The sequence below is a fragment of the Chanodichthys erythropterus genome, chromosome 17, assembly GCF_024489055.1.
Source record: "Chanodichthys erythropterus isolate Z2021 chromosome 17, ASM2448905v1, whole genome shotgun sequence".
In the NCBI taxonomy this organism is placed as follows: domain Eukaryota; kingdom Metazoa; phylum Chordata; class Actinopteri; order Cypriniformes; family Xenocyprididae; genus Chanodichthys; species Chanodichthys erythropterus.
This window is the reverse complement of record NC_090237.1, coordinates 304366-375034: the sequence shown is the minus strand read 5'-3', so window position 1 is coordinate 375034 and position 70669 is coordinate 304366. Positions and strand designations below refer to the sequence as shown.

General features: G+C 41.9%; 5 protein-coding genes across 8 annotated transcripts in view; 3 read left to right on the top strand and 2 right to left on the bottom strand.

The window, feature by feature from the left end:
* Window positions 1–2274: 2274 nt before the first annotated feature.
* chrd (chordin) lies at window positions 2275–12482 on the top strand. Its single transcript, XM_067365014.1, has 20 exons — window positions 2275–2567; window positions 3458–3561; window positions 5209–5335; window positions 5531–5662; window positions 5751–5868; window positions 5957–6044; window positions 6125–6266; window positions 6356–6490; window positions 6995–7077; window positions 7216–7363; window positions 8214–8609; window positions 8691–8932; window positions 9195–9308; window positions 9398–9595; window positions 9682–9775; window positions 9949–10005; window positions 10110–10213; window positions 10306–10563; window positions 11510–11603; window positions 11684–12482. Exons 1-20 carry the CDS (start codon window positions 2438–2440, stop codon window positions 11746–11748), a joined length of 2829 nt encoding a protein of 942 aa, XP_067221115.1. The 5' UTR covers window positions 2275–2437; the 3' UTR covers window positions 11749–12482.
* Window positions 12483–19638: 7156 nt separating this feature from the next.
* Window positions 19639–29634, top strand: clcn2c (chloride channel 2c). The gene is made up of 21 exons (XM_067365213.1): window positions 19639–19760; window positions 19967–20095; window positions 20254–20387; window positions 20504–20581; window positions 21473–21551; window positions 21640–21765; window positions 22075–22159; window positions 22261–22362; window positions 22465–22549; window positions 22744–22899; window positions 23693–23762; window positions 24223–24333; window positions 24431–24644; window positions 24770–24903; window positions 25233–25357; window positions 25609–25711; window positions 28339–28406; window positions 28599–28637; window positions 28729–28833; window positions 29016–29102; window positions 29228–29634. Exons 1-21 carry the CDS (start codon window positions 19691–19693, stop codon window positions 29369–29371), a joined length of 2244 nt encoding a protein of 747 aa, XP_067221314.1. The 5' UTR covers window positions 19639–19690; the 3' UTR covers window positions 29372–29634.
* A 3576-nt stretch (window positions 29635–33210) lies between these two features.
* Window positions 33211–34524, bottom strand: LOC137004279 (uncharacterized). Its single transcript, XM_067364461.1, has 4 exons — window positions 34402–34524; window positions 34207–34325; window positions 33798–33998; window positions 33211–33509 (listed from the first exon to the last, which is right to left on the bottom strand). Exons 1-4 carry the CDS (start codon window positions 34421–34423, stop codon window positions 33504–33506), a joined length of 348 nt encoding a protein of 115 aa, XP_067220562.1. The 5' UTR covers window positions 34424–34524; the 3' UTR covers window positions 33211–33503.
* Window positions 34525–37916: 3392 nt separating this feature from the next.
* Window positions 37917–51470, bottom strand: sidt2 (SID1 transmembrane family, member 2). Of its 4 annotated transcripts, XM_067364656.1 has the most exons (29): window positions 51263–51470; window positions 50729–50936; window positions 50526–50647; window positions 49664–49828; window positions 49352–49397; window positions 46479–46580; window positions 46316–46399; window positions 45914–46013; window positions 45765–45830; window positions 45587–45680; window positions 45448–45503; window positions 45308–45319; window positions 43731–43769; window positions 43575–43652; window positions 43401–43457; window positions 43021–43136; window positions 42861–42934; window positions 42269–42335; window positions 42111–42184; window positions 41687–41810; window positions 41253–41370; window positions 40984–41120; window positions 39558–39666; window positions 39331–39407; window positions 39186–39232; window positions 38995–39100; window positions 38751–38861; window positions 38533–38646; window positions 37917–38459 (listed from the first exon to the last, which is right to left on the bottom strand). In XM_067364656.1, exons 2-29 carry the CDS (start codon window positions 50909–50911, stop codon window positions 38397–38399), a joined length of 2541 nt encoding a protein of 846 aa, XP_067220757.1. In that variant the 5' UTR covers window positions 50912–50936; window positions 51263–51470; the 3' UTR covers window positions 37917–38396. The 4 variants fall into 4 exon arrangements, with proteins under 4 accessions (XP_067220757.1, XP_067220758.1, XP_067220759.1 ...); XM_067364657.1 differs by lacking the exon at window positions 45308–45319; XM_067364658.1 differs by lacking the exon at window positions 43401–43457 and having other exon boundaries at window positions 51263–51469.
* Window positions 51471–52697: 1227 nt separating this feature from the next.
* The window catches only part of sik3 (SIK family kinase 3), a 29928-nt gene continuing 11956 nt past the window's right edge, over window positions 52698–70669 (top strand). Inside the window, exons 1-15 of the mRNA XM_067366430.1 lie at window positions 52698–52976; window positions 60080–60196; window positions 60316–60379; window positions 60666–60827; window positions 64712–64836; window positions 64948–65071; window positions 65148–65266; window positions 65396–65506; window positions 65596–65718; window positions 66056–66127; window positions 66264–66373; window positions 68134–68284; window positions 68369–68521; window positions 68681–68754; window positions 69743–69868. Coding sequence (XP_067222531.1) covers window positions 52746–52976; window positions 60080–60196; window positions 60316–60379; window positions 60666–60827; window positions 64712–64836; window positions 64948–65071; window positions 65148–65266; window positions 65396–65506; window positions 65596–65718; window positions 66056–66127; window positions 66264–66373; window positions 68134–68284; window positions 68369–68521; window positions 68681–68754; window positions 69743–69868 — 1862 coding nt within the window. The 5' untranslated portion in view covers window positions 52698–52745. The remainder of the gene's footprint in view (window positions 52977–60079; window positions 60197–60315; window positions 60380–60665; window positions 60828–64711; window positions 64837–64947; window positions 65072–65147; window positions 65267–65395; window positions 65507–65595; window positions 65719–66055; window positions 66128–66263; window positions 66374–68133; window positions 68285–68368; window positions 68522–68680; window positions 68755–69742; window positions 69869–70669) is intronic.

Below are 70669 nucleotides of genomic sequence, written 5' to 3'. Positions count from 1 at the left end.
CATGGCGGGAAGGCCGCGGGGATCCGAGCGGCTTCCGGAGCGCCTGATACTCGATTCCCACACTTTATTATTTTGTGATTTTATTATTCCATTATTCGCCATCATTTAGAGCCTTTCAGACCCCGCGGAGGGGAAATGACCCCATAACCACACACAGAGAGGGAAGTCTCTGATTTACAACACAAACGATCATCATCATTATTACTATCATTATTATGGCTGTCCTTTGAATCCGAAGGGAAAATGTTATTAATAGCCTTCATCGTTGTTTAAACTGTTTCAGAGAACATTCGAAAGTAACGAATGTTTGAAGAGTGACACAATGGAATGTTGAAGATTTAAATCAGCCGCTTGACCGTTAAGGAAACATTGTATCGTTCTTCAAACATTCGACCGTTCTGAAACAAATAGATACATTTCCGAAAAGAGTTCCAAAAATGACGTAATTAATGTTTTTGTGGAAGAATGTTTGAGGTTTATTTATATCTGATTGATGTCATCCTGCATTAACCTGTTAATCAAAAAGGAAACAATTCCAGGCGATATGAAGAGGAAATCAACTGTCGAATAACAAAAGCGTTGATCTTCAGAGGTTAATGACGCTCTCCAGATGAAAGCCATCATATTGTGTTTGTTTTTTACCTTCAAAAACCAGAGATGAAACTGAGTTTAGTCTCATCATACTCATTTAGAAGAACTCCAGCTTTCTGGCTTCTCTGAAGACTTAGTGAGGGAAATATAATTGCTTTGGTTCCTCAGTGAACATTCATTGTTCTTCTGAAAGAAAGGCCTGCTTCATTGAGAAATAAAGGACTCCCACTCAGCCTTTGATTCAAGCAGGGGGCTGATGATGCTGAAGCGCATTCAAATGAGAATCATGAGCTGTGAGGTCCAAACCACAAACTACAGCATTCAGATCCCAGGAGCAAACACTGTTCCGATAGAGCTTCTGGCAGACCTTTTTTGAGTGTTTGTCAGATTTCCTGCATCACCAAACGTTGTATTATCGTTATTAGAAGCAAATCAAATCAAACTAAATAGATGTAAATTCATGAACCATTGGTCCTTTTACACTCTAACAAATACTGGGTTAAAAACAACACAAGTTGGGTTGAAAATGGACAAACCCAGTGACTGGGTTGTTTTAACCCAATGAACGGGTTGTTTTAACCCAGTGAAAAAGTTTTAACCCAGCGAACGGGTTGTTTTAACTCAGTGAAAAAGTTTTAACCCAGCGAACGGGTTGTTTTAACTCAGTGAAAAAGTTTTAACCCAGCGAACGGGTTGTTTTAACTCAGTGAAAAAGTTTTAACCCAGCGAACGGGTTGTTTTAACTCAGTGAAAAAGTCATTTTAACCCAACGAATGGGTTGTTTTAACCCAACAAAAAAGTTGTTTTAACCCAGTGAAAAAATCATTATAACCCAACGAATGGGTTGTTTTAACCCAGTGAAAAGTTGTTTTAACCCAGTGAAAAAGTTTTTAACCCAGCGAAGGAATTGTTTTAACCCAGCGAACGGGTTGTGTTAACCCAGTGAAAAAGTCATTTTAACCCAACGATTGGGCTGTTTTAACCCAACGAAAAAGTTGTTTAACCCAGCGAATGGGTTGTTTTAACCCAGTGAGAAAGTAGTTTAACCCAGTAGTTGGGTGAAATGTTTGCAACCTGCTGGGTAGTTTTTACTGAACTCAAGTCTTGTTTAAAAATGACTGTATTTCTTGCTTAAAATGAACCCAAAATCAGACACATAATTACGAGAGGCAATAATAATAATCAAAAGGTGAACATTTATTAATAAGCAATTTAATACATGTTTATTGTTTAAATATTCATTAAACTTATTCATAAATGTTCATCCAACATATTTTGGGTTCATTTTAAGCAAGAAATACAGTGATTTTTAAACAATAGTTGAGTTAAATAAAACAGGTTAGCCAAACATTTAACCCAACCACTTGGGTTGGTTTTAACCCAGCATTTTTTTTTTAGAGTGTAAGTTAATGGTGCTCTTAGCATAAAAGTTTTTTATATATCATTATTGTTCATGATGTTTTGACTCTGGAGCTTTTTCATTTTTTCTTAAATTATTATTTATGATGAGAGCGAGGCTGAGTAATTGATTGGACAGATGTCAGACAGCGTTTAAATGTGTGAAGTTGATATTCGCAGGTGAAGTTTTGGGTCATTTGAGGTTCCGCCCCCCGCCCCCCCTCCCTCACGAGCACCGGATAAAACCGGGAGTCTCTCGCGCTGACGGCGCACTCGCAGCTCGCGCTCTGACGCGTCACGACAGAAAACACAGTGAGGAACACCCGAGATCAGTCTGAGCAGGACGCGTATTGACCCAACCTTATTATTGCATCAGTTTTCTTTTCCATACAACAGCAGTGAACTGTGTTTTGGTGAAGAGGAGGAAGACTCTGGACAATCCCTCGGGATGGAGGCGCTGCGCGTGCTGTGGATTCTGGGCTGCGCGTGGATCTCTTCGGCTCAGGGCTCGAGACTCAAGACACCCGCCTTACCCATCCAGCCCGAGCGGGAACCGATGATCTCGAAGGGCTTATCCGGTAAGAGACAGAAACAACATCACTCTCAGAACAACATCACACACTCTTACATGAAGACATAGAAGAAGTTCCCTGAATAACATAAAGAACCTTCGGATGTTCTTCATGGATCCATAAATAACCTTTATTTTTAAGAGTGTAGATAGAAAGAGTTCTGATAAGTGCTGATAAGTAGGTTTTTGCTGTTTCAGTCTCTTCAGATCTTTAAAGCATCAGTACATAATGATTTTTAAAGGACTACAGCATATAAACAAGCATTTAAAACCTTTAATTCTGGTGCTAATGACTGTATATGATGAACAATAATGATCTTTTGATTTTGATATATAGCCTATTAAAAGTAAAGGATATATAGTTCATCTTGGCTAAAGGTTTTGTTTCTGGGTTATTTGTTTAAGCATTGCAAACACTTTTGGAATGTTCAGAGAACTCTGAAAAGTAACAAGTTTAACATTTAAAAACTGAAACTGTTCAGGAAAACATTCAGTTTTGAGCCTCCGTGAATAACTTTCTATTCTCTAGTTGATCTGGTGATCTGAAGACACTCAAACACGTCCGTCTGATGCTCCATTTATCAGTTTACGTGTGTGTCTTTGAAAGTGTTTAGCTTAACAATAAATTGTTTAATAGTCTGCGTCTGTAAACTGCAGCTGATGACCTCATTCCAGACGCATTAAACACCAAATTTACTCCAATCTCTCATTCTCTGTTCAAAACAAAGCCGAGGAGATGTTTTGGTTCCCAGCGCTGCTGTGGCATTCACTCTGCTTTTAGTGTGTGTTCCTGAAGGTTTGGCCCAGAGCGGGCCGTCTGAAGCTGATTTGTACACATTCCCGATCTTTCCCACACACTGCCGCTCTCACGCTGCTCATGTTTATTGTCTCAATCAGGTTGCTCCTTCGGTGGCCGCTTTTATTCCCTGGAAGACACGTGGCATCCAGACCTGGGCGAGCCGTTCGGCGTGATGCACTGCGTCATGTGCCACTGCGAGCCGGTAAGAGTCCAGTGAGGAACTGAGAGCCACTGACACTGAACAGAGTCCAATCAACATAACTGAGCTGAATAACAGCTGCTTTCCCAGCTAACGTTCTCTCAACGTTCTCTCAACGTTATGAGGAAATGCAATGTTAATCGAGCGTTCGTTCAGAGTTATCTGGTCTTCAATAATGTTCTCAAAACGTTAGCACAAAACATTATTTATACATTGTTTTAGTTTGACGTTCGTGTAACGTTTTTTAAAAATTACTCCTAGTTTCAGAACGTTCAGAGAACATTCAAAAGAAACGTTTCCATAATGTTTGAAGAATGATACAAAGAAATGTTCCATTAACATTAGAAACATTTAAAAACTCTTCAGAGAACATACAGTAATAACGTTTTCGTAACTAAATGGGAACATTATCAAAATGTTTTGTTTTTATTAGTTGAGTTACAGCTGAAATTGAAATTGTTTCGTAACTTGAATTTTACAACATTGACAGTCATTGAACTGAACTGAATCAACATTGAACAGAATAATGAGGCGACTAACATTTAAAGGTTACCGGAAACGTTCTGTCAAGGTTCTCTCAATGTTCTGAACAAACGTTCTTCCAGTAACGTTAATAGAACGTTTGTTCAGAGTTATCTGGTCTTTAATAATGTTCGCAAAACGTTAACACAAAAACATTATTTATATAAAGCTCATGGAACTTTTTTTTTAGTTTGAAGTTCATTTAACGTTGTTTAAATTTTTTGACTTGTTTCAGAACGTTTAGAGAACATTCAAAAGTAACGTTCCCATAATGTTTGAAGAACGATGAAACGGAATGTTTCATTAAATATTAAAAAATTGAACGTTAAGAGAACATTCTTTCAAAGTTATCTTGTCTTTAATAATGTTCTCAAAATGTTAGCACAAAAATGTACACATCGTTACACAAGTTACAGTTTGACGTTTGTCTAACGTTTTTTAAATGTTTCGACTTGTTTCAAACGTTTAGAGAACATTCAAAAGTAACATTCAAATAATGTTTGATTAATGATACAATGGAATGTTCTAGTAACGTTAGAAACATTTAAATTCTGTTTTGAAAGTTCAGAGAATGTACAGTTTTCACAACTTAATGGGAACGTTGTCAAAATGTTTTGTTAGCTGAAATTGAAGTTGTTTCATAACTGTAGAACTTTACAACACTGACAGTTATTAAACTGAATTGAATCAACATTGAACTGAATAATGAGACTACTGACTTTCACAGCTAACAGGACGCGTTCTCTCAGAGTTATAAACAAACGTTCTTCCAGTAACGTTAATAGAACGTTCGTTCAGAGTTATCTGCTCTTTAATAATGTTCTCTAAACGTTAACACAAAACCTTTATTTATACATCGTTCATGTAACATTTATAAAACATCTTAGTTGGATGTTCATGTAACGTTGTCTAAATGTTTCGACTTGTTTCAGAACGTTCAGAGAACATTCAAAGTAACGTTCCCATAATGTTTGAAGAACGATGAAATGGAATGTTCCCTTAACGTATGTGTGTTTTGAGCCTTCGGGAATAACGTTAGTGAAGCGTGTAGCTGAAGCGTCATGTCAGTGTATCAGGCTGTAGTGTGTGAAGCGCTCTATGTGAACACGTTTCTTCCTCTCCGAGCAGCAGCGGAGCCGGCGAGGGAAGGTGTTCGGGAAGGTGAGCTGCCGGAATATGAAACAGGACTGTCCCGAACCGACCTGTGACGATCCGGTCCTGCTTCCAGGACACTGCTGCAAAACATGTCCCAAAGGTAAGAAAGGAGCGTGTGTTTTTCTGTGGAAACAGTCCAGCCGTCACACGGAAAAACTGTGCTGGTGTGCAAAAGAAATGATGGAAAGGCAGATGGGCCCTGCGCTCATGTTTATGGATGCCGCTCTCGAACATTGACTCTATTGTGCGTTCGAGAACTTTGTGACATCATGCACTTTGGTTTCCGTGGTTACAGGCGACTCCGGGAGGAAAGAGGCGGAGTCTCTGTTCGAGTTCTTCCAGGAGAAAGACGACGACCTGCACAAGTCGTACAACGACAGATCCTACATCAGCTCCGAGGACAGCAGTAACCGTGACAGCGCGAGCGGTGAGCCTCCACACACACACACACACACACACACACACACACACACTCCAGTCAGGCCCAGTCCATCACACCGCTCTGTTCTCTGCAGATTTCGTGGCGCTGCTGACGGGCGTGACGGACTCTTGGCTGCCGAGCTCCAGCGGCGTCGCTCGGGCGCGATTCACGCTCACCCGCACCAGCCTGACCTTCTCCATCACCTTCCAGAGGTAAAACACACACACACACACACACACACACACACATGCTCCTCTCTCGTCCTCCCTCACTCACTGCATGTGTGTGTTTGTGTCTCAGGATGAACAGGCCGAGCGCCGTCACCTTCCTGGACTCCGACGGGAACACTGCGTTTGAGTTCAGGGTCCCGCAGGCCGACACAGACATGGTGAGAATATAGTTCCCTAAACCTCCGACTCGAGTCTGATCTGGGCTCTGACGTGATGTTTAACTGTGTTTGATGAGCAGATCTGTGGAGTCTGGAAGAACCTGCCGAAGTCCCACATGCGGCAGCTGGAGGCGGAGCAGCTGCGCGTTTCCATGACAACCGCTGACAACAAGAAGGAGGAGATACAGGGCAAAATCATCAAACACAGAGCGCTGTTCGCAGGTGCGCGGCAAAGCTTAGATTCGATTCAACCACGGCTTTCTTGATGTGTTTGGATGCTCATGTTCATTTCCTGCGGTTTGTCTTGACAGAAACGTTCAGTGCCATCCTGACTTCCGAAGAGGTGCATTCTGGGATGGGCGGAATCGCCATGTTGACGCTCAGTGACACAGAAAACAATCTGCATTTTATCCTGATTCTGCAGGGACTCGTTTCTCACGGGAGCTGTAAGTATACACAAAGAAAAAATCAAATAAAGCAAAAAATGTAATTAAATAAAATTAAAATAAAGTAAAATAAAAATAAAATAAATAAATAAAATTAAATACAATGAATAAAATTAAAACAAATAAATAAAATTATTATAAATTATAAATAATTTATAAAAAATTATAAATAAATAAAATTAAAATAAAATATAAATTAGAAAAAAAAATTAAATAAAATGAAGTTAAATAAAATGAAATAAAATACAAAATATATTAACATAAAATAAATAAAAAAATATTTTTAAATACATTTTTAATAAAATAAAACATAATTAAAAAAAATTAAAACAAATAACAAAAATAAAAAAATACAAAATAAATAAAATTAAAATAAATGAAAAAAATATTTAAATAAAAAATAAATAAAAGTAAAATATAAATTAAAATACAAAATAAATGAGAAGAAATAAATAAATAAATTTTTAATAAATCAAAATACATTTTAATTTCATTTTGTTTCAGCGTCTGCACAGGTGCCGGTGAGAGTGAAACTGCTGTACCGACAACATCTGCTGAGAGAAATACGAGCGAACATCTCTACAGACGTGAGTGAAAACACACACACACACATTCACTGATCTAAACGAGAATATGCCACACATTTCTAATGCTTTCATATGGAAAAAAGTTAAAGTTCAACTCGAGCGATGAATATTAAGGAAACGTACATCATGTTTCTGCAGGACTCTGACTTCGCTGAAGTCCTGGCGGATCTGAACAGTCGGGAACTCTTCTGGTTGTCCCGCGGGCAGCTGCAGATCGTCGTGGAAACGGAGGGTCAAAACCCCCGCCAGATCTCCGGATACATCTCTGGAAAGAGATCATGTGACAGTGAGTGCAGCCAATCAACAACAATCAATACATAAACACAGTTTAAATGCATACGCAGGTCTTTAGTGACCTGGATCTCTAACTGCGGCAATAGTATAAAACAGACACTGCCACCTTGAGGAATAAAGCTGAAGTGCACTTACTGAGTCAAAACAGACATTTTTTGTTTATAATGAACAGGCTGAGGAACAGTAAGTTGAAGAAATGAATGATAGTGAATGTGTTCAAGGGTTAAACATGCAGCCACAGGCTTCAGTTCTGATCTCACAGGATCTGTAACTACATCAGCGGCTGTTTTTATCCCATGATTCACCGCGTGTTATATTTCATCTTTGTGTCATGCGTAAATCATCTCGGGTATTTCGAGTTCATAATTATGACTGTGATTGTGACGAGGTCAGGACTGCGCAGCGATGCCGATAGAGGTCAGATGCTGTCGGATCAGTTTCGTGGTGTGTGTGTGTGTGTGTGTGTGTGAAGGTCACGCTGTGCTGGCGCTGCTCCGCTCTGATTCCAGCTGCACCGTTAACAGCGTGACGTTATGTGTGAGGAATTCAAACCTAAACGGTCCCGCCGCTCGCGCTCTGTTTACTCCGACATCATCAGTCCTCTCTATTTACCTGCGCTTCACTCTGGCGTCTCAGGGGATCACGTCACTCTCTGACCTTTGACCCTGCGCGAGTTCATGTGGGTTTGATTGTTTCTCTGGCTGCGGTTTGACAGCAGTTCCCTCTGGACCTCTTCTCGCCTGCAAGACTTTAGTTTGCCCTCGTTCTGTCACACAGACGTCATTTTATTCATAGGTTTAATGCAGCAAATCAATAAGAGTTTATTTCCTGAAATGTTTCAGCTCTTCAGAGCGTGATGTCCGGCGGTTCTGCTCTGACTCCTGGGAAGACCGGCGGCGTGGGCTCGGCCGTCTTCACGCTGCACCACAACGGCTCGCTCGACTACCAGGTTCTGGTGGCGGGTCTGACCAGCGCGGCGGTGGGCGTGACGATCGAGATGAAGCCGCGCCGGCGCAGTAAACGCAGCGTTCTGTACGACATCACGGCCGACTTCGCGGCGGAGGAGCGGGGCGGCGGACGGGCGGTGGGCAGCGTCAGCCGTGTGGAGGCCAGACACATTCACATGCTGCTGCAGAACGAGCTGTTCGTCAACATCGCCACGGCCGAGCAGCAGGAGAGCGAGCTGCGCGGACAGATACGCATGCTGCCGTACAACGGGCTGGACGCGCGCCGGAACGGTAAAAAGAAATCAATCAGAAAATGTTCTGATATCGATTTGATTATTAGTCGTTGATTAAAACGCTGTTTTTCCTCCGCAGAGCTCCCGGTTCCTCTCGCGGGTCAGTTCGTGTCTCCTGCGGTCCGTACGGGCGCAGCCGGTCACGCCTGGGTCTCGGTGGACGAACAGTGTCATCTGCATTACGAGATCGTCGTCAACGGCCTCAGCAAGAGCGAAGACGCCTCCGTCAGCGCTCACCTGCACGGATTGGCCGAGATCGGCGAGATGGACGACTCCTCCACCAATCACAAGAGACTTCTGACTGGCTTCTACGGTCAACAGGTAAACAAATCACCAACGCAACTCGGCATCATTAACATCCAGTTATAATGTAAACGCCGTGATTACAGCACAACAAAAGCCTGTTTTCTCTGGCTGCTCCGGCGTCACCGTGCCAGAAACACAATTGTGCCGTTATTTATTGAAACAGGAATTGTTTATAAAACAAAGCTGGCGTTTTCACAAATGATCTGAAACCAGTTTGATTCTGCTTTAACATGAAGATTGTCTGATCTTGAACAAGCTGTCTCCCTGTCTCTTCTAGGCTCAGGGAGTGTTGAAAGATATCAGTGTTGAGTTATTGAGGCATTTGGACGAAGGCACAGCTTATATTCAGGTCAGCACCAAAATGAATCCAAGAGGAGAAATCCGAGGACGGGTGAGTACACACACACTCCCGACAGAAATGTTTTTATGGTTTTAGTTAACTATACTAACCCTGGTTCAATCGACGTCTCCGCTGTCCAGATTCACGTTCCCAACAGCTGTGAGTTCGGCTCTCGCGGAGAGGTGGTGGAGGAGGCCGAGTTCGACGACCTCGTATTCGTCCGCGACCCGGCCGAGCTGAGAAAAGACCCGCACACGTGCTTCTTCGAGGGAGAACATCACGCACACGGGTCGCAGTGGACGCCGCAGTACAACACCTGCTTCACCTGCACCTGCCAGGTAACACACGCATTCACACGGGTTTAGCTCTTGTTTACGTATTCCTTATGGTTCGGTGTGCGAATGACCTGTTTTATTCCCTGCAGAAGAAGACGGTGATCTGTGATCCGGTGATCTGTCCTGTGCTCTCGTGTCCTCACACCATCCAGCCTGAAGACCAGTGCTGTCCGGTCTGTGACGGTGAGTGATGAGCGAACAGGGAACGCTATGAACAAACGTTCCTCCAGTAACGTTAATAGAACGTTCGTTCAGATTTATCTGGTCTTTAATGATGTTCTCAAAACGTTAGCACACAAACATTATTTATACATCGTTCATGGAATTTTAACATTGCATTTTATTTCTGTCAACAGAAAAGAAGGAGATCAAAGAGACGACTGCTGTAGAAAAAGTTGAGGAAGATCCAGAAGGTGAGTTTATATTAGATTAATACATAAAATTTAATATTGAGACCATTATTTTAAATGCGCAACTGATTGGAAGTGTATAGTAAGATGTTTATTTCTTGTTTCAGGCTGTTATTTCGAAGGCGATCAAAAGATGCACGCACCTGGCACAACATGGCATCCGTTCGTCCCGCCTTTCGGGTACATCAAGTGTGCCGTGTGCACCTGCAAGGTGAGCTAACGAACATTACAAAACACGAGAGAATTATTTTTTGTTTTAGTTATGAATATTAATAGTTATCTTCATTGTCTTGTCCATCTCAGGGCTCCACAGGAGAAGTGCACTGCGAGAAGGTGACGTGCCCGCCTCTCACCTGCAGCCGACCAATCAGACGCAATCCTTCAGACTGCTGTAAGGAGTGTCCTGCAGAAGACACGCCCCCTCTGGAGGACGACGAAATGATGCAGGCTGACGGAACGCGGCATTGCAAGTTCGGCAAAAACTACTACCAGAATAGCGAACACTGGCACCCGAGTGTCCCGCTGGTGGGCGAGATGAAGTGCATCACCTGCTGGTGTGATGTGAGTATTTCTGTGCTTTATTTGAGATTTATTTTAAGTATGGAAGCTTATTTCAGCCATGGAATAAAAAAATAAATAAAATAAAAAAAGGTAGTTGCGACTTTATATCTCACAATTCAGAATTTTTTTCTTAGAATTTCTCTGAAAAAAAAAAAAATTCCAAGATGATAAGAATAATAATAATTATAATTATTTGGAATAATAATTCCAGGATGTAAACTCAGAATTCCGAGAAAAAGTCAGAATTCCAAAATGTAAACTCATAATTCTGACAGGAGTCAGAATTGCTAGATATAAACTCATAATTCCAAAAAGATTCATAATTGCGAGATGTAAACTCAGAATTCTGAGAAAAAGTTGAAATAGCAAGATGCATAATTCCGACAAGAGTCAGAATTGCGATGCAAACTCAGAATTCCGAGAAAAAGTCAGAATTGTAAGATGTAAACTCATAATTCTGACAAAATAGTAAAAATTCTGAGATGAAAACTCAGAATTCAGAGGAAAAAGTCGAGATGTAAACTCAGAATTCCAAAAAAGTTGAAATTGCAAGATGTAAACTTAGAATTCCAACAAAAAAGTCAAAATTCCAAAATATAAACTCGTAATTCCAACAAAAAAGTCAGAATTGCGATGTAAACTCAGAATTCCAAAAAAGTTAAAATTGCAAGATGTAAACTCATAATTCCAAGGAAAAAGTCAGAATTGTAAGATGTAAACTCATAATTCCGACAAAATAGTAAAAATTCTGAGATGAAAACTCATAAATTCCAAGAAAAGTCAGAATTGCGAGATATAAACTCAGAAATTGTGAAGAAAAAAGACAGAATCATTAGATAAAAAGTCGCAATTACATTTTTTATTCCATGGTGGAATATTTCAGAGCATTTGGAGATTTTAGGTTAACAGCGCAAGTAACACTTGCTCCTTTCTCTCGTCATTACAGCACGGCGTCACCAAGTGCCAGAGGAAACAGTGTCCGCTGCTGAGCTGCAGTAACCCCATTCGCAGAGAGGGAAAATGCTGTCCTGAATGCATAGGCAAGTTCTGATCCTAAACACTTTAAGACATAAACTAAATCCTGCACAATTTACTCACACCTTACGTCTTTGTTTTACAGAGGACTTTATGGAAAAAGAAGAAATGGCAAAGATGGTGGAGAAAAAGAAAACCTGGAGACACTGATACCTTCTTTCCTCAGCGCTCACCATCCTCCTGTTTTGAGATCAGGCGCCTCAAACTCGCACAACGGGACGCCTGCGGACTGCAAAAATAAATCTGCGCACGAAACGGAGAAGAGGTCCGGAATGTAACAAGGAAGTTTGGGAGAAAGTGGCTCTGAAGACAAAAGATATCAAGACAAAAACAGACAACAGAAAAAAAGGAGAATGAATCTCAGCTGCTGCAGTTGTTTGAGTTTCCCACTGACATAATTTCCTCACGGGAAAGTTTGTTTTAACTTTGTTTGACTTGGTGCAAAACATCAGACACTCGTCCTAAGATTTTACACATCATCATACCTGTAAATGCATACAATGTATGCATGTGAGCACAATGTACCACACTTCATACAGTAAAATAACGCTTCACTACAAAATGCACATGCCATCATTACAATCATTCACAATTCACATATGACACTCAAATCCCAGCCAATCAGCAGGACTGTTGTAATGCATCTGATTGGAGATTCACCCTGTGGGTGGGGCTTGGCTGTGGGGTTTAGAATGTTCATCAACATAAACCCCACCCATTTCTGTTCTGTTGCACCTGATGTTGTAAGTCTGTTTTTGCTGGTATATAATATTTTATGGCTATTTTCTTTCAGTATTTTGATGGATATTAAGAATATTGTTTGTATTGCATATTTATTAATGATGAATAAACAAAGTTTTAAAATTTATGTTGTCATAAAAGAAGCACATTGTCAGTTTTTTTTTTTCATTGTCAGTTGACTTCAAGCTTGTTATAAAACACAAAGCATTTTTTAATTCTGCATTCGTCACGAACCGCCAAAATACAAAGAGTGCACAAGCAAGTTTCACAAAAAGTCTGCAAATGCTACCAAAACAAATAAACACACGCACACTTTTGCGTGTTTGGATATGTAACATGTGTTCACAGGAAACGGACACAGCTGGTAATGAAGTCACACCTGCGGGAACCCCAGACGGCAGACACGGAAGGGTCAAAGGTCAAAGTTCATGTTGTACTTCTGAAAGGGGTTCTTTTATGTAGGCCAACCTATAAGTTCACCTCACCCTGCTTCCCTCGGCAAAAACCCAGTAGGATTTTTCTATTGGCTTTTGAATTACTGAAGAAGATAAGTTCTGCGACCAATAATAGTTTATGATACTTACACGTTTTGTTCATCATGATAACCTTCACAAACCAACACAGCCTTTATGAAGCGTGAATACAATCAGCAGCAGTAAAAATCCAAACGTCTGCTATAAATGAAACTTTAACAACTCTTTTCATATATTTTACAAAAGTATTTCCAGGTCAAAACAGACCTAAATGTGAAAGGTTTAACAATTTAGATTGTATCTATTTGCAAAAAGTTTTCTTTCCCAAACTAAAAACTAAGATTTTTTTTTAGAAATTTTTATGTACCACTTCCGGGTCAAAAATATGGAAGCTTGTTTCTGCCATGAAATAAAAAATAAAAAAGGTAATTGTGACTTTCTCAGAGTTGCGAGCTATAAAGTCAGAATTGCGAGTTCTGCAATTATATCACGCAATTCTGAGTTCATATCAAGCAAATTCTGACTTTATAAAAAAAAGTCAGAATTGTGAGATAAAAAGTCACAATTACCTTTTTTATTTCATGGCGGAAACAAGCTTCTATACAAAACGGACCCAAATGCAATATGAGTGTTAAAAACAATACGTGAAAGCAACTAGTGAGATGAGTTTACCTGTTTGACATGATGACGATTAATATAAAAGCAACTGCAAAGTAAAATCTTTTAAAGAAATCACCAATGACGACTTCCCTCCTGGGGAATGAATTTACTAATGAATTTTCTGTAGTAGAAGTGAAAATATCCTTAGATCTTAATCAAAAACCCATTAAAAAAAACCATTAACTTCAGGACGATAGAAGAGGGACAGCAAAATTGCAACTCGTTTCTGGGTTTTTGCCTACAAAATTGCATCATCCCTCTATCACAAACTCTACACAAAAGAAGCAATCTCTGTATTCCCAGAAGCACTTTTGGGGGTGTTGAACCAAATAATTCCAGGAGGGAAGTCGTCACTGGTCAATCGACTGCAATTTTGCTAAATTTCGATCTGCGGTTTGGACCTGAAGCGCCACACAGTTTTACTCATCTTCTGTTCCCACTTTCTTTCACAACTTGATTAATACGCCGGTCATTGGCCCGTCTCTCTGAGGCAAATGAGTGTTTCTCATCGAGGAACCAGATTGGATCAGTTTTCTCTGACTCGTTCCAGTTGTCTGACTTAATTTTTTTGTCTTCGGTGTCAAGTGGAGAAAACTCATGGGAACATGAAAGAAACTAACGCTTATTTTCCACCAGCCTTTGAATAAAAGCAGCTAATCAATTTTTACAGAGTACTTTAAAACCTTCCCTCAGTATTTTCCATTCGCTGTTCCCGTCTGTTGTTCATCTTCCAAACAACACTAAGGCCATTGGGTTATGCGGTAGATGAACAACAGACTTTACATCAGTTAGTACTTCTGTATTTCATAACTACTTTCTGTAGTTCATCATATGGAGCATTTATGTATTTGACATTTGGTAGGTGTTTAGCACTTCTATGCAGTTATTGATCTATACAATTGTTTGAGTTTCTCCTATAAGACACTTTGGGAAACAGAGACTTGTTTTGATCAGCAGTGTTTGGGAAGCGCCATCTTGTGTACACACAAATAACTGCAGGAAATTCAAACACCTGCACAGAAAGAGAGAGGAAGTCTTAAAATTCACAACCATAAAAACATTTCTGGATATGCATAGCATAAATATACACCTTTATAATATAAAATTCAGTCTATTTCTTGAATAGATCTATAAAAATATCGAGCAATTTACCATTTGTGCACTGCTGCTGTCCTTCAATCTTCCAAAAATCTGCTTCACATCAAAAGTAATTTCTCTCTTCTAACATTGCACCTACTTAAACTCATTATCCATTACCTCCCAGTGTATTTTATTAGTTCTGGTCAATAGGGGTCAGTGGAGTTGAGGTTGACTAGTTGCACTGCTAACACAAGTTTGGGTGGCTTTAAACAGTCCTGGCTCCTTTAAATAAAATCGTCTGTTTTGAACCAATACTTTAGCATGAAAAAAAGAGAAATATTTGGTAACAATCCAGTTCATCTCAATTCCAGTTGCCCCACTTACAAAAAAGAGAGATATGCGAAACATACCCTCAAAACAGCAGTCATTGATTTCTTTTCTTTCTTTTTCACTTCTCATGAGTTTGCATCCCTGGAAAACAGCTGATGTGTGTTTTTATAATAACAACGAGCTAAATAAATACCCAAAGTAATAACAGTGATAATGCAGCATTCTTCCAAGATTACTGTACAAGAAACTTGGAAATGTTTCTGTTTTTCCAAAAATACAACATATGCAGGCCATTGTTTGAAATAATAAAAATCAATAAATAAGCCATGACAAGTACTTTGTATAATCACTGTGACTCATATCTAACTTATACTTGTACTTTACATTCAGGTAATCCAGATATTGGCATTTAATTTTCCACTAGACCAGGTTTCCCAAACTGGGGTTCAAAAGTCGATGAAAAAACAATAATTAATTGGTAAAACTTTACAATAAGGTTTCATTAGTTAACATTAGTATTAGTTAACATGAACTAACAATGAGAAATACTTCTACATCTTTGTTAATGATTATTTCAACATTTGCTAATACACTTTAAAAAGAGAAAGCTGTATTTGTTATCATTTGTTAGTATGTGAATTGACATCAGAAAACTGTGTGGTTGAATTACTGAAATATAATCGCACAGTCTGCGTTTGCTTTCTAAAGATATCTGGGTTATGTGCGCAGTCTCGCAAGCATGAAACCTTTTATTTTGGGTATGTCCATCATGCTCTCCCCTGCCAAAACATGGGGTTTTGCTGAGCTGGGCATCTGTGTGACACCCAAGAGTTTCTAGTCTGGACACGAGGAACTGTACCTTCCCTCCTACAGACTGTTGACCATCCAAACAACTTCCACTTTCAGCTAAAAATCAGTATATAAATATAAGTCTGTGCGTGTTTATCTGCAAACAGTGATTTGTTAAAAACAGTCCGCTCTCTGAACGGAGTAATAAAAGCGTTTTCTCCATGAAGTGTTTATGATCATGTGTCACAGCAAATTCTCATGAACGTTCACAGTTTGATTCTGGGTGGATTTCTATTCAAGGAAAAATCTTCTGGCACCATCTGAGCTGGAAAACAAGAGCATGAAAAATCATTTTATTTCATTTGATTCACTCTTTATATTGTGAAAACTTAAAACAAAAGTTAGATGTAACGATTTTGTCAGTTCTTTATTTCAGCTCTTTTCCATCTGAAGATGTGAGGCGAATGTTTCATCAATATCTGATTCTACATAAATACAGGCAATCATAATATTAAAAATGAAATGTTCTGAAGAATTGTTTTCATGATTGATCACTGCTCCCATTTCCAAGTACTCAGGTACTCGTGTTCATCCCTATAGCGCGCAGTGGGCGGAGCTTCTCTCATATTTAGCAGAACACAAACTTTTTTGACATATAAAAACTCACAAACTCTGTCCGCATTTTTGTGGCACGTGTCGAGAGTGTGTGGAGCGACCAACGATCTATTCAAGTGTGTGTGTGAGGAGATCGCAGTCATGGCTGTGGATGGTACAGATGAGAATAGTTTGGTGAGTGTTTCTTCTATTTTTCTGTGCTTCGCCCTCGTTAGCCCCTGCTGGCAGATGTTGTTACTACACTATCTGACTGTGGTTTGGGTGAGTACAAGTGTCACTGAGATGATGAACAGATCGCTCTTTCTGTGCATTTTAGGGTGCAGGTGAATGGTCTGATGAAATAAATAAATAAAGATAAATAAAGAAATAAAGTTTAACAGAGAGTAAAGATGACAGAGGAGCTGGTGTCACAAGTGCATATTGAAAATAATTAAAAATGAAGACGAAATGGTGATAAATAGCATTGCAGGAGCAGAAACTGTATTGAATAAAAATAACTGAATGACTATGAAAGATTAATCTGCAATAACACAAAATAAATATCATGAACTTACTTTATTACTTGAAAGACTGCTCTGTGTGGAAGGATTTTTCTGCCACATCAAATCATGCTTTGGTAAATCAAAATTATGACATACTTATAAGTTGTTTATGAGATTAAAATAAAATTGAAATTATGACTTTAAAGTTGAGTTTTATGGCATTAAAAAGTCGAAATTATGATTTAAAAAGTCACAATTTCGACATACTAGTAAGTCACGTTTGTTACATAAAAATTCTAAATGATGTACGAAGTCATAATTATATTAGATGAAAAGTCAAACTTCACTTATAAAGTCGTAATTATCATAACACTAAAAAAACTTACTTTTTTCTACCAAAAATCTGACATTAAAAATTCTGATGAAATATACAACATAAAATATATAAGATGAATTTATTACATACTAAGTCATAATTCTGACATAAAAAGTCTAAATTCTGACATAATAAGTTCATACTTCATAATTATAACGAGTCGAAAATAGTCAAAATTCTGACTTAAGTTGAAATTATTACATACTAAATCATAATGAGATGAAAAAAGTCAAAAGACTGATTTATAAAGTCGAAATTATGGCATGCTGCATCATCACTGATGAAAGGAGCCAGTGTAATGAGTTCATATTGAAAATATAATATTGTGCATATTAAGGGTGAGAAATAGCATTGCAGCATCAGAAGCTGCTAGTGCCAACTGTTTTTAAAACACCAACATTCAAAATAAATACAGAAGAGAGCTACAAAAATGGTCAAAAAGCATTTGACCATTTTTGTGATATTATCTGCAATAATATCAGACCTTTTATAAATATAATAAATACAAACATTTCAAACCCACTGACCATATTAATTATTTCGTCAATAGCATTATCAATTAGCAAAACAAACGATTGAGGAGGGCAATATATGACCAAAATTTGCAGTCAATAATGTAACGGTAAAAAAGAAATCACAATTTTCGATGCCAATTTCAATGCTGTAGCAAACAATACTAGCCTAACTAAAGAACATCACACACCTACCACCACTTATTTTCTAATTAAACCTTATTTTTATTTGCTTTAAAGTGTCAATTATCAATTAATTTGAACAGTTTCAAAAGCTGAGAGAAAATACCGCGAAATTAACGATGGATCGATAATTTACATTATCGCCTCAATATATCGTCATATCGCTCAGCCCTATCGTGTACTTAATTATATTAACTGAATGAATCGATATAAAAGATTAATCCGATAATATCACGGGCAAAACTTACTTTAATATCGACTGACAGGCTCTCCTCAGCACAGGCGCGATGACGTGAACGCGCTTTGGAGTCAGAACGCGCGCGTACTTGCGTACGTAACGTAACTCATAAAAACAGAAACAGGCAGAAGCGAACAGAAGTTGTTTAGGTGGGTGGGTTCAGCAGGCGTATTATGGGGACAAAATCTGACAAAAGAAGCACATGATCCGCGAAAAATACCAGAGTAAAGTCACCTTTATTTATATAGCGCTAAACAGGTAAATAATGAGTCACTGTAGGAAACAGAGTTCAGTTCAGCTGAGCTAAAATAGTTATTATTACCACATTAAAGCTGAGGTAATTTGATATGAGACACATCCACCCTAAAATACTTAACAAAATGACTCAGGCCATTGATTTATTATGGTTTTACTGCAGTAACAATGGTAGTAAACTCATGAGTGTATATTACAGTTATAGAGGGATTTGGGTAATATATGTATTATTTTTGGGAATCTCATATTAGTTCACTTTAATATCTGCAGTGTCTGAGAGTTTAACAGAACAATGAGAAAATAATGATTTTTGACAGTTTTCTCTGAATCAGAAACACACAAAAATATCTCTACAGCCTCCTGTTTTCAAAAATCAGTTCAAAAGCTTAGAAAAGTGTATACATTTTCAACTCTTAAATACTAAAGTACAATTAAATGTAGGTACTTTTTTTGAATAGTTACTTAGACTTTTAATTGAGTGATTTTTTTTTTTTTTTTACATATCTTCACCTGTATATACCTTTTACACTTGTGAATCTCTGTCTGTCCTTTAGGAACAAGGCATTCACACAAAAGATGCAGGTCGTCTTCGCAGGGACGGTCGTCACCGCAGATCCCAGTCTGAGCTCAAGTGTGGAGGTGAGTGAGTCACAGCAGCTCCACAACATTACAGCAACGTTTCTACAACACTCCCACAACGCTTCAACAGCACATCTCACTTCAGTACTTCACCTTCATTGCTCACTTTAGTCTTGTGACATAACAATGACTGCTTTTCCACAGTTCTCCTGGATTTAGTTTGTCATGTAATCACAGACGGATTTGATGATGGTGAGATCAGATCATTGAGTGGAGCACCGGCTGTTATCAGTCTTATTGTGTATTCAAAACAGAACTGTTTCCATTATATATATTGGAATTTATTGTAATAAAAGTAATTAATTGAAGTATTTGTGTGAACATTGCGCCCTCTGGAGGACAGAAAAAATCTCATTTTTTTTTCACAAACTTTTTTTTAAAACTAATGTTATTTATAACTTCCATTATTACAGATATTATTGTTTTTACTGTAGTCATCATAGTTACTGATTACACTTTAAAACTATAATATATAGAAATGGGATTTTCTTCATAGCAGCCTTTTCTTACTGTATTTTTGTTCTATTTTGGTATTTGATACTATGTTTTGTGAGGGTAAATCTACTTGAGTTCTTCAGCACTGGTTTGGGCTTTATGGGTAATGCAGCACTGATGCATCATGGGTAATGTATTTTCTCTCTCTCTCTGCGTCTGTAGTCCGGCTCACACACTTTCATCGGCTCTTGGTGTCGTTGGTCGGAGCGGACTGGATCTTCCTCATGATCCTGGGGTTCATCATGGCAGTGATCAGCTTCGTCATGGATATCTTCGTCACGCTCTTCACAGACGGTGAGTGTCAGAATTAGCCTGTATTCTTAAAGGTTATATTCAAAAACAGTTAAAATATTAGTTTAGTATTCTTCTTTGCACTATATAAAATATTAAAATAGAAATAATTATACAATGAATTATATAATTATATTTTGCTTCAAGGAAATGAAGCCCTTTTTTAGACCCATTAAGGCATTAAAGCATATTTCTCTCTCTCTCTCCAGCACACAGGTGGATCTACGATCTTTCGGACAGTCATGTGTTCCTGCAGTATTTCGCATGGGTCGCTTATTCGATGATCCTCATGTGTTTTGCAGCAGGATTCGCAAACATAGTGTCACCTCAGGCCGTCGGTGAGACACACACACGCACACAATCCATCATTATATTTAAAGCAAAACATCATTTATGTTTTTTTAGATAGCTTTGTCACTGATCTACAGGTGTAAGGGCATCAATGAGGACAAGTGTAGGTCTTCATACCTCGTTCATGTGTTTATCTGTGGTTCAGGGTCTGGTATTCCTGAGATGAAGACGTCTCTGAGAGGAGTGGTGCTGCAGGAGTATCTGACGCTCAGAACACTGGTGTCCAAAGTCATCAGCCTGACCTGTACGCTCGGAAGTGAATTACCTGTGGGCAAGGAGGTGAACTCACACACACACACACACACACACACACACACACACACACACACACACACTCACACACATCAGACTATATGATGTTTTATCTCAATCCTCGTGTGTTTTCTGTCCTGTAGGGTCCGTTCGTTCACATCGGCAGTATGTGCGCTGCTCTTCTCTGCAAGTTCATGTCGCTCTTCAGTGGCATTTATAAGGTATTTAAAACATTATTATTGCGTTCAATACAGTAGATCCACTGAACACAGATCTGTGCTCGAGAGTGTGTCTGTTTGACGTGTTTAAGCCTTTTTCCCTATCACATGTTTTAGTAATCATCATAAATTAAGTGTCATTCATCCTCAAAATTCATCCTGTTTTAAAATTAGACACTGCGTTACTATGGCATCTAAGAGATTAAGCTTAGGTCTCTATTCCAAAGCCTCCATGAACTACAACAATTTAAAGGGGACTTCCTTCACAAGATGTAATGTCAGTCTCTGGTGTCTCCAGAATGTGTGTGTGAAGTTTCAGCTCAAAATACCCCACAGATCATTTATTATAGCTTGTCAAATTTGCCCCTATTGCCCCAAATGAGCTGCTCCTTTCCAGAAGAGGGCGGAGCTTTAACAGCTCAACAACAACAAAGCTGGAGAATCTCACGCAGCCAAAATGAGGAAAGTGTTCAGCCTTACATTGTTCAAACCGGAGTCGACACTGATGGAGAGACTCAGGAAGAAGTTACAACTTTTAGACGTTTCTGAATGGTTAGTGGATAAATTGATGTAGTTGCTGTGGAGTTGATTCAACTCATCCACTAGCATGTGCCGTCATGTTCATCTTTTGTGTTGAATTGACCCTCGTTTGTGAAGCAGTCCGGCGTAAAATGAACAACACTCGACTACAACAACTCTTCCTCTTCTCTAAAGCAGCCCAACATGGCCCCGCCCCCTTTGTTGAGTGTTCTCGGGGGCGGGGTTTATGTAAATTTTAGGGTTAGTGATGTCACTATCCCGGGAAGAAGCTCGTTGTAGTCCCTACTAGCTGTTTGTTGTGGTCCTAAAACAGAGATTTCTGTAAAAGAGATTTCTTTTGTGTGTGTTGAACAGAATGAGGCCAGAAACAAGGAGATGCTGACGGTCGGATGTGCTGTTGGGATTGGGTGCTGCTTCGCTTCTCCTATTGGAGGTGAGAAAACTGTGTGTGTGTATTTTTGACCTTGTGGGGACATTTTTTGTTTTTTGAGGAAACAAGCTTATAAATGTGTGTGTTTTAGGTGTGTTATTCAGCATGGAGGTCACCTCAATGTTTTTTGTCGCACCAAACTACTGGCGTGGATTTCTGTCTGCTACGTTTGGTTCCTTGATCTTCAGACTCATGCCAGTGTGGCACCATGAGGAAGGTGCGTGTTTGAGCAGAAAATACATATCAAAGTGGCCCTCTAGTGGTTAAGAAACAAAACTGCATGTATTTTGCAGAAGAACATTGTTTTGGTTGTGCTATCAGTTGAATATAGTCACTTTTACAGCATTTCAAATCTCTCATTTCTAGCCATCTCTGAAAAGTCAAGCTTATGTTGATTCTTGTTTTATTACGAGCTCTTTTTACAGTATTTCAAAAGCACATTTAGAGTACCTAAAACCTCCTTATATAAATTATAACGTGTATGTGATGCACAACAGACAGTGAGTTGAGTTATTCTCTCTCTCAGAGACGCTCACGGCTCTTTATGCAACAAAGTACAGGCTGGACTTTCCCTTCGACCTGCAGGAGCTTCCAGTCTTCGCTGCGATGGGGTCAGTGTGATTTTAGTGTGACTTCTGAAAAATGCCTGTCGCTGTGGTGAAATGATTGTGACGCACAATCTCTTGTGGTTTGTTGCTTTGACTGTCTGCAGGATAGTGTGTGGCTTCGGCGGAGCCTTCTTTGTCTATTTGTATGGGAAGATCACTCTGTTTGTGAAGAAGCAGAAAGCCACGAACAGCTTCCTCATGAAGAAGTGAGTGATGCATAAACATGTCAATGTTACAGTCTATTTGAACAATGAAAATAATATTAGATTATAATATAATTACCTTTATATACTGTGTTTTCTGTCCAGTTGTTTCTTATATTCTGCTCTGGTCTCTGTGCTGATTTCAACACTCACTTTCCCTCCGGGCTTTGGGCAGTTCATGGCCGGAAAGGTAACACACACACACTCACTCACTCACACACACACTCACTGTGAATGACTGCATTAATACACTAAAATAAATACAGTATATGCACAATTAGCAGTTAAATTAAACATGAATACCAATGTTTTTTAAATGAATGTACCATTGTTTTAGTTTATATAGAACCATTTCCTGTTCATGACATCATTTCCTCTTTATAGCTTACACAAAGGGATTCCTTAATTTCATTTTTTGACAATCGCACCTGGTCAAATCATGGCATCATCGCAGACTTTGATAATGACGATCATTTAGCGGCCTGGAAACATCCGCAGGCGAATGTCTTCATCATCCTCACCATCTTCGTCATCATGAAGGTAAACCATGTTTCCATCTGCCTGTTTTTTTATGCAAATTTTGGGATATTGCATAATAAAGGGCTGAATGGAAACGGCAAGATGCGCATAAATCTAAAAATGTGCATAAAAAACGTATGCGCTCAAATGAGGTGGATCGTTTTTATCGAATAAGAAGACATGCACATAAACTTTTGCCGAATAAATCCCTCAAACCATCATGTGACTTTACCTAGCAGAGGCTGTGATTGGATAACTGCACTAACCAGTGGACCAATCACATCGCAGCATCTCAAATGTTGGTTTGGTGGTTCTGAAACAGTCAAAGTCTGTCATCAGAATGATTTGGTTTAATTCCTCCAGAAGCGTCTCACACGACTGTGTTCCCAAACACCAGCATCCGAAAGCAAGATCACATGACAGCGTTATTGTGTTTTGTCTGACGCTCTGAGACAAACTTATGATGGAGGAGAAAAGAGACACTTTCATTTTTATTACTGATATTTTGCACCAGGAATTGATGATTTTGTTCACTTTAACACATGAAATGGAAACGCTGCTTTATCCGCAAAAGTTGAATGCCATATTCCAAGTTAAATTTGCAACTTTGGATGATACCAGACAAACAATTTTATTCCTAAACTACAGCTGAGTGTCTAAACCTCTTCTTTATTCAGAACCCTGTTTGTGATGCTTTGCTTTAAAGACTCATTTAATGATAAAACAGATTTTTATCTGTTTTCATATAAACAGTATTTGTGTGTGTGTGAGTGTGTGTTGTGCTTTAATGGTGTTACTGTTGTCTGTTGTGTAGTTCTGGATGTCTGCGCTTTCCATAACCCTTCCTATACCATGTGGTTCCTTCGTTCCCATTTTCGTCATCGGTATGTGTTTGTGTTTATCTAAAAAATTATCATTGTTTTGTTGGACCATTTCCAACTTTTAAGGGCCAGTTGACACCAAAGATGATGATGACCAAAACCATAAAGTCTGTTTTAAACACTGATCAAGAAACATTTATGATTATCATCAATTCATGATTTCTGAAGGATCATGTGACACTGAAGACTGGAGTAATGATGCTGAAAATTCAGCTTTGATCACAGGAATAAATTACACTTTACTATATATTCACATAGAAAACAGCTGATTTACATTCTAATAATATTTCACTATTTTTACTGTATTTTTGATCAAATAAATGCAGCTTTGATGAGCAGAAGAGACTCAAAAACATCAGAAAATCAAATCATTTCGAACTTTTGCTAGTGCAGTTATCGTTTTTGGTGTGAACGGACCTTTAGACCTTTTAATATGATGAGTCTTGATGAATGTGTGTTTCAGGCGCTGCGTTTGGCCGTCTGGTGGGTGAAGGTATGGCCACTCTGTTTCCCGAGGGAATTAACACGGATGGACACATATATCCCATAGTGCCCGGAGCGTACGCTGTCGTGGGTGAGAAACATGACGCACGTGATTTCCATTGGCCAAAATCAAGCAGAGTTTTTGTGCAGTCGTCAGTAAGATCAGCATCATCTCTCTGTTTGAGCAGGAGCGGCAGCGCTGACGGCAGGAGTCACTCACACCATGTCGACCGGAGTGATCATGATGGAGCTGACGGGTCAGATCGGCCACATTCTGCCCATCTTGATCTCGGTGATCCTTGCCAACATGGTCTCTCAGAGTCTTCAGCCGTCCATCTACGACACGGTGATCCGCATTAAAAAGCTGCCGTACCTGCCCTTGCTCAGATGGGGCCATTGCAAGTGAGTCTCTTCGTCCGTCTGTCTGTCCGTTTTCCCTTGTCTTTCTTTTTCCAATCTGTGTTTCCAATCTCTTATTTAAAGTATTTCTGTGTTGTGCATCAAATGACCTGGTTCTCTGTCAGTAGGAAGCATAATATTCATGTGGAGGACTTCATGGAAAGAGATGTTCGCTACATCACACTGAAGTCCACCTGCAGAGACGTATACAAAATCCTGCGCTCAGGAGATCTGAAAACACTGCCTCTGGTGAAGTCTGCAGGTACTAACACATGTTGGAGCTGGTTGTGTTATCATTAAATGGCAATTGCTTAACATACGAATATGAATAAATGAATGTGGACATTGTTAGGGACTGTCCAGACACATGACCTAATTAATATTCATGAGCCATGCACACCAGTTAACAGGGAACGTTCTGGCAGGGTTCTCTCAATGAACAAATGTTCAAGTAACGATAATAGAACGTTCATTCAGAGTTATGTGGTCTTTAATAATGTTCTCAAAACGTTAGCACAAAACATGAGAATAACATATTTTAATAATAAGGCTTGTCCTGATCCTTCTGTTTGATGTGATCGTCTCTCTCAGAGTCGATGCTCTTGCTGGGTTCGGTTGAGCGCGCTCAGTTGCAGGCGCTCCTAAAGCAGCGAGCGCAGGAACTGCGAGAAGGACATACTCCCAGCATGACTACCAGTTACAGGGTTCACTTCCAGGTCATTTTTCCACAATTTCCTGCAATTAATTCAGTCTGAACTGCAATTGACTTTTTATTAATTGTTTTTTGGATACAGCAGAAAGCAAGATGACTTGTCATGGAAGTAGCAAAGCTTTTCTGATGCAGCATTTAATTTACACGAAACCAGCTTTTCTTAGAACTTTAACATTATTTTACTGGTGCAACCACCGATATCTCCATCGTAGATATCCAGTTTTTTGAGTCGGGCAATGTGTGTGTGTGTTGTAGACCTCCACAGAAGAGTCTTCATCTGCCTCGGATCATCCGGCCTCCCCTAAACCTCTTAAACCTGCGCTGAAGAAGGCGGCTGTAGATGAAGAAGAGATTACAAGTAATGTCACACACACACCGATGTATAATATAAACACACATATATAATATATGAACGACACTCATTTAAAATATGAAATAATATTTAAAACTTATTCTATAAAGAATATTATTTCATATTTTAATGAATATTGTAAAGGAGTATTTGCATTTATATGTTTTCACAAAACTTTCATGGCCCCCCAGAATATTTTGAATATCTGAACATGCAATATATCTAAAGAAAGAACAGAGCCTCTTCACATTTTATTCTAGCTTCATGCATTCTTTTTGATAATAAATTTTACTCCAAAGTATGCACTTTCCCATCAACATCACATACATACTGTCACAATGAACTGAAGGAACAGAGGGCTTAAATGCATGAGGAACTAGGAACAGGTGAGGACTAATTAGGGACTATGCTAACAAATGAACAACTAGAACTAAGACGATAACAAAGAAAATTAAAGACTGGAAACTAAACAGGACATTGAAAACTACACATGACCCTTCCCGGAAAGTGTGTCCTCGTGCTACTTAACAGACAACATGGCGACGATGACCAGAAGAACCAGGACAGAGACAGTAAGAGCAGGAGGATGATCCAGAGCCATGAGATTGAAGATCCACGGTGGAATCAGTGGAGAGAGGAGCCATGGTGGAGCCTTGGTAGAGGGGCCAGGTGGAACCAGGGAGAAGACTGACTGAGGTGGAGACGGTGGGTTATGTCGAAGGCCTGGAGGACCACGGTGATGCTGCAGTCGAGCATGAATGAGGTGGAGACATGGGGCAGAGAGGAGGGAGTGAGAACCATGGCAGAACCGGAGGATAGCAGGAGCCACAGGAGTGGAGAGTCAAGGTGCAGCAGCTGAGGTGGAGCCAGAGCAATGATGGACCAAGGTGGAGCTGATGGGTCGGAGGGCCAGGGTGGAATCCGGGGCTTGGCTGGCCGGGTTCGGAGAAGGTGGGAGTGAGGACCGTGGCAGAACCTGAGAAAGGAGGAGCCTAGCAGAGTCAGAGGGATCGAGAGTCAAGGCACAGCAGCTGATTCTGAAGTCTGAGGACCAAGCTGAAGACAGAGGGACAAGGGAGCCCAGCGGAGCCTGAGGAATGACAGTCCAGGGTGGAACCGGGTGTGTCTCATACATCCTGAAATGTGAAGCTGCAGGCTCTTTGATCGCCCCCTGGAGGCTGGATGCAGTACAGGTCATAAACCCCACCCTCTCAATGCAGTCGAATGAGACTTCAGTGAAAACTTAAAAATAAATTCTGTTTCAAATAAAACTTTCTGAAAGATGGTTTTGGTCATTTAAGGTAGTTGTTATCACGCTGATATATTTTCAATTGTTCGTTTTTGTGATGATTTAGATTTTAGCTAGCAATTTGATGCTATAAAAACGGGGCGTGTCGTCATGATTCGAAGTTGATTGACAGCTTGTCTGAGGACTGTCGGAGCTTCGAGGGGAGATTGAAGATGTATTAACTAATTTTCGATTTCTTTGTTATTTAACACCAACAAAATGAGTTGTTCAGCAGTAAACTACCTACAGGATCTGACGGACCACTGACCTTTTTTTCTGTAACATTAAATATGGGTGTTATAAGCTCCACTGACGATTACTTCTGCGCATACCCAGGCTCCAAACTCTTTTGACGTATTGCATAACGTGTCAGCGCCCATTCATCGGCCCATTTTGCTTCAGTTCAATACTATAGAAGTCTTTTTTTACAGTCTATGGGTGGAACCAAGGGAAGATTGAGGTGAAACTGTGGAAACAACTAGCCAAGGCAGAGGTGACTGGAAAGCCCCTGGCGGATCCATGCAGCAGAGCAGAACCTCTCGAGGGGCTGAAGGGAGACAGTGAAGATGAGGCCGAAGAACTGGATGGCTTTGGCAGTGAAGGAGGGAGGGGGTGGCTGGGTGGGACCATCCACAATAAAGGAGATTTGGTACTGGGCTTAACCAGTGATGACTTGGAACCGGATGGGATTGTAGCACAGCCAAAACCTACTCATCCAGCTCATTCAATATCAGTTACCCAGCTCTACATCTCTCCAATTCATCCTGATGAACTCCTCCAATATGTCCTTGATGATGGTCACTGTGTTGGGCTCGGGCTCCGTGAGGACATTAGAGTCAGTGGTGGGCTCTGGCTGATGGCTGGCCGGGCTCTGGGTCTGGAGTGGGGCCTGTGAGGTCTTCCTCAACGGGGCAGATGGCGAGTGGTGAGTTATTTCGAAACTCCATCAAGGGCCTTCCATAGGCAGGTGTGCCTTAGACCGCTCTGTGTGGAAGAAAACAGGAAGCGAGCAGTCAGGATAGCATGCGAGGCACAGCAGAATGAGAAAGTCCCTCGTGTGATCCTCGAGGGAGCGCTCCAGCAGGAGGAGGCAAATATCCATGTTTATAATTCGCCATTTAAACCTGTAAAGGTCTTTTGTTCTGTCACAATGAACTGAAGCAACAGAGGGCTTAAATAAATGAGAAACTAGGAACAGGTGAGGACTAATTAGGGACTATAGTAACAAATAAACGACTAGAACGAAGACAATAGGTGTGTTCAACTTGAAGCGGTGTATGACAGCATACAGAGCTGACGTATAAACAACGTATTCAGACACTTTCTCTTGTTTTCTCTCTCTCAGATCCTTATGATTCTGGCATCAGTTTGAAGAAGCTGTGCTGTTCTCATCCTGACATTGATGCACTGCAGGTGAGACCTACACTAATGCTGCGCGAGACATTTACTCTGGTGTCTTTGAAGAAGCCAAAATAGTAAACTTTGTACATGTGCACCTTTTTAATTCAGGTCAGCAATGACTATGTGCTTGGAATGCGTTTCCTGCATTTTTTTTTTTTTTTTACATGAAAACCCAAAAATGTGTGTGTCTCCTTCTCTCTCTAGGACTACCCAGACACAGAAGATGATACGATACTTCAGGAGGTGAGGACATTTGAACACACACACACACACACACACACACACACTCACAAACACACACACTCACATACAGTATCTCTGGCTCTGAATGCAGATGGAAGAGTGGGAGGAGCAAGAGCTTGACGAGCAGGTGAACTTCAACAACTGCAAGATTGACCCCGCCCCCTTCCAGCTGGTGGAAGGCACTTCACTGCACAAGGTCAGACTGTTATTTTGCTTTCGTTTGGGGAGAACATTGTGATGTCATAATTGTTTTTGCACTTTCAGGTAATGCATTGTTAATGTTACAGTATGTCAAACATCAAATACATTTAAAAAGAGTAACAACATTTGTGATTTGCTCTGATATTCCCAATTAACATCTCATTCTCTCTCTGACAGACTCACACCATGTTTTCTGTGTTGAATCTGGATTACGCTTACGTCACCAGTGTCGGACGACTTATTGGTGTTGTTTCTCTGAAAGAGGTGAGATATGAAAACAGCTCCACACCATCTACATCAGAACTGAGGACAAGCCACAAAACTCTTAGATGTGAACATGAAGAACTGAACCAAAGCGTCCATTAACAGGCTCTTCTCATGTGTTGCAGCTGCGTAAAGCTATCGAAGGCTCCATGCCGGCGGACGGCGTGAGGTTACGGCCCGTTCTGGCCAGCTTCAGAGACCGAGGCATTAAAGGAACCAGGATCGAAACTGCTGAACTCCACAAACTATTGGACCATCAGGCCAGCTAGAACACCAGACACCCTCTGCCCAGTTACAGGTGACCGAGAGGACAAACGCACAAATGTTGAGTAGCTTTATAGAGACGCTGGGCCTCAGAGTCTCAGAGATCCGCCCTCGTTCAACTCTTTCTGTTCCATTCTCAGGGATGTTCTCAGTTGTAAAAAATGAAGTAAACATTGTTTTTATTCATTTCTAAAAGTGCAGAATGCTTCTGTTGGGGTCAGTGTGTGTGTTAGTCTGTAGTATTTATAAATAGCTGTGTGTAAAAACAGTAGAAGTCAATGGAAACCAGTGTGTTGCAGAATTTGCTCTGATATTCAGATTTTTCTTTGAATATTATGAGCGTTAAACGTCCCTCTCCATATAAAGACCATTTTTGTTTGAAATGTTTGAGATTTTGATTGTCATTTTAAGTCAAACCACTTTAGAGCATCAGTCAGACTGATTCATTTAGGTGTTTAAGCAATTTTGTCTTTTTAAAATATTTTTTTATTTTTTTATTTTATGCTTTTACACAACATGTTTTGACTAATGCATTGTGCATGTGCACTTTTTATTGGTTACTTAATTATAAGTCAAGAAATTTGAAATTCTGTTAAATAAATAAATATTAAATTTAAAGTACAACAATAACAACAATATTGGGGAAAATGTGCAATTTTTACTGAAATTCTGTTGTCTACACACACACACTAGTCAAGACTCGACACACACATCTGTGACCCTGGACCACAAAACCCGTCATAACATTTTTTTGAAATTGAAAGCTGAATAAATAATCTTTCCATTAATGTATGGTTTGTTAGGATAGAAGAATATTTGGTCGAGATACAAGGTTTTTGAGGGTGCAAAAAAATTATTGAGAAAATATTGAGAAAATCACCTTTAAAGTTGTCCAGATGAGGTCCTTAGCAATGCATATCCACTCACAAAAATAAAGTTTCTGATATATTTACAGTAGGAAATTTACAAAATATCTTCATGGATCATGATCTTGACGTAATATCCTCATGATTTTTGGCATAAAAGAAAAATCGATCATTTTGACCCAAACAGTGTATTGTTATATTGCTACAAATATACCCATGTGACCTCTGACTGGTTTTGTGCTCCAGGGTCACATTTCTTACCCAGGAAGCATGTTTGCACTAATATGGAGCTTGTATGTTTGAACCATCATGACATTGTGTCTTCCAGTTATTCAGACATAAACAGTAAAATATTGAGTTTTTCTGAAGAGGTTTATTGGTGCTATTTAAATGTATGTTTATATTGAATGTATAATTGTTTGCTTTTGAATTACCACATTTTTAACAGAATCAACCCTGAATCCATTTTGGCAAACTTTTAAAGGGGTCATGGCATGAGAAATCAAATTTGCCTTGATCTTTTGACATATAAGAAGTTTTTGTACGAGTTTAAACATCTTCCTCATTATAAACAAAGCTCCAAAAACAGCTTGTTTTGATATTGAGGTCATCACAAGCACAAATATGGATAATGTTTTCAATAGCGAGTGGCCGTTGATACTGTTTCCTATGCAGTGACGTCAGCCAATCACAACAGTGTCCGTTTACTGACAAGCCTTAAAGGAGCCACACCTAAAAACTGATCATTCCAGACAGAGGCTCAGAATGAGTTTATTTTCCACATATATATATATATATATATATATATATATATATATATATTTGTTTTTCTGTGCAAAAAACTTTATCAACATTATAAGTGAACCTCCAGGAACGTATTCAAATAATAAATAGATTCATGTCATGACCCCTTTAAAACTTTATAAAGGTTTTCAAATGGCTCTTGACTTGTTAGTCACCATGAAAATATCAAAACACCAGCCAACAGAGCAGCTTTTTAATTGCCATGTTATATTTTAGTGAGTCACTGCCTGTACACACCTTCTCCATGTGGTTCAGCGTTAGTGTGTGTAAGTGCAGAAACATACTCTACTCATGCTTTTTGTGGACTTGTATTGTTTGTTTCAGGCCAACGGCTGCAGAGACACCAAAAGTGAATAAAACAAAAAGTGAAATCTGTGAGCGACTGGACGTTTCATTTTATTATTTAAATCCTAACCCTTTATTTCATTTATCAGTTTTTATGCTGAGTGACAGAAAGTGTTGTTTTTTGCAGCAGGGTTGTATAGTTTACACTTACACAAAGAAATATGTTTATCAGTATGTTTAATTGTTTAATGTATGCTGAAAAATACACAGAATAATATATTGCGTTAATATTTTAAATATATTGAATAATACACAGGGAATTGCTGCTTGAAGTCACCATTACGGTGATCAGTGTTTGTTGGGCTCTTGACTGTTAATGTTAGTTTTTCTGTGTTTTTTGCCGTAAGGATGATTCTGGAGATGATCTGTTGGTTATTGACTGATTCACAGATCTCATCTCAAGGTTTATCACTGATCAAATGTGTTTTAACTCTCCGGTGCTGCTTGCGTGGATTCAAAATGACTGAATCCGTTTTATTTCAGTGAAATGATTTTACCATATTTTAGTTTGATGTTTTTTATTTCATATTTTTAGTGGATTTTATGGTACTAAATTATATTTATGGAATAGTTATGATCCATTTATCACCCCTGAAAATTTAATTTTCATCTTAAACTGTGGTAAATCTTGAATCTTTGGAGCAACAGACTGAAGTTTGGTCTCTTTTTAAAGGCAACACTTGGCAGATTATTGCTGAAGTGAGAAACATTAAAAAGTTCAACTACAAAAAGTTACAGAAGTTTAAGTTTATTATTATGAAAAATGCACAAAAATATTATTTTTTAAACGTTATATGAAATATATATTTTCCAAAACACATTTATTTTTAAAACTCCAGAAAGAGAAAATAAAAAAGAAAAAATCAAAAGCCATAAATCTAAACAAGTTGTGTTCCAAATTTGAGGTTGATATCTCAAAAAATGAGCTTTTAGTAAGATTTTGTGTATGAAACAAAAAACAAAAAAAAATAATGAATGCATCAAAATGTAACAGAAATACTTTTATTTTTAAATCCCTATAGAAGTGAATGGGTTACTCACACAACAGGTTTCTGTTTTTCATGCGTTTATTGTTCAGTATGTTTACACAGATCGCATCTCTCCGTGTGTCTGAATATAGTGCAGTTATTTTGGAAACTCTTGTGCGGGTGTGTCTCAAAATGTGAGATATCTGTGCGATAACAACTGCTGGAATGTTGTGTGGGACAAAAATAAATCACAGCAAACCTTCCCAGGAGTCTGAGCAGAGCCTGAAGAGAAAAGTACCGCCCTAGATAGTGCATCTTTACTCTCTACAACCGTACAAGTGGATCAACCTGCTGTACGAGGCCTTTATGGAGCCCAACCCAGATGCCTTGCTCATTATGTCTATAATTAATGCTGTTAAATGGAAAAATACTCCAAACGTTTCTCCGCATTCAAATGAGCTGAAATGCAGACGTTAGTAAGCAAGCGATGGCTGTTTGATGAATGAAAGAGTCCTTTGATGCGCAAGCTTTGGTGCATGAATATTAATTAGGTTGTGTGATTGGGTGTCAAGAACATGAAAGTGCATATTCATTAGTTAAAGTAATTTGGTGTTCAGGTAATCCAGTCAGGTGTGTATTCAGTCTGTTGGCTTAATCATAGTTATATCATTTGACATGAAATTGATTTAGAAAACTAGCTTATTTGAGAATTTAAACGCTTTTTATTCTCCATGTAAATTTTCCCTCCAACATTATCAGAAGATTTAAATTCTAAAACAAAAATGCACATCATATTAAGAATATTAAATAATATCAAATTTTAAAAGATGAAGTCCAGGGCAAATATTTCTCATGGTGAGTATGTCACTTTTTTATTGTCAAAAACCTTTTTTACTACCATAAAAAAAATTTGTTACAGTGATCATTGGCGGGGCATGTTGTCACATTCTGTGGGATAAGTCACAATGAGAACACGCTCTGTACTGACACTGATATAAGCAAACACATGACATAAATACAGAAAATCAAGACATTTTCAACAATATAATATGTAAAATGTATTACAGACTATTTAGTGTCTCAGAACCTTTACAGGGACATCCTCCCCATGTGACAACTAGCCCCGGTCCGCCTTCTGTCATCAGCCTTCAGCTTCAGTCCTACAAACAGAGAGAGAACAATATGAGCTTTTTATTATTAATTATTATTAGTGATATGGATTATATCAGATATGGATAGTGAGTTTGCAGCGAGCGCCTGTGAATCTACAGAACTGATCTGAGAAGCGTGAATCTTCAGGCATATTTTACACAAACCGGTCCGTCTGCATTACTGGGGCGCGTCCACATCACTTCACCGATGAAAGTGGAAAAGGCTGAATTCAGCAGGTGTGTGACGAGTCAAACGAGGCTCATGCATCAGAGTCAGTTCATCCAATCACACGTTACCTCATCACTGGATGAAGACGATGACCTGCGGCCTCGACCGTGTCCATGTCCATGTCCGTGTCCGTGTCCGTGTCCATGACCGTGTCCATGTCCCTTTTTGTGTTCTTTATCCTTCTTCTTGTCCTTGTCTTTGCACTTGTCTTTATCTTTATCTTTGCACTTGTCCTTGTCTTTCTCCTTCTCCTTTTCTTTGCAATCACTCTGTAAAAACATGCATTATAATGCGGTTATAACGTAGTAACTTCTCTTATTTTACGTCATTATTAACCCTCAAGGGCTGAACGACAGTGTCAAGCTCTTGACATGAATCTTCCGGGTTGGGCTCCATTCTCAAGCCGTTTTCCTGCTGTAAATTAATAAGTTTTAGTATTAAATCAGTGTGTTTTGGGGATGTGAAGCATGTTCTCACCTTATCCTTGTCCTTGCACTCTTTGTCCTTTTCTTCTTTGTCTTTATCCTTCTTTCCAAACCCAAAGATTCCCTCCACCTCGTGTCCCTCCTGCTTCTTCACATCATCTCCTCCAACAGCTGGAGAAGAACACACAGTTTCACTTACAGATCATTTCTTTGTTTGCTGATGTATTAATGTTCCTCATCTGTTTACCTGCGTTCAGATCGAGGTCCATGATGAATGCGTTCTCGTGCTCTGATCTGATGACAGCAGTATTTATCCTCTCATCAGAGCTCCTCCTCTCACACCTGAGCTGTGGGGCAGTTGTTAGGTGTGTATCTGTGAATGACATCAAAGCACCGCGAGAGCGATCATAGCTCCATATGCGTTCGACTCGCTCTCGCGGTACTTTGATGTCATTCACCGAGCGGTCCAGTCGAACACACCTGTTGTCTGTGGGATGAGTTGTCTTTACTAATTAGCCTGGTGTGACATTTGCGCTAGCTGATTGGCTGAAAGACAGCCACCGAGGCACGAGGCTGCAGTTTCAGGACCGCAGTTGTTTTTACTAGTTTGTACTTTTATAGCTCTTTTGTTCAGTTCTTTATCATGCATCTCGTCACCTGGACAGTCATGAAACCTTTTGCTCTCAGCGATGCTTTGGCTTATGAACTTATGAATAGTGTGAGTATTGTGTTTACACTAAAAAGACAATTTGCTTTTTGATTATTAGAATGCAAAAACGCGTTTTTTCATTTCACCTCGCTACTTTTCCATTGTTTTAATATGTAAAAGCGCTAGATGGACGTGTTTGACCGCTGCGCTGGTGTCTAGAATATGATGCGGCGCTCAGGTTAACTCTTTCACATGGAGGTCACTACAGTGGACAGCTATTCAAAAAGCCATTTTCTTGCATATGCATGAGTTTTGATGCGTTGCCATAGATACACATCAACCTCTACAGTGAACACTAGCGCATCATTCTATACACTGACTGCCACCTAGTGGCAAGCCGTTGTATGTGTTTGTTTAGTTTTTTTTGTCTATACCAAGATGTCCGAAGGCCAGTCAGAAATGCCAAGGTGCTTTGAAATATCCATCCATTCCTTCTATTTATCCATTCCTTCTAGGAGGCTCTTGCAGGTAAAAAAAAAAAAGTTGTAACATCTAAGGAGTCATATCATTATTACATTTTCCATTTCCTTGTAAAGTGTAACTGTTCTCAGTATGTCAGAAAAGTAATCTGATTACGTAATGCACGTTACTTGTAATGCGTTACTTTACTCGTTACATCAAAAAAGTAATCGGATTACGTAATGCATGTTACTTGTATTCGATAACTTTACTCGTTACGTCAGAAAAGTAATCAAATTACGTAATGCGTAACTTTACTCGTTACATCAGAAAAGTAATCAAATTACGTAATGCACATTACTTGTAATGCGTTACTTTACTTGTTACATCAGAAAAGTAATCTGATTACGTAATGCTTGTTCCTTGTATTCGATAACTTTACTCGTTACGTCAGAAAAGTAATCAAATTACGTAATGCACATTACTTGTAATGCATTATTTACTCCTTACATCAAAAGGTAATCTTATTACGTAATGCATGTTACATGTAAATGCGTTACTTTACTTGTTACATCAGAAAAGTAATCTGATTACGTAATGCACTTTACTTGTAATGCATTACACGTGACGTCAGAAAAGTAATTTGACTACGTAATGCATGTTACTTGTAATGCTTTACTCGTTACATCAAAAAAGTAATCGGATTACGTAATGCATGTTACTTGTATTCGATAACTTTACTCGTCACGTCAGAAAAGTAATCAAATTACATAATGCGTAACTTTACTCATTACATCAAAAAAGTAATCGGATTACGTAATGCATGTTACTTGTAATGCTTTACTTGTTACGTCAGAAAAGAAATCGAATTATGTAATGCACGTTACTTGTAATGCGTAACTTCAACTCGTTACGTCAGAAAAGTAATCAAATTACGTAATGCACATTACTTGTAATGCATTATTTACTCCTTACATCAAAAGGTAATCTTATTACGTAAGGCATGTTAAAAAAGTAATCTGATTACATAATGCATGTTACTTGTAATCCGTAACTTTACTCGATACATCAGAAAAGTAATGATTATGTAATGCATGTTACTTGTATTCGATAACTTTACTCGTTACGTCAGAAAAGTAATCAAATTACGTAATGCGTAACTTTACTCGTTACATCAGAAAAGTAATCAAATTACGTAATGCACATTACTTGTAATGCGTTACTTTACTTGTTACATCAGAAAAGTAATCTGATTACGTAATGCTTGTTACTTGTATTCGATAACTTTACTCGTTACGTCAGAAAAGTAATCAAATTACGTAATGCACATTACTTGTAATGCATTATTTACTCCTTACATCAAAAGGTAATCTTATTACGTAATGCATGTTACATGTAAATGCGTTACTTTACTTGTTACATCAGAAAAGTAATCTAATTACGTAATGCACGTTACTTGTAATGCATTACTTTACTCATTACATCAGAAAAGTAATCTGATTACATAATGCAAGTTGTAATGCATTACTTGTTACATCAGAAAAGTAATCTGATTACGTAATGCACTTTACTTGTAATGCATTACACGTGACGTCAGAAAAGTAATTTGACTACGTAATGCATGTTACTTGTAATGCTTTACTCGTTACATCAAAAAAGTAATCGGATTACGTAATGCATGTTACTTGTATTCGATAACTTTACTCGTCACGTCAGAAAAGTAATCAAATTACATAATGCGTAACTTTACTCATTACATCAAAAAAGTAATCGGATTACGTAATGCATGTTACTTGTATTCGATAACTTTACTCGTCACGTCAGAAAAGTAATCAAATTACATAATGCGTAACTTTACTCATTACATCAAAAAAGTAATCGGATTACGTAATGCATGTTACTTGTAATGCTTTACTTGTTACGTCAGAAAAGAAATCGAATTATGTAATGCACGTTACTTGTAATGCGTAACTTCAACTCGTTACGTCAGAAAAGTAATCAAATTACGTAATGCACATTACTTGTAATGCATTATTTACTCCTTACATCAAAAGGTAATCTTATTACGTAATGCATGTTACTTGTAATCCGTAACTTTACTCGATACATCAGAAAAGTAATGATTATGTAATGCATGTTACTTGTAATGTTACCCCCAACACTGCTCATTTCAGATGAGATTGAAAACACCTGATCTGTATCTATGTTCAAAAGGTGAATAAATGGATTATAACTACTGCATAAATATAATTTAGTACCACAAAATTCCCTAAAAATACAAAATATTAAATAAAAACATTGAACTAAAATATAGTACATTCAATTAATTTAAATAAAAATACATTTTCGGTCATTTTTGACCGTCATGTGAGCTGCAGCAAAAAGTTAAAGATCTCAAGTGTTTAAAGCAGCGGAAAACAAAACTGCAGCGCACCGTATGATTCACAGAACAGGCCTTAAAGGGACAGTTCACCCTAAAATGAAAATGAAGTCATAATTTATTCAGCCTGCTAAATGTTGACTTCATTTTCATTGTATGATCCCTTTAACTCTTGCACGTTTTTGTTCGATTTGTTTAGAGATTAAAACAGTCGTGTTGTAGCAGCACAGAATGCTCAGGTTTCCGGTCCACCGTCATCATGAAGTAAAACACAGATGTACACCACTGAAAACAACCGTAAAAAGTCTTTATTCAGTAATCATTCCATTTGTACTCTGTAAAAACATGATCTGTAATTTTTCAGACAGTGCAAAGTTAATTTTCTCAGAATCGTCATTAGATCGTTGAAGCAGCTCGGCTCGGATTTACAGTCAGAACCACACGGTCCACAGACACAGAAGGCCACAGACGGACACAAACGCCAAGAAAAACAAACGCTAAACCGTTACAAAACTGCATCGAGATTCGCAGGGCAGGTCTGAAGCGATTAGCATGGTTACCACGGTGATGAGGGGAGGAGCTCTGGCAGTTTGACTGGTGCAATCACTGTCCTATCAGCATTAGTTCCTGTATGAGGCTCCTCCCACATCAGTCTCTGACTGGCAGGATATTCAGGCAGTGAGGCCTCTCATTGGTGGACACCTCTGGTGCTGCTCTGTGATTGGCTAATCCAGAGGCTCACAATATCTGTCCATCAGAAGACGTAGATTTTGTCTCTTTGAACCGTGTCGAGGTCGTCGTCCATAGTGAGCAGAACCTGAGACAGACAGACAGACAGGTGTTTATTATGTTCAGTTGTCTCGTTTGGCTTTGATTGATGTTTGACTCACCAGGAAGGATCCGAACATGGCGATGGACGACAGGAAGTGCCAGATATCGTGATCGTCGAAGAAGGAGAGCAGGATACACTCACGGTTGTGCTCGCGAGACTCGGCCGGAGTTTTCTGGAGACAGAGTTTGAATCTGACTGATGACCAAGTACAGGTAACACACTACTGACACACACTAGAGGTGAAGGGTCATGTGTGTATGAGTGTGTGTGACTCACCTGCCATGTACTGAGACCCTGAAAGAAGAAGAAGAGAGCGAAGCCCCAGACCACAGCGGTGAACAGGATACACACCAGAGCCAGACACTGGATACGCTCACCGCTGCGCAGCTACACACACACACACACAAAGATCAGAATGAGACTAACACACTAATCACCTGATCTGAAGACCCCTGCAGTGGGATGTCATGACCACAGGAAGTAGTATCAGTATGTGATGATGTCCTAATCCGAGCGGCACCTTCATTATGATGTAAAAGGCGAAATACAGCAGCAGGTTACAGATGGCGATGGCCAGCAGGTACGAGGCGAAGTCATTGGGTCGTTTGATGAGGCCGTACGCCGCCCTGCAAACACACACACACACACACGGGTCATGCGTGCGCTCGTATCCATGTGATCGAGAGATGATGGTGATACAGCGTAACTCACAGTGACCAGTTCACAATGTTTCCCATCACCAGCAGAACCATCCGATCCTACAGACAAACACACACACACGTCAGACAGACTTACTGCGATAGCTGCATGTGTGTGTGTGTGTGTGTGTGTGTGTGTGTGTGTGTGTAGTACTCACGATGTACATGGGTCCACTGCACTGCCGAATACAGTCTGTGTAGATCACATACAAAATCCTGCGCAAGATCCCAGAGTCTGAAACACACACACACACACACACACAAACACACACACACACACACACACACACAAACACACACACACACACACACACACACAGAGTTTAAGGAAAACACACCATCAGCTTCTCCTGCTGAACGTCAGGTGTGTGTGATTGTGACTCACTGAGTCTCCAGCGGCCCATGTAGTAGAGCTGAGTGCTCAGCAGCATTGTGGCCAGGATGTGTATGACAGAGAAAACGATCCAGAACGCTGTGTTACCCTTACCAAACACCTGAAACACACACACACACACAGGTTTGTTTGACTCATCTCATAGACATCCCATGATATTTTCTATGACGTTTGACCCCTAAACAAACCCTCACAGATACCTGTGCACAACACTCAACTGAAATGCACGTCAAATTTATTTGTTCAGTCTCTTTTCACAGTACACACTGACTATGTTTGCATGAACCCTCATCATGTGATTATGAGATTTAGGAAATATTGTGATTAAACTGTACCTCATGTAAACACAGTGCTGCCACCAAACTGATGAGATTGAGCTCATATAATCCTACCCACAGTATACCATAACTGTAATAAATTATGTGTGTGTGTGTGTGTGTGTGTGTGTGTGTGTGTGTGTGTGTGTGTGTGTGTGTGTGTGTGTGTGTGTGTGTGTCGTGGAGAAGTGAGGTGTCTAAATCATCATCTAGCTACTGGCGTGCCTCAGGGCTCGGTGCTGGGACCGCTTCTCTTCTCCATCTACATGTCATCACTAGGATCTGTCATTCAGAAACATGGTTTTTCTTATCACTGCTGTGTGTGTGTGTGTGTGTGTGTGTGAGTGTGAGTGTGTGTGTGTGTGTGTGTGTGTGTGTGTGTGAGTGTGTGTGTGTGTGTGTGTGTGTGTGTGAGTGTGAGTGTGTGTGTGTGTGTGTGTGTGTGTGTGTGTGTGTGTGTGTGTGTGTGTGTGTGTGTGTGTGTGTGTGTGTGTGTGTGTGTGTGTGTGAGTGTGTGTGTGTGTGAGTGTGAGTGTGTGTGTGTGTGTGTGTGTGTGTGTGTGTGTGTGTGAGTGTGTGTGTGTGTGTGTGTGTGTGTGTGTGTGTGTGTGTGTGTGTGTGTGTGTGTGAGTGTGTGTGTGTGTGTGTGTGAGTGTGTGCTTTTGTTTATATTACATTGTGGGGACCAAATGTCCCCATGATGTAATATAAACCTGAGTTCACCTACATCGTGGGGACCAGCCAGCGGTCCCCACAATGTAAATGGGTTTATAAATCATATAGAATGAGTTTTTGTGAAAAAGTAAAAGTTTGCACAGTTTCCTGTGAGGGTTAGGTTTAGGGGTAGGGGCAGGGTAGGGGGATAGAATGTACAGTTTGTTCAGTGTAAAATGCATTGAAGTCTATGGAAAGTCCCCACAATTCACAAAAACAAACATGTGTGTGTGTGTGTGTGTGTGTGTGTGTGTGTGTGTGTGTGTGTGTGTGTGAGTGTGAGTGTGTGTGTGTGTGTGTGTGTGTGTGTGTGTGTGTGTGTGTGTGTGTGTGTGTGTGTGAGTGTGAGTGTGTGTGTGTGTGTGTGTGTGTGTGTGTGTGCTCACCACCCCCAGCACCGAGAAGAATATGACCGCAGCCAGACATGCATAAGCGGAGTACGCGCTGGCGTTGATGTCCGGGTGTCTCTTCTGATACAGCTTCAACATACACAATCCAGCGATCATATACATGAAGGACGTGTCTGAAACACACAGATGATATGAAATTAGATCAGGAATTCCCAAACTTAAATAAAAATATTTACTTTCCCCCCTAAGATCGATCTCAGCAGCACCAGCAGGTCACTGACATACACGAACATCTGCACACTCACCGAACTGAAAGTTGGTGTAGTTTGGACAGACGTGGTAGCAGGCGCTGAGCAGCCCCTCCATCATCAGAGCAGTGCCCATCGCGTAATACAAGCCGAAGTGCTTCGGGATACCACACTCCTGAAACACACACACACACACACACACACGCTCAAAACAGAACATACTCCTGCACTAGTATAAATAGTTTGAAAATTCCACCAAGAAATAGTGCACTTCAACACCCGGATGATGCACTTAATTGACCGAAAACATGAAGTGTGGAATGTTGGACACATCTGGAGTGGGCGTGGCTACCTGATGTTGAATGACACAGTAACCTTATAGTGTAAGTGTGTAGTGTACAGTGTGTTTCATGTGCAGATAATGGAGTCCGGCTGAAGTTCGGCAGGGCCGCGAGTGCTTATGAAGCACAGTCGGTGGATCAGATGCTCACCAGCGCCGTGTTCTCGTTGCGTTCAAGCGCGCGGTTATGAAGGATGTCCCTCTGCAGGACGATGAGCAGGAAGAGCAGCCCCAGCATCACATAACCCAGGTTACTCAGGATGTTGTTGAAGGAACTGAAAACATCACAACATTCATTATAAGATTGGCTGTTTTTATCGTTCATCAGCTGGAAAAAACGCTCTTGAAAGTGATTCCAATGGTATCATTCTTCTAATGGGTGGGCCATGTGACCAAAACCTTGACACTATATCATCGCTGCGATACATAAGCTCTAGTTCCTCTGTGTGTCCTTATTCTTTTACGGTCAGAACAATTATTAAAACTCATGCTTTTAGATTGATTAGTATACACTAATTTATTTAAAATGTCTGAAGAATGCACACACACACACACACACACACACACACACACACCTTAGAGCTCCGAGAGGGTGTGCACACAGGAAGTTGTAATAGCAGATGTCTTGGTTTCCTGTGACGTTTACAACCTGTCAGAAAATAAAGAAATTATACTAGTTATCATCAAGTCCACTCCAGACTGAACACACACGGCATGAAGAGAGATTTCCTACCGTCTGATAGGTGATGACCAGCTGAATGACAGGAAGAGCGTAAAACACTGCGATCGTAGCGATGTTCCTACGGAGAAAACACACACACACACACACACACACACACACACACACACACACACACACACACACACACACACACACACACACACACACACACCACGGGAGTTACCATATGTAAACCAAACACATACACCTGTACTGTGTGTGTGTGTGTGTGTGTGTGTGTGTGTGTGTGTGTGTGTGTGTGTGTGTGTGTGTGTGTGTGTGTGTGTGTGTGTACTTGTTTTTGTGAAATATCAGGACACAAATGTGTATAATGACATGGGTATGACATAGGTATTACAAAAAGAGGTGAAATATGAGGACATTCAGCATGTCCCCACTTTTCAAAAGGCTTATAAATCACACAGAATGAGTTTTTGTGACAAAGTAAAAGTGTGCACAGTTTCCTGTGAGGGTTAGGTTTAGGGATAGGGGTAGTGTAGGGGGATAGAAAATACGGTTTGTACAGTATAAAAACCATTACGCCTATGGAATGTCCCCACATTTCACAAAAACAAGTATGTGTGTGTGTGTGTGTGTGGCTCACCAGAAGTAGATCTGGTATTTCTTGCTGAGGATGCGTTTGTCTTTTCGAGCGAGATCAGAGACGCACAGGAACTTCTGTGAAGGAGAGAGAAACGCAGTCAGTAAATAAACACACACACACACACACACACACGTCTTGTGCTTCTCTACAGTTCACACACCTTAGTGCGGACAATGTTTTTGTCCGAGTCGATGTCGGCCAGCGTGTCGTAATCGTCCTCTTCCACTGAACTCAAAGACTCGTGCCGGCTGCGGGCGACGCTCTCCAGAGATCGATCTGACGCACACGGAGAACAAGCGTTCAGTGCGTTTAGACTGACCGTCACGGAGCGATCTGCTGCTGTAGATGCTGACATCACTCAATCATTCATTAAACGTCTCATCAGCAAATACTCATTTCAATAAGAATCATTTCAAACAATCAGAGAAATTATCATTTCATATTTCTCAGGACATCAGACCAATATTTGTTTTGATTTTGAATGGGGTGGGATTTCATAAGGACGTGCTGATTGGCTGATTTATAAAGTGGGCGTGTCACCGAAGCGGATGGCTACATGATGAGCTGTGATTAGTCGTCGTTTAAAAGTCTCCGACCCTAAGTGGTAAAAATAAACCAGAACTCAGAAAGCACATCACATTTAGCCAATGAGAGAGGACACTGAACCGCCAATATGAACGTGAACACGTATATCCCGTGTGTGTGTGTCAGTACCCATGTATCCATAGTTCCCGTCGGTTGAGGCTAAACTGTCAGTAACAGCTTCGGAGCTCAGTGTGCTTCCATTATCAGCTGGAGAAACAGACAGACAGATTAAAACACATCTGATGAAGAAATAATTCATCCGAATGAAAACTTCCATCAACTCACCAAATGATCCGTATTCATACGGAGACACGGGAGCCTTTCCTGAAACACACACGCAGTGGGTTAGACAGATGCTCAGACAGTGTGTGTGTGTGTGTGTGGATGTACTATAAAGGCCCTGATATACTCACAGCGAAGTTCGCTTAAAGAGGTTTGAAATACCTTTGCAGCGATATACTGTTAGTGAACATCCTGGCTCCGCCCACATTTATGAATATGTAAATATGTGCTTTAAACAACAGATTGCAACAATAGATTTACACCTCAAAGGCGGAGCCTCAGAGCCACACCCACTAGGGCTGGGTATTGACAGTTTTCACGATTCGATTCGATTAATATTCACATGCTTTCGATTCGATTCGATTATTTTGGATGTAGTATTTCAGTTTCAGCACATGGCAAATCTCTCCAGTAATGCTGTAAACTACACATGAGAGTCAGCTGGTGCTACTGTAATAATACTGAAGATTAAATTAACTTATTTATATACAAACACTTAAACTACACTCAAAGATGTTTTATTATAAATAAAGTTTAGAATTACATAATCATATTTCTACTCCAATTCGTTTTTTTTTTTAAATATAAACATTTAAATTGCAGCTGATTTATTCAAACATGCATTAAATATTGAAGAACATTAAAGATTATAATGAATATGTAACGGTGCACAGCTATATTTATCTTTCTAGAGCACTTTTCTAGCTGACTAATGAGTTTATGGTCACTGAATGTGTTTTTCTGAGGTAAATGTGACGTCACGTGACACTGAAGCTGTTTTATTGAGGTTGAAGCACTGATTGAGCGATTACACGAGACATGATACGGATTTCAGTAAGTTGTACTGTATATTTTAACATACCTTCAGATGTTCATGTTTATTTCGCTGTAACTGGTATTAAAGCGGAGGAGAGGATGATCACATGCTTCTCTTTAACTGAGGCGCTAAAGCGATCCGTCACGCCACATTAAACAGCGCAAACTCCAGAAACAAACTCCAAATGAACTTCATTTTGGGCTCATTTTGTTCAGAATGACGTCACACCTGTTCATTTGAAGTATATCAGGGCCTTTACTCCATCACACCCTTCAGGTTCTGACACACACACTTCAGTTACTCACAGGAGTGACGCCCACACAGACGTTTATGAGCTCTATTTATTCATATCACACAAGCTAAGCAGACTCACTCCTGCATGTAAATGAGATCGTCATGTTCAAAACTAGAAGAGATGGAAAGATTAGTTCCTACTGACATCTAAAGAGGAGTGTGTCTGGGTTAGTTCACAGCAGTGATGTCACAACTACACACACACACACACACACGCTGTGGGAGTGAACATGCAGATCAGTCTATAGAATAATCCTGCAATACCGGAGGAGACCGTTCCCTGGACGCTCTACTCCATCACACCTGATTCAAACCTCAAACAAACACTCAAGGAAATATTATCTTTCCACCACTAGAGTCCTAGAAATGAGGTTCTGTAACAACGGCATTGCAGGATTATGACACTCAATAAATGAGTGTTGTGTGTTAGTAACAAACACACACACACACACACACACACAGATCTTACCCAAGAGAGATGCTAAACACACACAAATATGCAGAAAAGAGAATAAAAGAATAAACACTTCAATAAAGTCACTCAATAAATATGTCAATAATCTAGATCAATTAATCGTTTACAACTCATACAGGTGTGTGATCAGTTACCTGTCTCTGCAGGTGAGGCGTCAGGGTTTAGAAGCCCCTCCCTCTTCCTGTTCATCCTGGGAAAGACAGAATGTGATTGGCTGTCATTGAATGACTGAACTGAATCGAGACACCGACTCTTCTGTCGACAGCGCCGTACCTCTTATTCTCCACACAGGCCACTAGAAACGTGAGCAGATAGAACGACAGGAAGATCCCCAGACAGAAGAGCATGCCCATCACATACACCTCCGCTAGAGAACAGAGAGAACGATCAATCAACAGATGGACGGATGAACCAACGACTGAACGAACGTCTAGTGTAGTCCGCAACTCACAGTTAATGGCGGGAGAAACGATCACGTCCAGAGTTTTACTGCGGTTCCCGGCGTCCAGCAGCTCATCTGAGGAAACACACACACACTCGCCGTCAAACAAGGGTTCTGATTGGCTGCAGCCGTGTAACAGATTGGGTGTAGGAACTAACCGGGTAAGAGCGGGTAGAATCGGAGCGGTCCTCCACACGCCTCGTCTTCAGTCTTCACCACCACCACCACATAGAAGCTGTTACTGGGGAAATCCTTCCTCTGAAACACACAGAGCTGTGTGTGTGAGTGTGTGTGTGTGAGTGTGTGTGTGAGTGTGTGTGTGTGTGTGTGTGTGTGTGTGTGTGTGTGTGTGTGTGTGTGTGAGAGAGTGTGTGTGTGTGTGTGTGTGTGAGTGTGTGTGTGTGTGTGTGTGTGTGTGAGAGAGTGTGTGTGTGTGTGAGTGTGTGTGTGTGTGTGTGTGTGTGAGAGAGAGTGTGAGAGTGGGTGTGTGAGAGTGTGAGAGAGTGTGTGTGAGAGTGTGAGAGTGGGTGTGTGTGTGTGTGTGTGTGTGTGTGTGTTACCTGCACTGTGATAGCAGCTGTGGTGGTCATAGTCTGATACATTCCAATAAACGCCACATTATTATCCAGATCATAAACCGGACACTAGACAACGAGAGACACACACAGATATGAGCTCAAACTCCTCTGACATCATCTGCGTGTGAATGTGTGTGTTTCTCACCTGGATGTCCTGTATGGACATGACAGAGCAGGGGAAGTTCTTCTGCGAGTTCACCTTCACGATCACTGTGTCCACACCGTCAGGAAACACATACTTGAAGAACTGCACACACACACACACACACACACACACACACACACACACACACACACACACACACACACACACACACAGTCATTACACTCCAGCATTGTGTGTGTGAGATATCTGTAATAACCCACACTGTCCACTTTGAAAACCCCTGGTCTAAGCTGGACCCTGTGTATCTGTGACAGCGACCCCTGCTGGTCAAAATAAACCATAGTTCAACTATCCTGTGATTATCCCAAATTTCTATATATCCTAATTATTGTTAATATAATTCATATTTCCAGGAGCTCATTGCTTCTACCTTCAGTTAAACTGCTAACAGTGATTGTAAATTAATTGCCTAAATTATTACATTATTTGCTAACTGCATTCTCTAAATTGTGATGTTGACATGCGTTCTCTGTAAAGCTGCTTTGAAACGATATGTATCGTGAAAAGCGCTATACAAATAAATGTGAATTGAACTGAATTATGTGGAGCTTAAAGCAGTAGTTCACCCGAACAAGCAAGTCATGTCACCGTTTACCGTCCCTCGTGCTGTTCCAAACCTGTACGACTTTCTTTAGGAAGGAGGATCACAAAAGAAGATTTTTCTGTAGAATCTCAGTGTTTTTTGGTGAAAAATGCTCTGATTTTTAAGTGAAGTATAGCTTTAGCTGGATCCTTTAGAGTCATTTTGTTTAATCAAATAAAATATTCAATGTATAAAGTGGTGACCTGCAATTGTTACCTTAAAGAACTATTTCTGCTTGATTGAAAACATAAAACTTAGTTTTTTTGGTATAAATTGATGTATTTAGGTTGGTTCAGTGAGGTTAAATAATATTTTTGACGTGAGTAAAATCAGTTAATTTACCATTTTTAGGTTTCCATTTTTTATTCGCCATTCCATGCCCATTTCCACACAAGTTAAAGTGTACATGCTAAATATATGCAGCAGCAGGACACTGGTCCCCTGTTAGATGGTAAAGTGCGACACCCGTTTGGTTGCCTTCTCCGAATGTAGCAGCACTGTTCATAATAACACTAAAACACCAGTTCTTGCCATAAAAGAATATTGTTATTAGGGATGTCCCGATCACGTTTTTTTGCCCTTGAGTCAGAGTCTTTTGATTTTGAGTATCTACCGATACCGAGTCCCGATCCGATACTTCTATAATACATGAAAAAGAATAAAGAAGAGCGAAAAAACAGATCCAGGAACAGTGCTTTTCAGGTTTTTCAGGTATCTAACAGTAATCAAATAGAAATCAAATATAAAATATCACTGCATATTATCTTTACTGTATAAAATAAATAATGATTAATCATTACTGAAGTTACAAAAACTATTCAGTCAAGTAAGTGAGTGATTTCTTTGTTATTTGTTGTTTGATTTAACATTAAAAAAAGGCAGCAGGAATAGTTTTTTTTCCTTTAAGACATGCACGATCCAGTACATATACTCTTACACATGCGCTGTCTTTCTCGACTAATATACATTCACTTAAGACATAACCGACTATGTTTGCTAGGATACTCGCCAAGACGGGCATGTTGACATAATTTTTGTATGAATTTGTCCGAAAGAGAAAAAAGTCAGTATTTGCGTGCTGACTGAAATAAGCGTGTGCGCACTTTGGATAAGCGCACACAAATCTTCTCACAGCGCGTGCGAGTTCTCTTTCGCGTCTTGTTCTTGAAGGTTTAAATCAGCAAGGCTTAAATGAGTTTAGTTTAAACACAGATAGCAACGTGTGCTGTTCAGGTCTCACCTGCGCTCGCGCGCTATCAACACCCGGGTGATGACGCCGTAAATGACTGGACATTAGAGCAGACGGCACTCGCAGTGAACAGTTTACAAAGAGTGACTGTTTTGTCCACGCTTTCTGATTATCGTTGTTGTAACGTTTTGTGCATCCATCGACTGAAACATACATTATCTGAACTCTGTCTGTTTTCCACGTTGCTATTTTAAACAAACCATATTAACCAATAGATGCGTCATCATTCGAGATGGACCGCGGTGCAAGTGCGTACCGAACCATAAGTGGAGAACCGTACGTTTCGATTTTTTTACAGAGAACCGTTGCACCCCTAATACATATATATCCGAGTCCTGATCGGGAGGTAACGTCCGATTCCGATCGAGTCTGAAACCACGTGATCGGGCCCGATTTCCGATCATGTGATCGGATCTGGACATCCCTAATTGTTATGGTAAGAAATGGCAAAGCAAGCAAAGAGGTGTCGCACTTTACCATCTAACAGGCGACCAAAAGTCATTTTGATTATTCATTATTCCACTATGCCCATTTCCACACTAGTTAAACTGTGCATGCTAAATGAGCTCGTAATTTTTCTTGCACTTCAGTGTTCATCTTTGTTCCCCATTTAACTTAATAAAATGCCATCCATACAAAACCAGACACTAATGCACTTAAAAGCCTTCTATGTGGAGGTCAAAGTTGACTGTTTCATTGAAAATCTTCAGTTGGTTCAACTAAAGTTCCAGTGTTAAAAGACACGAAATTTTATTAAGCCAGCTGAACATTTTCAATGCAGCAAGTCAACAGCCATGTTCATCATGACTCTTCTCACAGTCTTCATTAGAGTCAACAGCATGATGCCTTCATGAACAGAGCCTCAGCTTTAGCTGGATCCTTTATGAGCAGGATGTCAAACACACACCCGTTTGCCCTCTCACACACTGAGGAGATTGACTGACTACTCTGAGATCAGCCCTGCAACGCTCACTGATCTGAAATCAGTTCTGTGCATCTATAATGAGAAGACATGAACACCTGTGGTTGGGACGGCGTCGCGTTGAAGCTGAATTTCTTGTCTGTCCTGTAGACATAAAGAGAAAGGTGACATTCCTAAAGATGACAACATAATCACTGGTTCTGGTTTGTGAGCTTCATTACATCACAATAGCTGTGTTTGCATCCACTTATTTTTAGCACATTTTGTGATCTTGCATTAAAACAAAAAAACCCTTTGCAACTTTGAATGGAAACAGAGCTAATGTGGCCAGCTCTCGATCAGAATAAACTAACTGAATCCAGTCAGATCAGGCGTGTCTGATTATGACTGAACTCTGATCCGTGACTCACTGGAGTGTGAAGCTGTCCACGCGACTGACTCGCAGCTGATAGTGGATCCCTGCGCTGGAGAGCGTCGACACGTCCACATAGAAGAACTGAGTCTCCGCCACGGCCTTTGTGGGCGGCTGACACAGCGTCCGCCCCACCTGCGTGTACTGATACTTCCTCTGATACCTGCCGACACACGCGACACGTCACCACAAACACCTCATGTTAACATTTACACACTCAAATAACACACATTCCTGCTGAAGTGATTAACACAGGCTAAACATGTTAAACACTGTGTGACACAAATCTGTTTACTGCTTCATCTGAGCCGCTCGTGCAAAAACAGAAGTTCATGAGGAACTGAAAGATCAAAGTTCACACATGAACGAACATATCATCATTTCTGAGTCCAAATGAAACTTTGACACCTGATTATCATCTGACTCGAGCAGTGGACCGTTTTATATCAGAATAGGAGTTGTGTAAATGATATACTGTGTATATATATATATATATATATATATATATATATATATATATATATATATATATATGTGAGTATATATATGAAGACTTCAGATACAAAAGCCTCTAAGTGCAATCTGAAATTTCCTTCTAAAATGAGCATTTTTATCAAGCTTGTATGTTTATGTTCAGTTATTTCACTTTAATAGCAATGAAAATGACCTATTAATTGCCATTAAAGTGAAAGAACTGAACATAAACATACGAGCTTGATAAAAATGCTCATTTTAGAAGGAAATTTCAGACGACACTTCTATATATATGTATAAAGTCGCTCAAGTGAATTTGCCATGTGCTTCCGTACATCACTGCGTTCGTATTATGGGATGTGTTGCTAGGCAACGGCTGTACTCACAGGCCTCTGAGGATGAGCGGAACCTGAAACGACAGAACGGCCTGTTTCTGCCGGACCACAAACAGAACCGGACTCACGGCGCTCTCCGACAGCAGCTCCACCGACACCCGCACGCCCTCCGTCTGAGGAAGAGAGAGAGAGAGGGGTTATTGTGACCGAATCCGTCTGCAGAGATCCGGCCGTCGGTTCTGATGGACTCCTGCCTTGTTTCTGGAGACGGTGTGGTTGTAGGAGTAGATGGTCTGGTTGTCGCTGGTGACCGTGTCATCATACGTCATGTCGAACTGAGCGTCTCTCTGGATGACCATATTGGTGCCGCCCGCCGCCGGACTCCAGCACACCAGCATCAGGACCAGCCATCCCGGAACGCAGCAGAACTCCAGCATGCTGGATCCGTCATCAGCCTGAGATCTGAAACAGAACCAGATCCATTACACTTCATCTGTACATACTTAACGCTGATCCGGAGTGACGTCACTACACCAGCAGAGCTCAAATACACATTAGCACTGAATAATGACGAGTATTTACTGACTGTAAACATGTAAACAAATACAGTGTGACGCAAGAGCCCGACAGATTATAGCGAGTTAACGGATTTCTGCTACATTTACTGTAGTATTAATGGCGGCTGTGTATTTATAATACTGCAAAAATATATATAACGTTAGTCAGTAAATAAGCATCGTCATAATAACAATAATACCCAGCAGATAAACAGGTGATGAATGACTGACCGTGTCTCGCGCTGCTCCTGAGGTGTTTTAACACAAACACTGTCAGGGTTAAACTATAACACAGTGTCTGAGGTGAAATCAGGGTAAACGCGTCCGGGCCGCGCGCGTCGGTTCTGACCCGCTCGCTCTCGCGTTGTTGTGTTGACGCGCTGACCAACGGCTCTGATCCTGACGAGCGCCGCGTCGCCGTGATGTCATCACGCACGCGTCATGTGACACTTTCACAACGTGTTTTTAAACATTTATATCTATTTAACTTTTAAATTTTATTTTATTTATGTCTTGTTTTTGTTTATTCACTGTAGCCCCTGACTGTAGATGTAATTCTTTAAAACAAATAATAATAATAATAATAAAATAATAATTTACTCAAACTACATCATACACAGAGTTCATAATACACACAATTCAACGTTTATTTATTCTATGGATCCTCTGAGGGCGGGTTTATACAGCTGAATGACACGTGATATATATATATATATACACTGTGCATTACTGTAGATGAATATATGTGTCTCTGATCTGCTGTGGTTTCCTCAAGAAGCTCGTGAAGAGGTTTGATATGATACAGGAAGTCAAGCATGTCACGTTCTGAGATGCTTCTGTCTGATTGGATGAATTCAGCAATGACGTCAGAGAAACTGAGCTGCGGTGGAACCACCACCTGAGGGCGACACAAACACACACACACACACACACACACACACGCTACAGCTTGTGACGTCATTTCCTGTCGTCTCCTCTCTTCTGCAGTTCTCCTCCAGAGCAGGATTCAGGTCGAGAGAGGAAACACGTCAAAACTACAGGAATTCATCATCAGTTCGTCATCAGAAGTGATTTATATGTGTTTCATGCATTAAAGTGAAGCTTTACTGAGTCAATCTGATTCAGTGTGAGAATTTGTGCATCATTTCATCTTCATGAAAACAATCTCAACACTAAACAGTGAAATTCACACACACACACACACACACACGAAACAAATTAATCATAAAGCATCAGATGATCAAAGTTTATTTGTTGTACTACACAGTGGAAATTTACTAATAAGAGATAGATAGATATATAGATTGATAGATAGATAGATAGATAGATGCGCATGCTCTGAGGCTCGTGCACGAGGAGTTGCGCATTCACGGTTCCCACATTCCTGTCTCCGAGCGCGTTTCCGGTTGGAAGAAGGGGGGGTTATGCAGGAACCTCTTGTTGTCATGGCAACAGTTTCCTCAACGCATTCGAGCAGATCTGAGGAATATAACAAACACACACGCGCAGGCGCGCGCACGTCCCGTCGCCTTGGCGACCGAGACATGCGCTCGCGCAGGCAATGAAGTCATAGTTACGCTATCGGTTGCCACGGCGACATCCATGAGAGGGCGCTGCGCAAAGGGGCGGCGCTCGCGTCCTGACGCACGGCGGGGGCGTGTCCGGAGAGCGCGCTGCGCGTCCTCGCTTGTTGTTCCCGCAGAGAGGGCAGAAGATGGCGGCCGTGTCGAGCGGGGCTGCCGCCGCCGCCGGGATTCCGCACCCGAACCGCGAGCGAGCGCAGCCCGCCGCCTCCATACACCACCCGAACGCGAACCGAGCCGCCGCCGCGGGTGTCGGTCGCCCGCCCCCCGTGCGCGTCGGCTACTATGAGATGGAGCGGACCATCGGGAAGGGCAATTTCGCTGTGGTCAAACTCGCCACGCACATGATCACCAAAGCGAAGGTAGGACACACTTTACCCCTGCAGATGCCCCGGGGCAGATCCACGCGCTGACCAGCGGAGACACCGACCACACACACACATATACAGTGATGCGGCCTGCGCTCGCTCTCTCTCTCGCGCGCGTGCGCGCGTCTGTGAAAATTGTGTGGGGTTCGTGTGTAGATGTGTGTGTGTGTTGCGTATGGATTGTATATGTGTATGTTGATGTGTGTAGATTGCGTATATGGGGTCTGTATGATTGTGTGTGTGTGTGTGTGTGTGTGTGTATATGTGAACTGTTTTGTGTGTGTATGAGAGTGTGTAGATGTCTGTGTGTGTGTATGTATGTGTGTGTGTGTGTGTGTGTGTGTGTAAATGTGGGTTGGTTAACAGTAATCCATGTTGTCTTATTGCAGCAGTGATGCTGTTGTGGGAGGAGAGAGGGATAGATAGACAGAGAGAGGGATAGAAATAAAGAAAGAGGGTTAGAGAGTCAGAGAGAACATTAGAATTGCTTTGGCAGTACATTGTAACAGTTGTCATGCCAATAAAACACAATTTGAGAAGGATATAGAGGCATATAGAGGGATAGACGGGTATATAGAGGAATATAGGAGCATATAGAGGGATAGACGGGTATATAGAGGAATATAGGAGCATATAGAGGGATATAGGAGCATATAGAGGGATAGACGGGTATATAGAGGGATATAGGAGCATATAGAGGGATATAGGAGCATATAGAGGGATAGACGGGTATATAGAGGGATATAGGAGCATATAGAGGGATATAGGAGCATATAGAGGGATAGACGGGTATATAGAGGGATATAGGAGCATATAGAAGGAAAGACGGGTATATAGAGGGATATAGGACCATATAGAGGGATATAGGAGCATATAGAGGGATAGACGGGTATATAGAGGGATATAGGAGCATATAGAGGGATATAGGAGCATATAGAGGGATAGACGGGTATATAGAGGAATATAGGAGCATATAGAGGGATATAGGAGCATATAGAGGGATAGACGGGTATATAGAGGAATATAGGAGCATATAGAGGGATATAGGAGCATATAGAGGGATAGACGGGTATATAGAGGAATATAGGAGCATATAGAGGGATATAGGGGCATATAGAGAGATAGACGGTATATAGAGGAATATAGGAGCATATAGAGGAATATAGGAGCCTATAGAGGGATAGACGGTATATAGAGGGATATAGGAGCATATTAAGGGATAGACGAGCACATAGAGTGATATAGGGACAGATGGAGGGATAGACAGGCAGATAGAGGGATATAGGGGCAGATAGAGGGATAGACAGGCAGATAGTGGAATAGACGGGCAGATAGACAGTTAGAGAGAAGGATAGACAGTAGGGCTGTGATTATATTATTTTTATGCGCAGGCTCTGTGATCAGCAGTAAACGCCGCTTCGTCTGAAAGCCAGAGGGCGCTCTCACACAGAAACTCCCGCAGAAGTACGATATAACGCACGTCATTCCGGGAAATCCCTACGGACATCACACTATCACTCGCTGTAGCTGAACAAACAGAGGACTGAAACACTTTAAACATGACTAATAAACACACGATATATGGTTTATCTGAACATGGTGTATCCATGATAATAACGCATGTTTATAATCAACACAACCTTCATCACTGTATAGAATACTGTGAAATAACATCATCTCACAGACGGATGTTTCCAAACACTCGACTGTCGTTATGAAGTGAGTTTGGAGTAAAACACGTTATTAAATGTTGTCTTTGGTTGGACGAGATTCAGAAACGCTTCACGTGTGGAAAGATGAGCGCCTCAAACTCGCCTGCTGATCACAGAGACGCGCTTCACTGAGGAGCTGCGCATTCAGATAATCAAAGACTTTGTGATTTCATAATCGCACACGAACGGTTTGAGCGTGATTTCATGTTAATTACAGCCCTAATAGACGGACAGAGAGAGGGCTAGACGTGATGTAATGATCCGACGGTCATGTGTGTTCTGCTGTGCTTCTGAAGCGTGTGTGAGTTCGGGCAGCGTCACGCAGGTTTGTGAGTTCAGTGTTGATCTTTGTTCATCTGTGTGTGTGTTTGTACAGTGTAGGTGTCATGTTGGCAGCTGTGTGTGTGTGTCCTGGTTTTCCCGGGATCACCGCAGGTCAGCGCGAGGATTCCCTCAGTTTTAACCCATCTTAGCTGCTGTAATGCTCCACTGACGGAGTGACCGCACGTCATCAGAAACAGACCGTGACGCGCTCACCATCAGGAGTCTGCTGTGTTTGCTTCACCTGCTAAACTCATGCATGTCTGCTGGTGTCTGTTGCTTCTGTCGGCTGATAGCGGTGATGGTTGGGATCATGCGTGTGCTGCACTGGATGAACAGAACCCTGATTTACTGTGTTTAGTAAGTCACGGCCTGATGTTTCGCCGTCGGTGTGATTAAACCTCTCGTGAGATATGACCGCTCTCATCTTTGCTCTCGGTTCAGAGTGCGATTCATTGTCAGCAGGGCGAGCGTCGTCATGATGTGTTTGAGAACCGTTTCCTACTTCACTTCAGCTGTGAATGCAGATTCACACGGTTTCTGCAACACAAACGCTTTTCTAAAAAACATTACAATTGAAATATTTGGACACAATAACGTAGTCCACTAATGCTAACAAATAAAATTTACCATTGTGTTTTGAGTTTTAGACTTCATTAGTGTTGAAGCAGAGCTGCACAATTATGACACAAATATTGTGATTATTCATTCCAGTTCATCAAATTATTACCAAAGTATTACCTGTGTGTGGATCAGCTGCGTCTTGTACGCTATCGTTCAAAAGTTTGAGGTCTGTAAGAGATTTATAATGTTTTTGAGTCTCTTCTGCTCAACAAACCTGCTTTCATTTGATCAAAATACAGTAAAAATGTGAAATATTATGATTTAAAATGTTTTCTGTGTGAATGTATAGTAAAGTGTAATTTATTCCTGTGATTTTCAGCATCATTACTGCAGTCTTCAGTGTCACATGATCCTTCAGAAATCATTCTGATATGATGATTTGCTGCTCAATAAACATTTATGATTATTATCAGTGTTGAAAAACAGGTTATATTTCTGTGGAAACTGATATATTTTATTTTTCAGGATTCCTTGATGAACAAAGTTCAAAAGAAAGCATTTATTTGATATTATAAATGTCTTTACGGTCACTTTTGGCCTATTTAATGCATCCTTAATGAATAAAATGTAATAAAATCTGACTGACCTCAAACTATTAAAAGTTAGTGTCGCTGCACGTCTAACACAAGCTGAGATCTGTATTTCATAATGACTTTATTGCTGTTTATGAACAATATCTGCAACAACACCATTATAAATGCATTATAAATTGTCGATCTGAATATAGCGCTGTTTCAACCACAAAGACGTCAATAAAACAGCTTGAGAACAGCGTCACAGAAGAGCCAGTCAGAGAGAATATATGCACTAGATTACATATTCATTATATTTGTACTTTACGATATTAAATGCAAGTTTGAATAAATCCGTCATTATTACAGACGCAATTTAAATGTTATTAAAACAAATTGGAATAGAAACATAATTATATAATTTTAAAAGTTGATATATTAAAACCTGTGACCTGTAATATCACAGTACTGTACAGGGTTCCTGTGTCATCAGAGAGATTGTTTAGTTTCAGAAACATGAACATGTACTGTAACTGAATGATCTGAAATCTGGCGTCAGCGTCCAGCTCTGCAGATCTCAGATCGACTGCCCTAGATGTCACATAAACCAGAAGCGACCTGGTTGGTGGTTTTGCGCGTCACTCGTGCTCGGCAGACGTTGTTCTGAGAGTCGGCGTCTCCTCCAGTGTTTGTGTGTGTTCAGCAGTGACATGTTCAGCTTCATAAGCCAATTAACAAGCTAAGACTTGCTCTGATCTGGATGCCTGTCTCTCTGTCTCTGTCTGCTTGTGATGTCAGATAGCAGGTGTTGTTCGTTCGAGTGTGATGTCATGTTTTCTCAGCTGTTTGTGCGGATGATGCTCAGTTCTTTCGTCATGATTTTTGTTCTGATGAATCTCACTGGTCAGTGCAGCACTTTTTATGATTATGAACACGAGCAGCTCATATTTCAGAGCTAAATAAAGGAAAAAACATGAAATTATATTCAATTACTCTCATGACACTTTACGCATTTTCCTCCAATATTTCATTAGCGTAATGCAAAACGAATCTCATTCTCATTACTGTAATGCATCCAGACATTTGTGTGATTCTCATGATTCCTGATGCTGATTGTTCTCATCACTTTCACACAGGATCTGTTATTCACAGTAAAAACACTGACGGTCAGATGTTTGGGGTCGCTGAGGTGTGTTAATGTTTTTGAAAGAGTCTCTTCTGCTCATCAAGGCTGCATTTATTTGATCAAAAATAAAGTAAAAATTGTGAATTAATATTAAGTTGAAAACGGCTGTTTTCTATGTGAATATAATTTATTCCTGTGAACAAAGCTGAATTTTCAGCATCATTACTCCAGTCTTTAAATAGTCTACTAATATATTGTTACATTAAAGGATTAGTTCACTCCCAGGATTTTTCTCCATATAGTGGACTTCACTGGGGTTCAACGGGTTGAAGGTCCAAATGTCAGTTTCAGTGCAGCTTCAAAGAGCTCTACATGATCCCAGATGAGGAATAAGAGTCTCATCTAGAGAAACCATCGGCCATTTTCTAAAAAAACACAAACGCAATCCGCCACGCATTACAAAATGATACTTACGGTATTTCTATGTCACGCGTGACCTTTCCAACATGATTACGTCATGCGTGGAGCATCACAGAGCAGTGCAAGACGAGCATTTGTGGTTAAAAAGTATATAATGTTTATTTTTTTTATGAAAAAGGCTGATGGTTTCTCTAGATGAGACTCTTATTCCTCGTCTGGGATCATGTAGAGCTCTTTGAAGCTGCACTGAAACTGACATTTGGACCTTCAACCCGTTGAACCCCAGTGAAGTCCACTATATGGAGAAACATCCTGGAATGTTTTCATCAAAAACCTTCATTTCTTTTCCACTGAAGAAAGACAGACATGAACATCTTGGATGACATGGAGGAGAGTAAATTATCAGGACATTTTAATTCTGAAGTGAACTAATCCTTTGAGAATGAGATTTTGGGTCAGTAGATGTTCTTGTATAGAATGACAATAATTTTGCTTTTCAGTCATGTGATTTGAAGTTTGTATCTTGATTTTAGGCTGAAATGATCCTGTCATGGGTTTCCTGAGGTTCATCCTTCAGTGTTTCTCACTGTCGATGTTAGAAACGTCAGAACGGCTTCATGATGAGTTGATCAGCGACAGCGAGAATCTTTAAGTCTGCTGTCTGAACAGGAGTGTGTGCTAACGGTTAATCCACGATTGATTCATAGTCAATAATAATTTAATCTATGAAACTTATCGATGGTCAATTAAGCATGGTCATCATTAGATCGTGTAGTTTTGAGGTGCATGCGGAAAAACACATGCAGCAGACAGAGGGGAAAATATGTCTTAATTCTCTCAAAAAACCCTCCAAACAAGTGATTTTACTGAATGTATGAACTACTTGTGTAAACACCACAATAAAAGTACATAGAAGTAATAATATCCTGGTGGATGAGTGATGATCTTCAGCTGTGGCTCATATTCTGTGGCGTTCAGTAAATCAAGAGCTGTCAATCTGAGCGATTGATCCAATCCAAGCGCACTCCAGCTGTAAAACACTGTCTGATTGGTCTCTACACATCACCCCTTCCCACTATACCCAAGATCCTGTTTCCATTGCTTGAACTTTCAAATGATGTTGGAAAACATCAATGATCCCGGCAGTCCCATTGCTTGAGCGAAGCAGCATGTCAATGTCACTTCGTGATCTACTTGTGTTGAGTTTGGGCTCGTTCGAGACCACCTGCTCTAAAGATATGTCATCCACTATGGTTTACTAATGTCTTGAGAAGTTACAAACAAACACATGGCACAAAATCCTCATCTGTAAGCGGTTTACCTGAGCGTCATTCATACAAATACTTGGCATAGTTTGACTAACTGAAGCAGACATGCTTGTATTCTGCTAGACCTTTCAACGATAAATGACCCAAGTCCATCTGTTAATGTACGATGATTTTACACATCACATTTTCTTTATTTAAGAGGTTATTGATTAATTGATCAGTCATTTAAACAACCATTGATTATGGGAATTGATGTAACTTGACATCCCTAGTTGAGTGTGTTGCGTCCTGCTTGCTTCAGCAGCCTCAGCCTGACGTCACGTCATCTCCAGTGCAGACTGATGTCAGAGACGCTCCAGTGTGTGTGTGTGTGTGTGTGTGGATACAGTCGCTTACTCAGCACAACACACACTGTTGCCATGGCAATAATCCCTGTATGCTGCATGCTGAATCATGTTGCTGCTCTTCCTTTCCATGCACATGCTTGTGTGTGTGTCAGTTCAGTGCTTTATGAGTTTGCATATCAAGTGTGTGTGTGTAACACTCACAAGCTGCTCTGCTGTGCCAATTAATGCACCGTTTTCCACTGTTTTAATCACTCGTTCCCTTCTTTGGTTAATGTCCAATGTGGTGTGAGAAATTGATCTGTTCAAGGATGTTCAAGGATTAGTATGTAACACTATACAATAAGGTTGTGTTTGTTGAATTACTGTCAGACACACACACACTGTCGTTCTCTCTGTTAGATCATCTGTGTGTGTGTGTGTGAAGTTTGTGTTGTGTTGCTGCTGCTGGTTTCCTCATTTTGGACCCATTTGCATGAGCAAGAACTTGCCGTTCTCCAAGTGTGTGTGTGTGTGTCCAGATGTTGTTGAGTCCACACAGGGTCAGCTGGAGTCTGATTGCATCACTGTAGCTGGAGCGGATCCAGAGATATTAATAGAAGCGATGCTTTAAATACACACAACCTGTTACTGGAACTGCTCCGTCTGATTTACTGTCTCTCACACAAAACACAATCAGATCTGATCAAACACATCTGAAACACACACACTATTTATGCTAATGGACTGTGTTAGTATGAACACTAATGATGCTCATCTGTGTCTCTCAGGTTGCGATAAAGATTGTTGATAAGACTCAGCTGGACGATGAGAATCTGAAGAAGATCTTTCGGGAGGTTCAGATCATGAAGATGCTGCGGCACCCTCACATCATTCGACTGTACCAGGTCCCGCCTCCCTCCTCACGCTCGCAGCTGATTGGTTAAGTCTTCTGTTGGTTTGTGTTTGGTTGAATGCGATTGGTGCTCATTGTGTGTGTGTGTGTGTGTGTGTGTGTGTTTGGCAGGTGATGGAGACAGAGCGATTGATCTATTTGGTGACCGAATACGCCAGCGGAGGAGAGATCTTCGGTGAGTAAATCCATCGTTTGATTATTCGCTGTGATTCGAATCCTTTGAATCACAAAATGATCAGATTTATTCATTGATTTATTCTGTATCTTGTCTACCTATACGAACTCAAATGTTGGAGTTCGTGAATGCTTTGGAATGGTTGTAGTCTCATGCCTCTCTATAGCGCTTTATACAATACAGATTGTTTCAAAGCAGCTTCACAGTGATAAACAGGAAAATAATAGAATCAGTGATGCACACTTCACGACCAAACAAACGATAGATTCTCCTTTCTGTTTCTCAGATCATCTGGTGGCTCACGGGCGGATGGCGGAGAAAGACGCTCGGCGGAAGTTCAAGCAGATCGTAGCGGCGGTTTATTTCTGCCACTGTAGGAACATCGTCCACAGAGACCTGAAAGCCGAAAACCTGCTGCTGGACCACAACCTGAACATCAAGATCGCAGGTGAGGGAGTGAGTCGGGGAGTGAGTGAGTCTGCGAATCAGTGAGTGAGTCTGCGAATCAGTGAGTGAGTCTGCGAATCAGTGAGTGAGTCTGCGAATCAGTGAGTGAGTCTGCGAATCAGTGAGTGAGTCTGCGAATCAGTGAGTGAGTCTGCGAATCAGTGAGTGAGTCTGCGAATCAGTGAGTGAGTCTGCGAATCAGTGAGTGAGTCTGCGAATCAGTGAGTGAGTCTGCGAATCAGTGAGTGAGTCTGCGAATCAGTGAGTGAGTCTGCGAATCAGTGAGTGAGTCCGCGAATCAGTGAGTGAGTCCGCGAATCAGTGAGTGAGTCCGCGAATCAGTGAGTGAGTCCGCGAATCAGTGAGTGAGTCCGCGAATCAGTGAGTGAGTCCGCGGATCAGTGAGTGAGTCCGCGGATCAGTGAGTGAGTCCGCGGATCAGTGAGTGAGTCCGCGGATCAGTGAGTGAGTCCGCGGATCAGTGAGTGAGTCCGCGGATCAGTGAGTGAGTCCGCGGATCAGTGAGTGAGTCCGCGGATCAGTGAGTGAGTCCGCGGATCAGTGAGTGAGTCCGCGGATCAGTGAGTGAGTCCGCGGATCAGTGATCAGTGAGTGAGTCCGCGGATCAGTGATCAGTGAGTGAGTCCGCGGATCAGTGATCAGTGAGTGAGTCCGCGGATCAGTGATCAGTGAGTGAGTCCGCGGATCAGTGATCAGTGAGTGAGTCCGCGAATCAGTGATCAGTGAGTGAGTCCGCGAATCAGTGATCAGTGAGTGAGTCCGCGAATCAGTGATCAGTGAGTGAGTCCGCGAATCAGTGATCAGTGAGTGAGTCCGCGAATCAGTGATCAGTGAGTGAGTCCGCGAATCAGTGATCAGTGAGTGAGTCCGCGAATCAGTGATCAGTGAGTGAGTCCGCGAATCAGTGAGTGAGTCCGCGAATCAGTGAGTGAGTCCGGGGAGTGAGTGAGTGAGTGAGTCCGCGAATCAGTGATCAGTGAGTGAGTCCGCGAATCAGTGATCAGTGAGTGAGTCCGCGAATCAGTGAGTGAGTCCGCGAATCAGTGAGTGAGTCCGCGAATCAGTGAGTGAGTCCGCGAATCAGTGAGTGAGTCCGGGGAGTGAGTGAGTGAGTGAGTCCGCGAATCAGTGAGTGACTGAGTCCGCGAATCAGTGAGTGACTGAGTCCGCGAATCAGTGAGTGACTGAGTCCGCGAATCAGTGAGTGACTGAGTCCGCGAATCAGTGAGTGACTGAGTCCGCGAATCAGTGAGTGACTGAGTCCGCGAATCAGTGAGTGACTGAGTCCGCGAATCAGTGAGTGACTGAGTCCGCGAATCAGTGAGTGACTGAGTCCGCGAATCAGTGAGTGACTGAGTCCGCGAATCAGTGAGTGACTGAGTCCGCGAATCAGTGAGTGACTGAGTCCGCGAATCAGTGAGTGACTGAGTCCGCGAATCAGTGAGTGACTGAGTCCGCGAATCAGTGAGTGACTGAGTCCGCGAATCAGTGAGTGACTGAGTCCGCGAATCAGTGAGTGACTGAGTCCGCGAATCAGTGAGTGACTGAGTCCGCGAATCAGTGAGTGACTGAGTCCGCGAATCAGTGAGTGACTGAGTCCGCGAATCAGTGAGTGACTGAGTCCGCGAATCAGTGAGTGACTGAGTCCGCGAATCAGTGAGTGAGTGAGTGAGTCCGCGAATCAGTGAGTGAGTGAGTGAGTCCGCGAATCAGTGAGTGAGTGACTGAGTCCGCGAATCAGTGAGTGAGTGACTGAGTCCGCGAATCAGTGAGTGACTGAGTCAGCGAATCAGTGAGTGACTGAGTCAGCGAATCAGTGAGTGACTGAGTCCGCGAATCAGTGAGTGACTGAGTCCGCGAATCAGTGAGTGAGTCCGGGGAGTGAGTGAGTGACTGAGTCAGCGAATCAGTGAGTGACTGAGTCAGCGAATCAGTGAGTGACTGAGTCAGCGAATCAGTGAGTGACTGAGTCAGCGAATCAGTGAGTGACTGAGTCCGCGAATCAGTGAGTGACTGAGTCCGCGAATCAGTGAGTGACTGAGTCCGCGAATCAGTGAGTGACTGAGTCCGCGAATCAGTGAGTGACTGAGTCCGCGAATCAGTGAGTGACTGAGTCCGCGAATCAGTGAGTGACTGAGTCCGCGAATCAGTGAGTGACTGAGTCCGCGAATCAGTGAGTGACTGAGTCCGCGAATCAGTGAGTGAGTGAGTCCGCGAATCAGTGAGTGACTGAGTGAGTCCGCGAATCAGTGAGTGACTGAGTGAGTCCGCGAATCAGTGAGTGACTGAGTGAGTCCGCGAATCAGTGAGTGACTGAGTGAGTCCGCGAATCAGTGAGTGACTGAGTGAGTCCGCGAATCAGTGAGTGACTGAGTGAGTCCGCGAATCAGTGAGTGACTGAGTGAGTCCGCGAATCAGTGAGTGACTGAGTGAGTCCGCGAATCAGTGAGTGACTGAGTGAGTCCGCGAATCAGTGAGTGACTGAGTGAGTCCGCGAATCAGTGAGTGAGTGAGTGAGTCCGCGAATCAGTGAGTGAGTGAGTCCGCGAATCAGTGAGTGAGTGAGTGAGTCCGCGAATCAGTGAGTGAGTGAGTGAGTCCGCGAATCAGTGAGTGAGTGAGTCCGCGAATCAGTGAGTGAGTGAGTGAGTCCGCGAATCAGTGAGTGAGTGACTGAGTCCGCGAATCAGTGAGTGAGTGACTGAGTCCGCGAATCAGTGAGTGAGTGACTGAGTCCGCGAATCAGTGAGTGAGTGACTGAGTCCGCGAATCAGTGAGTGAGTGACTGAGTCCGCGAATCAGTGAGTGAGTGAGTGAGTGAGTCCGCGAATCAGTGAGTGAGTGAGTGAGTCCGCGAATCAGTGAGTGAGTGAGTCCGCGAATCAGTGAGTGAGTGAGTCCGCGAATCAGTGAGTGAGTGAGTCCGCGAATCAGTGAGTGAGTGAGTGAGTGAGTCCGCGAATCAGTGAGTGAGTGAGTGAGTGAGTCCGCGAATCAGTGAGTGAGTGAGTGAGTGAGTGAGTCCGCGAATCAGTGAGTGAGTGAGTGAGTGAGTGAGTCCGCGAATCAGTGAGTGAGTGAGTGAGTGAGTGAGTCCGCGAATCAGTGAGTGAGTGAGTCCGCGAATCAGTGAGTGAGTGAGTGAGTCCGCGAATCAGTGAGTGAGTGAGTGAGTGAGTGAGTCCGCGAATCAGTGAGTGAGTGAGTGAGTGAGTGAGTCCGCGAATCAGTGAGTGAGTGAGTGAGTGAGTGAGTCCGCGAATCAGTGAGTGAGTGAGTGAGTGAGTGAGTCAGTGAATCAGTGAGTGAGTGAGTGAGTGAGTGAGTCCGCGAATCAGTGAGTGAGTGAGTCCGCGAATCAGTGAGTGAGTGAGTGAGTCCGCGAATCAGTGAGTGAGTGAGTGAGTGAGTGAGTCCGCGAATCAGTGAGTGAGTGAGTGAGTGAGTCCGCGAATCAGTGAGTGAGTGAGTGAGTGAGTGAGTCCGCGAATCAGTGAGTGAGTGAGTGAGTGAGTGAGTCCGCGAATCAGTGAGTGAGTGAGTGAGTGAGTCCGCGAATCAGTGAGTGAGTGAGTGAGTGAGTCCGCGAATCAGTGAGTGAGTGAGTGAGTGAGTCCGCGAATCAGTGAGTGAGTGAGTGAGTGAGTCCGCGAATCAGTGAGTGAGTGAATCAGTGAATGAGTGCGCGAGTCGGTGCGCGAGCCGGTGAATGGGTGAGTGAGTCGGTGGGTGGGTGAATCAGTGAGTTGGTGAGTGAGTGAGTCAGTGAGTGTGATCGTTCGTTCGTTCGTGCGAGCGAGTAAGTGTGTGTCTGTCTGTGTGTTTATGGAGTGTGTTTGACCCGTCTGTCTGTCTGTCCTCCAGATTTCGGCTTCAGTAATCTGTTTTCTCGAGGACAGCTGCTGAAGACGTGGTGTGGCAGTCCTCCGTACGCTGCGCCCGAACTCTTCGAGGGAAAAGAGTACGATGGACCGAAAGTGGACATATGGGTAAAACCAGCATCTGTCTCTGACCTCACAAACACATAAACTATTAAGACTAGTTATAAAACGTTAGCCATATAGCATTTTTTGGTGCAAGCGTGTCTCCTCTCTATGTAGAGTCTGGGTGTGGTGTTGTATGTCCTGGTCTGTGGCGCATTACCATTTGATGGAAGCACTTTACAGAACCTCCGCGCTCGTGTCCTCAGTGGGAAATTCCGGATCCCGTTCTTCATGTCCACAGGTACACTCACACACACACACACACACACCCACGAGCCACGACACACGGCTGACAGACCTGTATGTGTGTGTTTCAGACTGTGAGTATCTGATCAGACACATGTTGATTCTGGAACCCAGTCGACGGCTTTCAATGGAGCAGATCTGCAAGAACAAGTGGATGAGACAAGGAGACCCAGATCCAGAGTTTGACAGAGTCAGTCTCGCACACACACACACACACACACTCGATGGTCAAACTGTTTGCAGTTGAGCTGTATTATGCCTTAATCTAAATGTCATGCCTTATGATTTTTAGAAATGTTGTTAATTTCTCTGTCTGTAGCTGATAGCAGAATGTGAGCAGGTGAAGGTGGAAAGAGAAACAGAGTTAATTAATGAGCAGGTGTTAATGGCCATGTCAGATATGGGCTTCGACCGTGAGAGGACCTTACAGGTGACACACACACACACACACTTGTGCCATGTCTCTGTCATTCACATGAGCTCTTCTGAAACATTAATTTGATTGCATGTCGATCACAGTCTCTGCACACGGACGCGTATGATCACTACAGCGCCACCTACAGTCTGCTGTCTGACAAGCTGAAGCGGCACAAGAACCTGTGCATGGCTCCGCCCACGCCCCGCCCCCTCTACCCGCTGCAGGTGTGTGCCGTTACCGTTAGCAACCTTTGATGCCTGATGAGGGGAATATGCATGAGCTTCAGAGTGCCTCATTTGCATAGTGTATGAAAGCAGAGTGTCCTGTGCTTCTGGAGAATTAATGGTTTTAAAGGCTTTGGAAGGGAATTGTGGGGCCATTTTGTTTGAGTTGAGAGGGATTGTAGTTATGTGATATTGTTAAATTTCATCTCAGTATTTCTCAACCTTCTGATGGTTATCTTTCTGTATTTGCTCTGAAATCACTTACAAAAGGGATTGTTTTCAGTCAGAGCACCCAGACTATTGATGGTTGATCTGCTTTTGTGTGTCTGTCCCGCAGGATCAGAGTAATGCCGTCAGTATGACGGTACCGCAGGTCCAGCTCATAAACCCCGAGAATCAGATCGTTGAGGTGAGCGGGACACTGCTTTCATTCCTCTGCTCTCACATTCAGTCAGAATAAAGCAGTGTGGACTGATTTACAGTTGATGAGTGTCAGGATGGATCATCTAGTCTGCAGTGTGTCATGACCCGTGTGTGTGTTTCAGACGGACGGGCCGATGGCTCTGGACAGTGATGAGGGAGAAGAGCCCAGTCCAGAGGCGATGGCCCGATACCTGTCCATGAGACGCCACACTGTAGGCGTACCCGACCCCAGGTACCGCACATCCCAGACAATGCTTCTGTTTTTCCTGTCTATATTTGTTGTATGTACTTCCTGCTGGAGTCATGGCCTAACAAGCCCCTTCCACCTAACTTAAGCCCTTCCCAGTTTACTAAAGTTCCTCCTACTTCACTAAAAACCCCTCCGACTTTACAAAGTCCCTCCCAGTTCAATCTAAACCCCTTCAACATAACTTAAATCCTTAAATCCCAGTTTACTCTAAACCCTTCAAATCCATTTGAAGTCACTCCTGATTCACTCTAAACCCCTCCCATCTAATTGAAGTCCCTCCCAGTCAACTAAAAATCCCTCCTACCTTACTAAAGTTCCTCCCAGTTCACTCTAAACCCCTCCCACCTTACTAAATTCCCTTAGTTTACTCTAAACCCCTCTAATCAATTAAAGTCCCTCCCAGTTCAATCAAACCCCTCCCGCCTTACTAAAGTCCCTCCCAGTTCAATCAAACCCCTCCCACCTTACTAAAGTCCCTCCCAGTTCAATTAAACCCCTCCCACCTCACTAAAGTCCCTCCCAGTTCAATCAAACCCCTCCCACCTTACTAAAGTCCCTCCCAGTTCAATCAAAGCCCCTCCTGCCTTACTAAAGTCCCTCCCAGTTCAATCAAAGCCCCTCCTGCCTTACTAAAGTCCCTCCCAGTTCAATCAAACCCCTCCCACCTCACTAAAGTCCCTCCCAGTTCAATCAAACCCCTCCCACCTTACTAAAGTCCCTCCCAGTTCAATCAAACCCCTCTCACCTAACTAAAGTCCCTCCCAGTTCAATCAAAGCCCCTCCTGCCTTACTAAAGTCCCTCCCAGTTCAATCAAAACCCTCCCACCTTGCTAAAGTCCCTCCCAGTTCAATCAAAACCCTCCCACCTTACTAAAGTCCCTCCCAGTTCAATCAAAGCCCCTCCTGCCTTACTAAAGTCCCTCCCAGTTCAATCAAACCCCTCCCACCTCACTAAAGTCCCTCCCAGTTCAATCAAAGCCCCTCCTGCCTTACTAAAGTCCCTCCCAGTTCAATCAAACCCCTCCCACCTCACTAAAGTCCCTCCCAGTTCAATCAAAGCCCCTCCTGCCTTACTAAAGTCCCTCCCAGTTCAATCAAAACCCCTCCCACCTTACTAAAGTCCCTCCCAGTTCAAAGTCCCTCCTGCCTTACTAAAGTCCCTCCCAGTTCAATCTAAGCCCCTCCTGCCTCACTAAAGTCCCTCCCAGTTCAAACAAAAACCCCTCCCAGTTCAAACAAAAACCCCTCCCACCTCACTAAAATCCTCCAAGTTCAATCAAAACCCCTCCCGCCTTACTAAAGTCCCTCCCAGTTCAATCAAACCCCTCCCACCTTACTAAAGTCCCTCCCAGTTCAATCAAATCCCTCCCACCTTACTAAAGTCCCTCCCAGTTCAATCAAACCCCTCCCACCTTACTAAAGTCCCTCCCAGTTCAATCAAACCCTCCCACCTTACTAAAGTCCCTCCCAGTTCAATCAAATCCCTCCCACCTTACTAAAGTCCCTCCCAGTTCAATCAAAACCCCTCCCACCTTAAAGTCCCTCCCAGTTCAATCAAACCCTCCCACCTTACTAAAGTCCCTCCCAGTTCAATCAAACCCCTCCCACCTTACTAAAGTCCCTCCCAGTTCAATCAAACCCCTCCCACCTTACTAAAGTCCCTCCCAGTTCACTTTAAACCCCTTCAACCCAAGTAACGTCCCTCCCACTTTACCGATGTTGTATGTGTGTGGGTTTCTCAGGGCCGAGATTCAGGAGGATCTTCAGAAACTGGCCCCTGGGTTTCCGCGTGTGGCCCCTCAGCCGCCCTTCCCTCCACTTGTACCCACCATGGCGCAGATGCATCTGATGCCCACCCAGAACATGCAGCCCACACAGCAGCTAGAGTACAAGGTACAACACTCGCACTCGCACACTCTCGGGTAACTCCAGTGATGCTGACAGCGGCTGATGTCATGTTCATCTGTGTGTGAGCAGGAGCAGTCTCTGCTGCAGCCTCCGACCCTTCAGCTGCTGAACGGCATGGGTCCTCTGGGCCGCCGGGCGTCCGACGGCGGAGCCAACATTCAGCTTCACGCGCAGCAGCTGTTGAAGAGGCCGCGCGGTCAGTCGCCGCTGGTCACCAGCCCGGTGAGATCCCACAATCCCTCATGCTTCTCACAGCTGCGCTCTAGAATCACATTCAGTGATCGTAAATGACGCTCATCAGTACAGTGACGTCACCAGCCACTGTTCGTCTGATACCAGATGAAGTTTGTGTTCTGACGCGTGTCTCTGTGTGTTTCTCAGCATCCGATTCCCGCCGTGGCTCCAGTGGATGAGGAGGGATCTGATGCTGAACCGGATCCGGAGGCCGTTCAGAGGTACGGCGGTGTGTTTGCATGCAGACGCTTGTGTTTCCTGATCCGACTCCAACACACACTCCTGCTCAGGTTTGAGGAGCGTGTTGGAGCGTGTCATGCTCTGGTGGTGGTGTGTGTGTGTGTGTGTGTGTGTGTGTGTGTGTGTGTGTGTGTGTGTGTGTGTGAGGTGTGTGTGTGTGTGTGTGTGTGTGTGTGTGTGTGTGTGTGTGTGTGTGTGTGTGTGTGTGTGTGTGTGTGTGTGTGTGTGTGTGTGTGTGTGTGTGTGTGTGAGGTGTGTGTGTGAGGTGTGTGTGTGTGTGTGTGTGTGTGTGTGTGTGTGTGTGTGTGTGTGTGTGTGTGTGTGTGTGTGTGTGTGTGTGTGTGTGTGTGTGTGTGTGTGTGTGTGTGTGTGTGTGTGTGTGTGTGTGTGTGTGTGTGTGTGTGTGTGTGTGTGTGTGTGTGTATGTGTGTGTGTGAGGTGTGTGTGTGTGTGTGTGTGTGTGTGTGTGTGTGTGTGTGTGTGTGTGTGTGTGTGTGTGTGTGTGTGTGTGTGTGTGTGTGTGTGTGTGTGTGTGTGTGAGTGTGTGAGTGTGTGTGTGTGTGTGTGTGTGTGTGTGTGTGTGTGTGTGTGTGTGTGTGAGTGTGTGTGTGTGTGTGTGTGTGAGTGTGAGTGTGTGAGCTTCTGCGCTGGGAGCCGCGGGACTCTTTCAGACTACAGACTGCAGTGCTGCTTCGAGCTCTAGTCTCTCTCTTTCTTTCTGTCTGTCCATCAGCATCACTTTCTAAACCGACTCTATAGTGCTACTAAAGTGACCTCTGACCTCTTGTGCCAAACGTCGGCAAATTTCCCTTTCTGTGGCTTTGCTTTTCTCTAATCGCTTTGCAAAAATGACCGGCAAAAAGGCCGAACGGAGCCGCTCTGATTCTGTGTGCCGATTGGATGTGTGGCCCTCCAGAGGCTGGAGGCAGCCAATCAGAGCACTGATCCGTGCTGCTTCCTGTGGTCCAGGTATCTGGCGAACAGTTCCAAGCGACACACAACACACGGCACGGGTCCCTGTCACATGACCAGCGAGCTCTCGGCAGACACACAGAGAGCCCGGCAGAGGGGCTGGACCCCCGAACAACACTGCCGGTGAGGGCCCACACACACACACACACACACACACACACACACACACACACACACACACACACACACACACACACACACACACACACACACACACACACACACACACACACACACACACACTGGAGTTGATCAGTGTTTTCTGTTATTTGAACTGACAGTCTCAAACACTGGACACTGAAAAATTAGCACAGATTTCAGCGTCAAATTGATTCATACTTTTTATTATATTACTATATCATGAATTAATTTAGTGCCCCTATTATTCTATTTTAAATGTTCCTAATGTTGTTTTGGGAGTCTCCAATAACAGGTGTGCATTCATCCAAGGTCAAAAACACTTTAATTGTCTCATAATATCCACTGCAGCATCAGCTCTTTTCTCTCAGTGTCTGAAACGCTTCAATCAAGGGTTCGGTCTCTCTTAATCCCGCCTTTCTGAGAGCTGCCCTGCTCTGATTGGTCAGATGGCCCAGTCTGCTAGGATTGGTCAGAAACCAGACGCTCATTAGCATATCTGAATCTCAGCACAGTGGTTTGGTTTTACCGTATCAGTCTCATCACAGTGGATTTGCTTTGGCAGCAGAAAACAGCGTCTTCTCGACACGAACGACACGAACCAAACTCTGCCAGTCTCTGATACTACTACAGTGATTGAAGGCGGGGCAAAGAGACACTGTTCACAGGCAGCCAATGGGCTGACATTATGCAAATTAGGTACAAACCTATATAAGTTCAGTATGAAGTGAGACTGAATTACTGACGACTCGTTTCAGTTCAGAATCACTTTCTTCTGGGAGAGAA

Coding starts and splice junctions, on each gene's coding strand:
- chrd (XM_067365014.1), top strand. CDS start 2,438: ATGGAGGCGCTGCGCGTGCTGTGGATTCTGGGCTGCGCGTGGATCTCT. Junction 3,562..5,208: donor TCATGTGCCACTGCGAGCCG/GTAAGAGTCCAG, acceptor CTCTCCGAGCAG/CAGCGGAGCCGGCGAGGGAA. Junction 6,045..6,124: donor CGCAGGCCGACACAGACATG/GTGAGAATATAG, acceptor TTTGATGAGCAG/ATCTGTGGAGTCTGGAAGAA.
- clcn2c (XM_067365213.1), top strand. CDS start 19,691: ATGATCCTGGGGTTCATCATGGCAGTGATCAGCTTCGTCATGGATATC. Junction 20,388..20,503: donor AATTACCTGTGGGCAAGGAG/GTGAACTCACAC, acceptor TCTGTCCTGTAG/GGTCCGTTCGTTCACATCGG. Junction 24,904..25,232: donor GCCTCTGGTGAAGTCTGCAG/GTACTAACACAT, acceptor CGTCTCTCTCAG/AGTCGATGCTCTTGCTGGGT.
- LOC137004279 (XM_067364461.1), bottom strand. CDS start 34,423: ATGGACCTCGATCTGAACGCAG. Junction 34,326..34,401: donor GGACCTCGATCTGAACGCAG/GTAAACAGATGA, acceptor GTTCTTCTCCAG/CTGTTGGAGGAGATGATGTG. Junction 33,999..34,206: donor AGTGCAAGGACAAGGATAAG/GTGAGAACATGC, acceptor ATGTTTTTACAG/AGTGATTGCAAAGAAAAGGA.
- sidt2 (XM_067364656.1), bottom strand. CDS start 50,911: ATGCTGGAGTTCTGCTGCGTTCCGGGATGGCTGGTCCTGATGCTGGTG. Junction 45,681..45,764: donor CGTTTCTCCCGCCATTAACT/GTGAGTTGCGGA, acceptor TCTGTTCTCTAG/CGGAGGTGTATGTGATGGGC. Junction 41,811..42,110: donor CACCCTCTCGGAGCTCTAAG/GTGTGTGTGTGT, acceptor TGATGTTTTCAG/TTCCTTCAACAACATCCTGA.